This window comes from Abramis brama, assembly GCF_963993115.1.
Source record: "Abramis brama genome assembly, chromosome: 22".
NCBI classification, from domain to species: Eukaryota; Metazoa; Chordata; class Actinopteri; order Cypriniformes; family Leuciscidae; genus Abramis; species Abramis brama.
Window position 1 is genome coordinate 521,737 of NC_139984.1, and position 72,089 is coordinate 593,825.

Below are 72,089 nucleotides of genomic sequence, written 5' to 3' on the forward strand. Positions count from 1 at the left end.
TGCGAGAAGCTCAACAGCAATGGGATGAAAAACATACCACTACTGACATTCCACACATTCCTGAGTTAGGCAGTTTTGTTATGGTCAAACGCATCGCTAGGAAAGGTTTAGAGCCTAGATGGGAGGGACCATATGAGATACTCTTAACAACCGATACAAGTGTTTGCCTTAAAGGGAAGGGTGTAGGAACAGATAGATGGTATCATTGGTCACAAGTTAAACCTTGCTTAGTGAATGAACAAAATGATAATGACGGCTTATGGCCTGATATTGAGCACTGTTCATCCATTAGCTTTAAAGATTGGGAATAAAGAAGTGATGTTTAATTATTTCTCTGCTTCCATTTCAGGGATCAATTCCATTGACATTGATTAGAGATGGTTGCCAGTTATTCTCGATACCCAACGACAATGGTATGCTTATTTTTAATTTTACTTGGCATTTACCAAGGAAGCCAGGCTTTATGGACTCCTCGAGTTCAAGGAATCACTCGGAATGCAACTCTGAAATCAGGCCAACATTTTACTCTTCCCTTTATTTCCAAATGGGGATTATGGGATTGGGTGCCACGTAATGATACAGATCTTGATAAATATCGTGAGGGCATCTATGGTGGATGTAACTTTCATCATCAATGTTACAAAAGCAGAATAATTTGGCCGGTGAAAGATGGGGGGTATACTGGTAGTGCTCAAAGACGAGAAATTTGTTCAAAAGAACAATGTGAAATTGTGGGGTTAGACATCATAACATCTACTAATGTGGAAATGAACTTCATTTTGAATCGGACCCACATGCTTACAATATGGGATTCACTAGCCCAAGGCTGAATCTATCCCATAGTGTTGCCATGTGAGGGGTTTCTAAGGGATACTACCTCAGGGACAACCAGATTCAAGGGAAATTACGTAAGAGTTTGGCATTCGGAAGATGCAAATGAATATTGTGAGACTGAACTAGAAACTGGGGAAATTGGACGGTGTTTTTATCTTTCTGCGGAAAAGACAAACAAAGCTGAAACTTGCCCAAATACGACTACGGCACCAGCTCATGGTATCTTGTTAGCAAAAGAAACCAAAACCTTGATAAATGAAGCCCATATGGTGCGACAACGCATTAATTATAACTTAATATCTCTTCTTACTGTTTTTGATCAGTCCTATTGTGGAAATTTCACACAAATACGGAGTTGGTTGGAAAAAGAAATTAAATATTATACCTCTAAAGATCCTCTGAGAAGTCGAAATCGTAAATCTCGAAGTATATGGGGAGATATAGCGGGGGTATTTGGGTCTGTCAATTCAATTAGTAATACTGCTCAAATGAATCAATTAAGCAAATATACTCAGTGGGTGGGAACAATGACTGGGAAGGGACTCACTGAGGCTCTTCAAGGTTCTCTACATATTATAGCAGCGGGTCAGCATCTTAATAACGCAGCGAAGGAATTGGCAGATGCATTAACAAAATCATCTAATTTTGAGACGCATCGTGCAGCGTGTTTATTTCTGGCTCAAAATTTGAAGGATCAAATGGTAGAGGATATTCAAGTTATTCGAATGGGTCAAATTCCTGAGCGAATAGCGGAATCTGTGTTAGTGGTTTTCGGTAATCAACTTAATTTGACTTCTGCTAAACATATTCCATTAATTAAAATTGTCATTAATGAGAATTTGTTGTCAGGTTCTGGAACATTACCCTTGTTTATGGTATGGCCTCAATATGGGAAGCGTAATATTATGACAGACGATTCCAATCAATGGGGGTTAGACAAGGAAATTCAGTAATTAGATTAGGAAAGAATGGATATTGGGCTGAAGGTGATACACCAATGATTTCTACTACAGATTGTTGTGTTGAGGAACATGAGTGGGTAATTTGCTCATGCTCTACAATGTTCAGTTTATCTCTTAATGGATCTGCAGTTTGGGAAGTAGTTCCTTTAGATCAAGCCACAGGTGCCTGGCAGGTGTCAGAAGCACAGTGGTGCATATTACATGATGGAATAAGTGAAAATATGATTTACGGAGGGAAGTTATGCCCAATTCCTCCTGATCCATTTTGCGTTGAGATTCTCTATCCTCTTTATTTGGGTGAAATTCATGTTCCACATGTGCAATTGTTGCAGTTAGAGGCACAGTGGTGGAATAATGATTTGGTGGAGGAGAGGAATTATGAACTCTTTGAAATGGTTAAGAGAGTTAAAGGAAGTGTTAAGGCAGCCCAAGAGGAGGGAATTCAAGCAATGGGTCATGTCATAGTAGCGAATGGAATAGCTAAATTGATGTCTGAGACAAAATTAACTAAAATTCCAGGAAATCTGTCATGGTCAGAATGGATAGTTTTGACTATGGTAGTAGTCTTGGTGATTCTGTTAGCAATAAATCTCATCATATGTGTCACTAGGAAGAAAAGTACCAAACCTGTTAAATTGGTTATTACTAACCAAATGGATAGAACCGGGAACGGGAAATTCGGTGTGAAATAGAAGATTTTACACATTCTACACTACATACAAAACACAACCTCACAAACAATGAACTGATTTTCTACCCCAAGGATAGGATCCTTTAACATCAACGTTTATTTTAGTTTGTTGTTTTGGCCAGGAACTTGAGGAGTTAAGTAATTAACGAGTCAAGGCACTGGCAGAAGACTTATTATTTTTTCTTTCCTTAGATGATTGGGGTTCATTTTTAAATGCTCACACATAGATGTTAAATGACACATAGTATGCGGGGACATAACATGGGTTGGGGTTCTTTGTTCTTTACTTTTTGTTTTGTTTTCATTTCTGTTTCTAGTCTTCTATTCTATTTCTTGGTCTGCTTTTCCTCCTCACTATCACTTCTATAGGTTGGCCACCTGGGAATGATGGTGGAACTGACGGCCGTAGTTCCAGTGGAGGGACTGAAGACTCAAATTTCATCATTTAATGTTTTTTAGTATTATTATTACTTTTTATTAATATTCATAATCAGTAGTATTATGTATCTCTTTTATATTTTTTATATACATTCATAATTGTTTGTACTCAATGTATTTTGTGAATATGTGGGAGAGACTTTGGGAGACTTTGGACTGAATTGTGTGCTGAGTTGGAGACTGAAATGTATATGCAGGGTATACATTCCTATGTTAATGGAAACCATATGTTCTTCTGCTGAATGTATGTGTTCCTATGGTGATGTTTTTTTTCATTGGTCAGTGGTATAAAGACCAAGCCTTTTGTCCGAAAATTAGGAAGAGATGGAAATGTAGGAAAGATGACTGAGAAGCTGAATTAGATCTTCGCTTAGTCCATTGTCTCTCCCTCCTATGTTTTATAAACCAAATAAATAAGAGATCTCTTGGCAAAATCACAGGTGTCTGTTTCCATGAAATTAAACAACAGGGGAAAGCCAGATTTTTAAATCAACAATGAGTACACCATCTCCAGCCACTCCTGCGCTGAGCACACAATCTCCAGCCACTGTAGCGCTGAGTACACCATCTCCAGCCACTCCTGCGCTGAGCACACCATCTCCAGCCACTGTAGCGCTGAGCACACCATCTCCAGCCACTGTAGTGCTGAGCACACCATCTCCAGCCACTGTAGCGATGAGCACACCATCTCCAGCCACTCCTGCGCTGAGCACACCATCTCCAACCACTGTAGCGATGAGCACACCATCTCCAGCCACTCCTGCGCTGAGCACACTATCTCCAGCTACTGTAGCGCTGAGCACACCATCTCCAACCACTGTAGCGCTGAGCACACCATCTCCAGCCACTCCTGCGCTGAGCACACCATCTCCAGCCACTGTAGCGATGAGCACACCATCTCCAGCCACTGTAGCGCTGAGCACACCATCTCCAGCCACTCCTGCGCTGAGCACACCATCTCCAACCACTGTAGCGATGAGCACACCATCTCCAGCCACTCCTGCGCTGAGCACACCATCTCCAGCCACTGTAGCGCTGAGCACACCATCTCCAGCCACTCCTGCGCTGAGCACACAATCTCCAGCCACTGTAGCGATGAGCACACCATCTCCAGCCACTGTAGCGCTGAGCACACCATCTCCAGCCACTCCTGCGCTGAGCACACCATCTCCAGCCACTCCTGCGCTGAGCACACCATCTCCAACCACTGTAGCGATGAGCACACCATCTCCAGCCACTGTAGCGCTGAGCACACCATCTCCAGCCACTGTAGCGCTGAGCACACCATCTCCAGCCACTGTAGCGCTGAGCACACCATCTCCAGCAACTCCTGCGCTGAGCACACCATCTCCAGCCACTGTAGCGCTGAGCACACCATCTCCAGCCACTCCTGCGCTGAGCACACCATCTCCAGCCACTGTAGCGATGAGCACACCATCTCCAGCCACTGTAGCGCTGAGCACACCATCTCCAGCCACTGTAGCGCTGAGCACACCATCTCCAGCCACTCCTGCGCTGAGCACACCATCTCCAACCACTGTAGCGATGAGCACACCATCTCCAGCCACTCCTGCGCTGAGCACACCATCTCCAGCCACTGTAGCGCTGAGCACACCATCTCCAGCCACTCCTGCGCTGAGCACACCATCTCCAACCACTGTAGCAATGAGCACACCATCTCCAGCCACTCCTGCGCTGAGCACACCATCTCCAACCACTGTAGCGCTGAGCACACCATCTCCAGCCACTGTAGCGATGAGCACACCATCTCCAGCCACTCCTGCGCTGAGCACACCATCTCCAACCACTGTAGCGCTGAGCACACCATCTCCAGCCACTGTAGCGCTGAGCACACCATCTCCAGCCACTGTAGCGCTGAGCACACCATCTCCAGCCACTGTAGCGCTGAGCACACCATCTCCAGCCACTCCTGCGCTGAGCACACCATCTCCAGCCACTGTAGTGATGAGCACACCATCTCCAGCCACTCCTGCGCTGAGCACACCATCTCCAACCACTGTAGCGCTGAGCACACCATCTCCAGCCACTGTAGCGATGAGCACACCATCTCCAGCCACTGTAGCGCTGAGCACACCATCTCCAGCCACTGTAGCGCTGAGCACACCATCTCCAGCCACTCCTGCGCTGAGCACACCATCTCCAGCCACTGTAGCGATGAGCACACCATCTCCAGCCACTCCTGCGCTGAGCACACCATCTCCAGCCACTGTAGCGATGAGCACACCATCTCCAGCCACTGTAGCGCTGAGCACACCATCTCCAGCCACTGTAGCGCTGAGCACACCATCTCCAGCCACTCCTGCGCTGAGCACACCATCTCCAACCACTGTAGCGATGAGCACACCATCTCCAGCCACTCCTGCGCTGAGCACACCATCTCCAGCCACTGTAGCGCTGAGCACACCATCTCCAGCCACTCCTGCGCTGAGCACACCATCTCCAACCACTGTAGCGATGAGCACACCATCTCCAGCCACTCCTGCGCTGAGCACACCATCTCCAACCACTGTAGCGCTGAGCACACCATCTCCAGCCACTGTAGCGATGAGCACACCATCTCCAGCCACTCCTGCGCTGAGCACACCATCTCCAACCACTGTAGCGCTGAGCACACCATCTCCAGCCACTGTAGCGCTGAGCACACCATCTCCAGCCACTGTAGCGATGAGCACACCATCTCCAACCACTGTAGCGCTGAGCACACCATCTCCAACCACTGTAGCGATGAGCACACCATCTCCAACCACTGTAGCGATGAGCACACCATCTCCAGCCACTCCTGCGCTGAGCACACCATCTCCAGCCACTGTAGTGATGAGCACACCATCTCCAGCCACTCCTGCGCTGAGCACACCATCTCCAACCACTGTAGCGCTGAGCACACCATCTCCAGCCACTGTAGCGATGAGCACACCATCTCCAGCCACTGTAGCGCTGAGCACACCATCTCCAGCCACTGTAGCGCTGAGCACACCATCTCCAGCCACTCCTGCGCTGAGCACACCATCTCCAACCACTGTAGCGATGAGCACACCATCTCCAGCCACTCCTGCGCTGAGCACACCATCTCCAGCCACTGTAGTGATGAGCACACCATCTCCAGCCACTCCTGCGCTGAGCACACCATCTCCAACCACTGTAGCGCTGAGCACACCATCTCCAGCCACTGTAGCGCTGAGCACACCATCTCCAGCCACTGTAGTGATGAGCACACCATCTCCAGCCACTGTAGCGATGAGCACACCATCTCCAGCCATTCCTGCGCTGAGCACACCATCTCCAACCACTGTAGCGCTGAGCACACCATCTCCAGCCACTGTAGCGCTGAGCACACCATCTCCAACCACTGTAGCGCTGAGCACACCATCTCCAGCCACTGTAGCGCTGAGCACACCATCTCCAGCCACTGTAGCGATGAGCACACCATCTCCAGCCACTGTAGCGATGAGCACACCATCTCCAGCCACTGTAGCGCTGAGCACACCATCTCCAGCCACTCCTGCGCTGAGCACACCATCTCCAACCACTGTAGCGATGAGCACACAATCTCCAGCCACTGTAGCGCTGAGCACACCATCTCCAGCCACTGTAGCGCTGAGCACACCATCTCCAGCCACTCCTGCGCTGAGCACACCATCTCCAGCCACTGTAGCGCTGAGCACACCATCTCCAACCACTGTAGCGCTGAGCACACCATCTCCAGCCACTGTAGCGATGAGCACACCATCTCCAGCCACTGTAGCGCTGAGCACACCATCTCCAGCCACTCCTGCGCTGAGCACACCATCTCCAACCACTGTAGCGATGAGCACACCATCTCCAGCCACTCCTGCGCTGAGCACACCATCTCCAGCCACTGTAGCGCTGAGCACACCATCTCCAGCCACTCCTGCGCTGAGCACACCATCTCCAACCACTGTAGCGATGAGCACACCATCTCCAGCCACTGTAGCGCTGAGCACACCATCTCCAGCCACTGTAGCGCTGAGCACACCATCTCCAGCCACTCCTGCGCTGAGCACACCATCTCCAACCACTGTAGCGATGAGCACACCATCTCCAGCCACTCCTGCGCTGAGCACACCATCTCCAGCCACTGTAGCGCTGAGCACACCATCTCCAGCCACTCCTGCGCTGAGCACACAATCTCCAGCCACTGTAGCGCTGAGCACACCATCTCCAGCCACTGTAGCGCTGAGCACACCATCTCCAGCCACTGTAGCGCTGAGCACACCATCTCCAACCACTGTAGCGCTGAGCACACCATCTCCAGCCACTGTAGCGATGAGCACACCATCTCCAGCCACTGTAGCGCTGAGCACACCATCTCCAGCCACTGTAGCGCTGAGCACACCATCTCCAGCCACTCCTGCGCTGAGCACACCATCTCCAACCACTGTAGCGATGAGCACACCATCTCCAGCCACTCCTGCGCTGAGCACACCATCTCCAGCCACTGTAGTGATGAGCACACCATCTCCAGCCACTCCTGCGCTGAGCACACCATCTCCAACCACTGTAGCGCTGAGCACACCATCTCCAGCCACTGTAGCGATGAGCACACCATCTCCAGCCACTGTAGCGCTGAGCACACAATCTCCAGCCACTGTAGCGCTGAGCACACCATCTCCAGCCACTGTAGCGATGAGCACACCATCTCCAGCCACTCCTGCGCTGAGCACACCATCTCCAACCACTGTAGCGATGAGCACACAATCTCCAGCCACTGTAGCGCTGAGCACACCATCTCCAGCCACTGTAGCGCTGAGCACACCATCTCCAGCCACTCCTGCGCTGAGCACACCATCTCCAGCCACTGTAGCGCTGAGCACACCATCTCCAACCACTGTAGCGCTGAGCACACCATCTCCAGCCACTGTAGCGATGAGCACACCATCTCCAGCCACTGTAGCGCTGAGCACACCATCTCCAGCCACTCCTGCGCTGAGCACACCATCTCCAACCAATGTAGCGATGAGCACACCATCTCCAGCCACTCCTGCGCTGAGCACACCATCTCCAGCCACTGTAGCGCTGAGCACACCATCTCCAGCCACTCCTGCGCTGAGCACACCATCTCCAACCACTGTAGCGATGAGCACACCATCTCCAGCCACTCCTGCGCTGAGCACACCATCTCCAGCCACTGTAGCGCTGAGCACACCATCTCCAGCCACTCCTGCGCTGAGCACACAATCTCCAGCCACTGTAGCGATGAGCACACCATCTCCAGCCACTGTAGCGCTGAGCACACCATCTCCAGCCACTGTAGCGCTGAGCACACCATCTCCAGCCACTGTAGCGCTGAGCACACCATCTCCAGCCACTGTAGCGCTGAGCACACCATCTCCAGCCACTGTAGCGCTGAGCACACCATCTCCAGCCACTGTAGCGCTGAGCACACCATCTCCAGCCACTCCTGCGCTGAGCACACCATCTCCAGCCACTGCTGCATTCTCCTCAGGAAGGGTTCGTGTGCAGCCTGTGATAAAAAAAAAAAGCCCAGTTTGCAATATCCTCATTAATAGAAAAAACTTAAAAAAACACATTGACCGCAAACACACAGAACAGCCAATACAGGACATTAATGCCACATTCCATCTTGCTAGCCAATGCATTGACAAGACAAATGGCGTATTTACAGTCCTTAAAGTTACCAAGGGTCACAGTGTTCCTCTTCATATTCAGCTCAAGACATGGGGAGAACACCATAAGGTCATCTGTGAATCACATGAATGTCAGGTCAACATGGAAGTTGCACAGAGGAGTGGCCTGTCATCATATCAGTGCAAACACATCCGCTCTGTAACTAGTCTCCCTGAAAGAGGAGATTTTAACCGAGATGGTAAAAGCAAAGTGGTTTAGTAATGAAAAGAAGAAGATATGCCTTACTCGGCAGCAGCTTGCCAACAGCAATTGCATTCCACTCTCTGTTCAAACTTCGATTGGCACCCCTGAAACAAAGAAGTTGATTTCAGTATTCGAACCCAGTGTCTCCTATTACAGCCGGTTGGGACGTGTAATGGTTGCGTATGACTCAAAATTAAACACATGGCATTGTCCCTGTGCCAAATTGCGGCGTTCATGTGTGCACAAATGTATTGCAAAATGGCACCTTTTTCAGACACAACGTGAGTTGTTTCGAACAGTCTTCAGCAGAGAAGAATCACCACACAAAGAGCCACATGCACAGTCTGAGGAGAAGGATTTCAGAGAAGACAGTCCTGTTTATCCTCCAAAAGATCTGGGGCTAAATAATATGGTATGTTACATTCTTCAGCACAAGAAGATACCCGTTGATCTACCAGACGATGTGCATGTACCATCACCAGAAAAAGATTATCCAAGAAACCTTTGTCCAGATGAAAGCATCTGTCAGAGTTGTCCAGGTGTCGTTCCACTCAGTGATCCCATCCTAATTACAAAGAAGGCTAAAATACTCACAAACATTGTTGAAGGTATGATTTGGTGTTATGTAATTTCGTGTGTGATATTCAGCTAAATTGTCCTCTGATGTATTACTTGTTTACATTTTAGACGTTGCCACCTACTGTAAGCAGTGCCCACTTTGTGGAATGTTCTACCGCTACCAGGAGTGGAAAGACCAACTACATAACTTCAATGACCACATCATCCTTGCCCTACCCTTATGCCTAACCTTGAGAAGCCTTCTCCAGGTAACTTTTAATTTAACACTATGGTGTTGGTATATATGTATTAGGGGTGTCGCAATATACCGGTGTTGACAATAATTGTGATATTCAAAGTATGAAATATCGACATTGTGTTAATTTAGAGTGTGACAATATACCGGTGTTGATGATAATTGTGATATTCAAAGTATGAAATATCGACATTGTGTTAATTTAGAGTGTGACAATATACCGGTTTTGGCGATAACCACAATGTTTAAAATGAACAGTAACATGACACGTAAATACTCCTGGCCGCTTAAAGTTATTACAAAGTAGCAAAAAAGTATATCGAGTTGTAGCCTACAAAGCGGAGCTCTAGCAGGGGTCTCCAACACGTCGCTCGCGTGCTGCCAGTCGCTCGTGGCTTGATATGAGCTAGCTCGCCAGAGGCCGTTCACATATCGCGTCTTTTGCGCGCTCAAGTTTGTTCAAATGTATCTTTGTATAAAACCTTTTTTGTCAAAACTTTATTTTAACTTGTACATGTTAGTAGATAACATGTTGCAAGACACTCTTTCAAAATCTGGCCATCATTTTTAATGGTATTTTAATGTTCACGTAAACAAAAAGTGCATATTGATGCTAATCAATTTGTTATTTGCTGTTTTTCGACATAAAACTTGTTGAATTGACTTCATTCTGTAGTATTAGTACTTTTTGAACAGGATTCTGTGATAACCGTGATAATTTTGGATAATAATATGCAATATGCAAAAGTACAATTTTCTATAAAAAAAAAAAAAAATATCTACCTCCCACTCTCTCTCTCACACACACACACACACACATCAGATAATCCTAGATAGATAGGAAGATAGATAGATAGATACTCTAATGATCCCGAGGTAACTATCTATCTAACTTGGATAATGCGTCGTGTAGGTCTTAAATTTCAATCTTTATGGTCTTAAAATGTCTTAAAAAGGTCTTAAATTTGACTTACTGAAACCTGCAGAAACCCTGTCACCAACCATTCCCATGTTGTTACGGTGTATCCATATAAATGGCCCACCCTGTACATTAAATTACATTCATTCACAGAAATCAGCTGCTTGAATGAAAATTGTTGATGTTATTGGATTTTCAGGTGAGATTCTCAGGTGAGATTCTCAATTCATTCAGTTAACGGATGCTCTGAGGTTAAAGGGATGGTTCATTTTGAAATTAAATTTTTGTATGTTTTAGCTTACCTCAAGGGCATCCAAGATGTAGGTGTCTTTTTTTCCTCAGTAGTTTCAATTTTGATATTTTTAGGTTAAACGGTTCTTGTCTGTCAGTCATTTAATGCAGGTCTATGGTCACCACCTCAAAGAGCATGCACAGAGAAGTCCAAATTAAACAATTCCTTTAAACATAAACTGCCGTAGCCAAGGTGACATCTAGTGTATATATCACAGGCTTGTCTTCCTTCACAAATATTTGACATAGATTGAGTATACAAGAAGTAATGCATGTGCCTTGTGTTTGTCAGTATCCTTATATTTGTTGTGTAAAAAAGAAAAACTATAATAAAAATTTATTTGACCGACCCCCCCCCCACACACACACACAGATTATATAGATATCGCGATATATCGATATCGTGAAATCTTTTGGCCACAATAACGTGGTGTGAAAAATCTAACATCGTGACAGCCCTATTATGTATGTTACTTAAAACAGATTTTGTTTATTCCAGGTGCATACTTCTGTGAGCAGAGCCGTTGATTTTTTGCAAGATTTGACCGGTTTAAAGTTTCCGTCAGCAGACACGGTGCTGCATGCCTATCTACACTTTGAGGCCCTTACAAAACATGAGTACAAGTATTCATGCGTTACCTGTGGTGATTATCCCCCTGTTGTGATAATGGATCTACACAGAAAGGGTGTTTTCCAGTTTTCTGGTATGTTTATTGTAATCATTTTCATTTCCAAGTTGTTTTACTTGTTTATTTTCTATTTAATTTTTCTTCACGTTATTGCCATATAGTGACATTTTTGTTCTCTTACGAGAGGTTCTCTCGTATTGCGTAAGGAACTTACGCTACGGGAAAAGTCATCTTTTCTCGAGATACTGAAGCCAAAAAATTATCCTTAATTTTTCATATTTTGTCAACGCAGTGCAGCAGGCGGCACAGCAGAGCTAGAGCGGGCAATACTGCGTGCTCATTGGCTGCCGCGCGGCAACTGCTTAAGCCTACCAGTGAGCCCCGCGTGACATCACGCCCAATCAGGGCGCGCGCGCCCTCGCGCGTCACAGCCCGCCAGAAGGGGCGGCGTCAGAGCGTATATAAACAGGGCTCGGAGGCTTAACTCTCTGGTTTCTGTCTCTTCAGCGAAGCTCTTCGCATCGCTGCACTCTGAGAGAAGCCGTCGCCGTCGAAACCAGCAACGAGCCAGCCTAGGACAGCCTGAGGAAGCCGGTCGAATCTTCGCCGCCTTCAGCCTGCCGTGCCAGCTCAGCTATCCGGCGATATATCCTTTCTCGCTTGCCTTGTGTGTGTTTTTCTTGCAGCACTCACTAAAAGAGCAAGTCAGTTTCAAAATGCCTCGAGTTTCATGCGGTTCATGCCGCTCTCCGCTCAGCGACAGAGACCGCCACGTGATCTGCGCTCTCTGCCTGGGGCGTGACCATGCAGCCGTTGCCTTGTCTACGGGCGGCTGCGAATTCTGCGAGGAACTGCCGATGTCGACCCTGCGGGCTCGACTCGCCTTGTTCAATGCAGAACCCGCTCCAACTGTCTCCGTAAGAAGAAACGCCGCTCGCAGAGACCACCGGAGCCGGAGATTCGAGTCAGGCCCTCGCCGGAGCACCTCCCGCGAGCCTCGCTCTCTCCCTCGCCTCCCCCGCTTCCCGACGCGCAGCCGCCGGCTAAGGCCCGCGATGCCGTCGCCTCTGAGAATGAAGCGGAAGTGGACGCGCTTCTGGACAGCTGCTCTCTTCTGGCGTCAGACAGCGAAGAGTGGTCCGGTTCACTCCGCTCCGCCTCGTCTTCCAGAGTGTCTGGCAGGACCCATACCGGTGTGGACGCCGAGCTTTTCCGCCTCCTCACGACGGCAGTCGAGCGCTTAGGCCTCGAGTGGTCCCCGCCTGCGGTGCCTCCACCGAACAGGCTCGATGGATGCTTCCTGCCCAACCGCCGCCAGTCTACAGCGTCCAGACCAGCGCCTTTTCTGCCCGAGCTCCACGAAGAACTCTCCAAAGCGTGGAACGCTCCGGTTTCGGCCAGGCTCCGCTCTTCAGCTTCAGCTGCTCTCTCCCAGGTGGACAGAGCCGCGGAGAAGGGATACAACAACATCACTCCGGTCGAACAGGCGGTCGCAGCGCACCTTTGCCCCCCATCCGCGAGATGGCGCTCAAAGTCTGCCCTCCCGTCCAAGGCCTGCAGGACTACTTCGGCGTTCGTTCACTGCGCCTTCTTGGCTAACGGACAGGCCGCTTCAGCCCTGCACACGATGGCGGTCCTTCAGGTCCTTCAGGCCGACCTCCTCCGCCAGCTGGACGAGAAGGGCCCCGACCAGACCACCTTGACCGACCTACGCAGCGCGACAGATCTCTCTCTCCGCGCTACCAAGGTAGCTGCACAAGCTATCGGTCACTCAATGGCCTCGCTCACCGTCACAGAGCACCACCTGTGGCTGACGCTAGCCGATATGGGAGAATCAGAGCGGTCCGTCTTCCTTAACGCCCCGCTCTCCCCCACCGGCCTCTTCGGACCAGCAGTGAGTGGCCTCGTGGACCGGTTTACGGAGGTGCAGAAGGCATCACAGGCTATGAGCCTCTTCCTGCCTCGCCGCTCGAGCTCCGCTGCAGGCCGCTCTAGCACAGAGCCTCCTGCACGCAGCTCTGCCCAGCGCTCTTCCCGCCCTCCGACCACACAGCAGCGCCAGCGCGGCCGCCCTAGGTCCCGCTCAACCAGCCAGCGCAGGCCGCCGCCCCCGCGAGGGCCTCGGCCTCGAGTCTCGCTGAAGCCCGAGCCTGCGAAGTCCTCCTAGCACTCGTCGGGAGGAAAAGACGGCCGGGTCCCGCTGCGGCCGGACCGCCGTCAAAACTCATCTGTCTTCCTCTGCCAGTCCCCTTAAGAAAGGCTACTGCAGTAGTGTTTTCAGCAGCCAACGAGCCAGTCTGTCGACTCACTCGCCTGCACTCAAACGGCGATTTTACGGCGACCCAGATAAATCACAAGATGAGCATAATATCTGGCCATTCGGCTCAGGCCGACAGTGTTATGAGTGTAGTGAATATGCCCACAACCCAGTGTTCATTTATACACACAAGCACAAATCCCCCTGTGTACCCTACAGAGCACACTCGCATAAAGCGCGCTCTTGCCGCTCGAGCGATAAGTGTAGGAAATGTGCCCGCTCACGAGTGCTCACAACTACACACTGCTCGCCCTGTCTCACACATTCGGGGTTCAAATATCGCCACCGCCACCGGCCGTGTTTTAATAAAGAGTCCTGTGCCCGCTCCCCCGCGTTCACACTCTGCTGTAAACACTCACGCGCGCTCTCCCAGCGCAGTTCGGCCGGTCACTGCTATCAGCGAGTCCCCGTCTCGCAGCACTGTCTCAGCGCGCAGTGCGCGCCCGCCACTGCAGATTCCTCGTCCCGCGCTATGCGACGGACGGAACTCAGAGGCCATTCGACCCCTAGCTATGAGTGCGAATGCATGGAAGGCTATTCCGGGTGTGTCGACATGGGTGCTGGACACGGTAATACAGGGCTATTCGCTACAGTTCAGTCGTCGGCCTCAGCGCTTTCTAGCCCGGACCGAAACGAAAGTGAACGCAGAAGCGGCCCATCTGCTGCATGCAGAGATAGCGAAGCTGCTGCGAAAAAAGGCGATAGAGAGAGTTCCTCCTTCTCTGACCGAGGCGGGCTTTTACAGCCGTTATTTCCTCGTGCCCAAGAAGGACGGCGGGCTCAGACCCATATTAGATCTGAGACATTTGAACAGAGCCCTCATGAGACGGCCGTTCAAAATGCTTACGACCAGGCAGATCCTCGCGCTAATTCGCCCGAGAAAACAGGGCATGCGAATCCTGAACTATCTGGACGATTGGCTCATTCTAGCGCAGTCAAAAGAGGAACTCATCTCTCACAAGATAGCGCTTCTCAGTCATCTGGAAAGCCTGGGTCTTTCGGTGAACTGGGACAAGAGCTCACTTATCCCCAGTCAGTTTATTTCCTTCCTGGGAATAGAACTGGACTCGGTGGCGATGACCGCCAGGCTGTCAGAACAGCGCGCGCGCTGTGTTCGACACCTCGCCGCATCCGTCCAAAAGGGCAGATACCTCCCTCTGAAACGCTTCCAAAGGCTGTTAGGCCATATGGCATCAGCCGCAGCGGTCCTACGGCTGGGTTTACTTCGTATGCGCCCGCTTCAATGCTGGCTGAAATCGAAAGTACCCCGCGGAGCGCAGGTATTAGCGAAGATCAGGGAAACGCGCTGCGCAGTGCTCCTCATAGCCCCGCACTGGGAGAACCAACCCTGGTTCCCGGAGCTGGTGAACATGTCAGACACAGCCCCGTGGCCGATTCCGGTGAGGAGAGACCTTCTCTCTCAAGCCCGAGGATCAATTCTGCATCCCCATCCAGAGCACTGGTCTCTGCATGCGTGGGTAATCAACGAATATTCGTTGATCTGCCAGAAGGGGTAGTTAACACGATCTCGCAGTCCAGAGCCCCCTCGACGAGGCGGCTCTATGCGTCTAAATGGTCAGTGTTTAATAAATGGTGTACAGGGAAGAGTTTGAACTCTCAGTCCTGTGAGGTTCCACAGGTCTGTCTTTGGTCCTGGAGGCCCTTAAAGCTTTTCCCTTCGAGCCGCTAGACTCTGTGGGTCTCAAATACCTCACTTTCAAAACCGTTTTTCTGCTGGCCCTCGCCTCAGTAAAACGCGTGGGTGACTTACATGCGCTATCAGTTAGCGCGTCGTGTCTCGAGTTTGGACCTAACGACTCGTTAGTCATTCTCAAACCCAGACATGGCTATGTCCCTAAAGTGTTGGGTACTCCTTTCAGAGCACAGGTTATTTCCCTCTCAGCCCTGCCGCCGGCAGCCAACGAGGTCGATAATAATCTCCTTTGCCCTGTCAGGGCGTTAAGGCTTTATATTACGCGCTCTGCAGCCTTCAGGCTCTCAGAGCAGCTCTTTGTTTCGTTTGGTGGGCGCACCAAGGGTCTCGCCGCCTCGAAACAGACGTTATCCAGATGGATAGTGGATGCTATCGCGACAGCATATGCGTCCAAAGACCTGCAGTGCCCTCTGGGCATACGGGCTCATTCCACCAGAGGCGTTGCCTCATCGTGGGCATGGTCCAGTGGGATTTCCATTCATGACATTTGTACGGCAGCGGGCTGGGCCTCCCCGTCAACATTTGTTAGGTTTTATAACCTGGAAGTTCCCGCCCTGCAGGCTAAACTTCTTGCAGTCTAAAATCATGTTCATGCACTGCTCTTTCGCAGGCTGGATATTAGATTTGACTCTCCTGGTCGAGCCGCACTTTCAGGGAAAGCTCTTATATACAGACCGGCTGTGCCGCTCTGTTTCTCCCTATGGGTGCTTATGTACATGTGTTGGCCCGCATTGCTGGCCACCTCTCTCCCCACTCTTCACTCCCCGGGTCCCCTCCCCCTGGAGTTGTGTGTGGATGCATGGCGCGCACGGCGTTGACAAAGGGTTCCCGTAGCGTAAGTTCCTTACGCAATACGAGAGAACCTCTCGTAAGAGAACGATACTTGGTTACTCACGTAACCTCGGTTCTCTCTAGAGAGGGAACGAGTATTGCGTTCCCTGCCGTGCTTGCGCCCCGAGCTCATGTCGCTTCATTCGACAGAAACCAGAGAGTTAAGCCTCCGAGCCCTGTTTATATACGCTCTGACGCCGCCCCTTCTGGCGGGCTGTGACGCGCGAGGGCGCGCGCGCCCTGATTGGGCGTGACGTCACGCGGGGCTCACTGGTAGGCTTAAGCAGTTGCCGCGCGGCAGCCAATGAGCACGCAGTATTGCCCGCTCTAGCTCTGCTGTGCCGCCTGCTGCACTGCGTTGACAAAATATGAAAAATTAAGGATAATTTTTTGGCTTCAGTATCTCGAGAAAAGATGACTTTTCCCGTAGCGTAAGTTCCTTACGCAATACTCGTTCCCTCTCTAGAGAGAACCGAGGTTACGTGAGTAACCAAGTATCGTTTTCTTCCAGTAAGTGACATAGAGGAACCTCCAGAAAACTTTCAAGGGGAAGTCAATCTGGAAACATTCTGGGAGGCTTTGTCCAAAGAGATGATATGTCGTGGATTTGTTACAAGTATGTGCAAACAGTTTTTTTCCCACTATATTGCAAAGAAATTAAAAGAATCACACAGCTTATTATGTTTTAAATGCTGCTTTTGTAGGTGGTGCACAAAATCCATTTGTTGTTAAACCAATGTATCACTTCTGGGCTCCTTGGATTGGCAAGAACACACGCCGTTCAGATAGTGTGCTAAACACAGAGTATGAAAAACTTCATTCTTCAAAGTCTGCATCAGAGACTGCAGAAATTACGGTGACCGAGGAGAGGCTGAAGGAAGAACTTCAAAAGCAAAAGGTTTGTTTGTAAAACTGCTACTATTTTTTCCAATCAGTGTTAATTTTGACAGCAAATTTTGATTTAGTTTTAGTCATAGTCTTTTGACTAAAATGTCATTTAGTTTTAGTCATAGTCTTTTGACTAAAATGTCATTTAGTTTTAGTCATATTTTAGTCATCTGAAGTGTTTTAGTTTTAGACTAGTTTTAGTCGGCGAAAATACAATAAGATTTTAGTCGACTAAATCTACAGTAGATTTAGTCGACTAAATATATAATGGGTTTAAATTGAAATGCATTCATTTAGAATTTCTCTAAAATTTCCAGACCCATATACTCCTGGAGAAAACATATATTAACCTGCTAATATAAATTATTTTATTTGAACGTGCAATACAGATACAGATTTAGTTGAACGTGCAATACAGATACAGATTTAAGTACTTTAACTTAAAAATATCTTAAAATTAAATAAAACCACTTTTCCTAAAGTAAAACACAGTCTTTTTTTCAATGAATGATATATGAATTCTTTATAACTACTTGCATACATCATTCTCTATTCTTTCAAGCAGATATATTTATTTGTATGAATTAAATATATATATACTACACTATATTCAAATATTTTTTTTTGTAGGTTAATGTTATTCGGAATCTATGCAAAGAATGTGGTCTGAACTCTACTGGATCTCGGAGTGACCTCCTCCTCAGATTGTCAAATGAAATGAAATCGAGGCAAACATATGACAAAATCTTTGAGAAAATCTGGGGTGCCTCTGGTGAGCTTAATTTATAATACTGTTTTGTCTGGTGTTACAAATATAACCTTTGATATTACAGTCAATATATTGGCAATACAGTCATGTTTAAAAAAAATATTGTTTTTGTGTTATACTAGGAGGCTGGGGAGTCATGTGCCCATGTGGCGTAGTTTACAGTCTAAAATGCAATCTTCGAGCAGAAAGCCCTCGAGATTTTGCTGATCTTCTGTTCTCATGGAAGCATCTGCCGAACATCATTATTTATGACTTTGCACGTGGTTTAGCAACACATGCCAATCTAAGGGCACCAGAAAGCATACCTATTTGTCCATATGAAGGACGCTTAGCAGAACCCAATGAAGAAAACATTAAACTTGCCAAATCTGGAAATCTGAAAGTGTCCTTCCCTTGGCTGGAAGAAAAAATGAGTGTGAGCAATCCTCAAGGACACCCAGTGACAGGATCTTCGGATCATTACGTATTGTCTGACCGTTTTCACGAGAGCAATACCAAAGACAGTAGAGATGTTCTGAGGAAGATCACTATTGTGCCTCAACTAGCTGGCAAAATAAATAGCCAGGTTGCAGAGCAACTGTTTGCAAAAATGAGAAAAAATAACTACTTTTTGAACATGTCTCAGCCATCAACACATCTGTTTCAAATGAGGACAATAATTCACCACTATAACGAAAACAAGAACAACAAAGTGAGAACTAGATTAATGAAGACTTTTGGATCAAAGTTGGTGAAGAATATGCTTGGACAGGCTGTGCTGGGTAAATTAAAATATCTTTATTTATTTATATATGTATGTATGTATGTATGCATGCATGTATGAATGAATTAGTGGAAATGCATAGACCACCATTTAGTGTGTGTGTTTAAAGGAAATAGCTCTTGTTGGCTGTTTGTATTGTTATAGAAAATTCTGACATCTCCACTGAGGAACCAGTCCCCATAGACACTGAGATGGAGGACATAGACACTGAGATGGAGGACATAGACAGTGAGATGGAGGACATAGACAGTGAGATGGAGGACATAGACATTGAGATGGAGGACATAGACAGTGAGATGGAGGACATAGACAGTGAGATGGAGGACATAGACATTGAGATGGAGGACATAGACAGTGAGATGGAGGACATAGACAGTGAGATGGAGGACATAGACATTGAGATGGAGGACATAGACAGTGAGATGGAGGACATAGACAGTGAGATGGAGGACATAGACAGTGAGATGGAGGACATAGACAGTGAGATGGAGGACATAGACAGTGAGATGGAGGACATTGAGATGGAGGACATAGACATTGAGATGGAGGACATAGACAGTGAGATGGAGGACATAGACATTGAGATGGAGGACATAGACATTGAGATGGAGGACATAGACAGTGAGATGGAGGACATATACATTGAGATGGAGGACATAGACATTGAGATGGAAGACATAGACAGTGAGATGGAGGACATAGACATTGAGATGGAGGACATAGACATTGAGATGGAGGACATAGACATTGAGATGGAGGACATAGACAGTGAGATGGAGGACATAGACATTGAGATGGAGGACATAGACATTGAGATGGAGGACATAGACAGTGAGATGGAGGACATATACATTGAGATGGAGGACATATACATTGAGATGGAGGACATAGACAGTGAGATGGAGGACATAGACATTGAGATAGAGGACATAGACATTGAGATGGAGGACATAGACATTGAGATGGAGGACATAGACAGTGAGATGGAGGACATAGACATTGAGATGGAGGACATAGACATTGAGATGGAGGACATAGACAGTGAGATGGAGGACATATACATTGAGATGGAGGACATAGACATTGAGATGGAAGACACAATCTCGACCTCAATGATGGTCCCAACCAGTAGTAAGTGTTAAAGGGGTGGTTGAGTGTGATTTCACTTTTCTAACTTTAGTTAGTGTGTAATGTTGCTGTTTGCGCATAAACAACATCTGCAAAGTTTAAAGGACCAGGCACAAAACGGTGCGTTTTTGCAAACCCTCAAAAAGTGACAACTTTAACTTGCTATACAAAAATATCTGTGGGGTATTTTGCACTAAAACTTCACACACACGCTCTGGGGACATCATAGATATATTTTACATCTTGTGAAAAGGGCATTATACCACCCCTTTAATATATCTTGTATTAAGTCTTAATATATCCTGATGCAAGTTGTATGTAATTATACACTTTTTTTTTTTTTTTACAGCAGAAAATGAAATTGTGTGTAACATCAAACACCTGTCTGCCAGTAGAGTGTGTTGGGATTGTCTGCCAAGTCATAGGCAATCAGCAATGGTATGTGAATGACAGTTTTCAGTGCAGAAATGCAGAATGCAGAATCTTTTAATATATACTATGCAATTTCTTCTCTCATTTGTGTTTAAGCTTGAATGGGCTTTGGGGACAGACAACCCAAATGAGACAGTTGCCAAAGTTGGAAACTTGGTTCTGAAAAGGAAAGATTTCTGTACTCTTGGTCTCAATGAGCTGTTGGAGGCAACAGTGAGTTGACATACAATAACATACAATAACAATAAGAAATGTTTGACCGTTAACAGTTCTCTTTTTAAAATTGCAGATTGCAAACAGCTGTCTTGAGGTAATCACATTGGTGGCTAAGGAACGAGTAAGTTTTTGTAAAGCTGCAAATCTCAAATAGTCAGAGTAGGGCTGGGCGATATATATCATGACATTGTTATGCGCATCTCATCAGTAAATCCGATTCCTTGATTAGTAGTGAATCGCCATAAGAGCTGCATTTACTACACAGAGCCGTAGTTAACTGACAAGCTGAGCCATCCCAGCGAGCAAAAAGTCGTCCAGAAGACGTCTAAAAGACGTCATTCTTAGACATCCAGAAGACGTCCTCACAGGAGCCAGAATGAAAGTTTTTTTGACGTCTTTTCTGGACATTGTATAGACGTCAATTAAAGACGTGCTAAAGACGTCATTCTTAGACATCCAGAAGACGTCCTCACAGAAGCCAGAATGAAAGTTTTTTTGACGTCTTTTCTGGACATTGTATAGACGTCAATTAAAGACGTGCTAAAGACGTCATTCTTAGACATCCAGAAGACGTCCTCACAGAAGCCAGAATGAAAGTTTTTTTGACGTCTTTTCTGGACATTGTATAGACGTCAATTAAAGACGTGCTACAGACGTCATTCTTAGACATCCAGAAGACGTCCTCTCAGGAGCCAGAATGAAAGTTTTTTTGACGTCTTTTCTGGACATTGTATAGACGTCAATTAAAGACGTGCTAAAGACGTCATTCTTAGACATCCAGAAGACGTCCTCACAGAAGCCAGAATGAAAGTTTTTTTGACGTCTTTTCTGGACATTGTATAGACGTCAATTAAAGACGTGCTACAGACGTCATTCTTAGACATCCAGAAGACGTCCTCTCAGGAGCCAGAATGAAAGTTTTTTTGACGTCTTTTCTGGACATTGTATAGACGTCAATTAAAGACGTGCTAAAGACGTCATTCTTAGACATCCAGAAGACGTCCTCACAGAAGCCAGAATGAAAGTTTTTTTTACGTCTTTTCTGGACATTGTATAGACGTCAATTAAAGACGTGCTAAAGACGTCATTCTTAGACATCCAGAAGACGTCCTCACAGAAGCCAGAATTAAAGTTTTTTTGACGTCTTTTCTGGACATTGTATAGATGTAAATTAAAGACGTGCTACAGACGTCATTCTTAGACATCCAGAAGACATCCTCACAGAAGCCAGAATGAACGTTTTTTTTGCGTCTTTTCTGGACATTGTATAGACGTCAATTAAAGACGTGCTACAGACGTCATTCTTAGACATCCAGAAGACGTCCTCACAGGAGCCAGAATGAAAGTTTTTTTTACGTCTTTTCTGGACATTGTATAGATGTCAAGTAAAGACGTGCTACAGACGTAATTGTTAGACATCTAAAGGCAGCCAGAATAAAAGTTGTATTAGACGTGTTTTCTGTAGTAGAAATGTCAAAGACTGTTAAAGACCCATACTGACATGGAAATCCCATATGTGCATTTTGCAAGGATCCAACTTTAAAAAATATTTACTTACAAATATTTATAAAACAGTGGTTGAACTTGTGAGTGAGCTAGTTCTCACTGAGAAAAACCCAGTTACTCCTTGTTAATGGTTGTCGTGTCATGAAACTGCAGACACACAGACCATAGACCTAAATAAGATTTTAAAGAATATTGATAATATTGTATATTCAATTGAATAACTGTGGTGTATATACTTGCATTTGTATATCTTAACAATATAACTAATAAACTGCTTACCATTTTCCTGTAAACCAAACTAATCACTCCAAGAAATCAACTATTTAAATCTCAAGATATATTTTTATTACTATTTTAAATCTTAACAGCCGAAAGAGTAAAGTATAAATTAACACAATAAAACTTAAAAGACAGAACAGTAAAGTTGTAAATTAACACAATTTCCCTTTAAATAATCTATAAAATGTTGTTAAAAAAATATAACATAACAGTTAACAAAATATGGCTGCTATAAGGTTCACAAGCTTCATTTATAGCAGCAAGCAGTTCCAGATGATCGGCTACAGACTTTCTTTGGGCCTCTGTTGCAGCTGGGTCCCATTTCATGACAGCAGCTACAATCAAAGCAAAAAAATCCACATGTAAAATAAATAAATACAAATGCCACTGTTGTGGTTTAGCTTATAGCAGAGATACATAGTTGAAAATTTGAGTACTCGAATCAATTAAATGAAATAAATCACAAATCAAGTAAAATTACATCAAGCCTGATATAAGGCATTCCACACACACACACACACACACACACACACACACACAGGGGCCATTTACAACTTCATGCGATTTTAGTGATCGGATTGCTATATGATCTTGAAAAGACCAGGTGTAAATGCCCTCCGAAACTCATTCGTGACGCATTTGAATCTGAATGCTCAAACCACTTCAGGAGGTGGTCTGGGTCGCATTCCAGAAAAAACTGGACATGCATCTGGTTGTTGAAACCACATATGTAAATTTTACTCCTCCCAAAAACGCTCTAAAATAAAGGTGTGAGAGCGTGTTATAGGCTATATGTCATGTTATAGCCAGTTATGACGACGCTACTGCCGCATCGCCGCTGACCATCTAACGTTATTCATCAAGCCAACGTGCAAACTATCGCAAATCAAAGTGAAAGTAAGTCCCAGATTCTTAACACACAGTTATCATCATTAAAAGTAAAGAAACGAAATGATCTTACCAGGGCTGTTGCGCTCTCTCCTATTGCGGTCTTTGATTTAGAAATTTTAACGGATGATCAATAAAATGCAGCTCATATCTGTTGCTTTCGGTGACGTGAACGCCATTAAATTTGCATAGCGAGGGAATCGAGGGAATTATGTGACCAGGTGTAAATGGAATTGTTGTGATAAAACAGATAGCTATCCGATCTGAGAAAACGCATCAAGTGGCCAGGTTTAAACAGCCCCATATACACACACACACACACGCACATATTAGGGGTGTAAGTTAACGGTTCACAAAATCCATGGTTCGGTTCGGTTCAATACGATACACTTGTGTCACGGTTCGGTACGTTTTCGATACAGGAAAAAGAAAGAAATACCAGAGAAATTTCCTTGTTTTAATATTTTTAACTTTTTTTTTGTATTAAACCTAACATCATAAAGTATGATTTTTTTTTTTTACTTTGAGGAATGATGAAGCTATAATTGACTCTTAGAAGCATGTAAAACAGCTCCTTGAAAAAAATGAAATGTAATATTGTAGTTATAAACAAAGGTTTATTTTAGTTCAGATTAACATTTGAGGGCAGTAATTTTATTTATGTCAAAAAAATAAAACCAACGTAATGTAACTTGAAAGCATTATAGCCTACTATTCCTGCCAAACTTCCATGGTTACAGTTAGTGTTACTACAGTAAATCCATGGTGAATGTTGCTGATCTGTGGACACTGGATTGTTCATTCATGGCACAATGTTTCTACGTCAGCGCTGTTTGATCCGTTAATAACAGAGAAATATGAATGCTTCTCACTAGATCTCGCAGCGATGTTATTACTTCAGTGGGGATCTATTAGCGCCGTGTAGTAACAGTGTCGCTTGATCAAGATCGGCTCGCGCTGCACTGGTCCAAACTGATAAACGGCCCGTGAAACACATAATAACAGCACCTGCTTTCTGGTCAGTTAGCCTACAGTACCTGCTTTTTTTGTGGAAACCAAAACTTTTGATTGTGAGAGAGCCATGTGTTAAAAGTCAGATGGCACTTAAGCTACTTTATGATTTGCCCTATGTCTGAACAAAAGAAATAAAAGTTAACTATCTATACCATATTGAATTGCATAGCATCATATTTTTGCAATACGTTGAATCGAAATCGAATCGCACCGGATCGTAATAATAGTGAATCGTATTGCATTGCATTGGTAGCTGGCAGCTGCTTATATGTATCATTAATGTATTGTATCGTTGGCTATGCATCGAGATGCGCATCGTATCAGCCTCAGTTATGGAGATGCACATCCCTAATACCTACATAGGAAAAGTAACTACATTTACATACTGTGAATCGTTTTTTTTATTTATCGAGAATCGTTTTTGAATCGAAAATCGCAATTGTATCGAATTATGACATTTTCTTAATCTTACACCCCTAATATAAACATACATATAGTACTTTGGAGACCAATTGTGTTGAAATAACATTGAGACAAAGGAGGTAGAGGACGAATACTCACTTCTCTTGGTAGCTGTTCCGATGAATGACGGATCCTGGCCACAGAAAGATAAAAGAGAGAGGTAAAAGGGGGGAATAAATTAGCATGGGTCACATTTCATCTGTTTTGTCTGGTATCTAAAACTTATGTCTGATAGAAAAATGTGCATCACCAAAAGAAGGAACATGTAGATTAACACAGTGGATCTGTCCAAATGGTAATCGTTTTAATAACGTTGTCATCTGAACAAAGAAAGAACTCTTCCGTTTTTAGTACATTGTTGTTGAGTAAAAGTTCCTTAAGTTTGTGTGTTCTTGACGTCTTTTCTTTTAACCCTGCAGGTAGTTACATTAACGCATCTATTAATAAAAGTTTTACCTATGGAACTTCGGTATGATGAAAATGTGTGTAATATAGCAAACCCAAACAAATGTTAAATGGAACTCTTCCACCATATCTAGTTTTAAAATGAATCACAGGAACTTGCCATCCTAGGTCACATTACCATAAATATAATATAAAATTACTATAAGATAAAATTACTTCAGTTAATTTACCATCGCATGCATGTCCCCCTTTGCTAACCCTTTTGTGGAAGGCTCTTTGTGAAGGGATTTAGATGTTTGCTTGGAACACCCCTTTAATTGTACATTTATTAAATCACATGTAAGGTTTATAAATAATACTAGGTAAAGGAGAGCAAACTGATTCCCCCTTCATTTTATCTACCTTATGCCGACCGAAAGGTATATGATTTTCTTTCTTCAGATGAAAACACATATTTTAGAAAAAATAAACTAGACTTTTAGAAATATTATCCATCTCTTGTGTTTGTGTGTCAAATAATGCAAGTGAATAGACACCAAAATGCTGAAGGTCGAAAAAGTCCAAGAGCATTGCTCACATGATAAGTGCAGAAAACATCTTGTGTGAACAACACAGCAAGCTGTGAGTAGGCTGTATGAAGTTTCTGGCATATGCACTTGCATTATATTGGCTTAGAATAATGGATAATTAAAAAATATATATTTGTGGAAAGAAAGTCAGATTTTTAATTTCGGAGTGCATTGTGCCTTTAAAATTGACTGCGGATTTAGATACTGGGTAACACTTTATTTCAATAGTCCACTTTAGACATTCTACTAACTATAAGTAACTTTGCAACTACGTGTCAACTATCTGTCATTAGAGTATTAGTAGACTGTCTGCTTAATATTTGCTAACACTCTGTTTTGTTGGTCCCCTAACAGACATTCTACTGACTATAAGTTACTTGGCAACTACAACTCAACTTATTCTCCTAACCCATTTCCTAACATCTAAACTTAACCTACCAGTCTATTGACTGTCTACTACAGCCTACTAATACTCTAATGAGAGTTAGTTGACATGTAGTTGAAAAGTTATAGTTAGTAAAATTTCTAAAGTGGACTATCGAAATAAAGTGTAACCAGACACTGCAGTGGATACTTACTAGTGATGGACTTGTTTCTCTGTTGGTGCCTATTCTGCTCCGTAAGTCCAATGCTTGATCTAAAAATTTTTTTTTTTTTTAAAAGAGTGTTAATAGGATTATTGATCGGGTAACATAGGACCATTTTTTTAATGTTCCATAAGTGTTATATAAATCTGGAGAACCCTTACTAAAAATTAACACTGTTTTGCGACACTAACCAAATGGTAATAAATTATTGTAATACGTAAAATAGGAAAGAGGCCGCACTATGCATAAACTTTTATTTGCAAAAACACGTTTCGGCGTGTGCCTTCATCAGTTTGCACGCGCCGAAACGCATTTTTGCAAATATAAGTTTATGCATAGTGTGGCCTCTTTCCTATTTTACGTATTACAATTATCCAGGCCAGCACTCTAAAACTTTATTAATATATGCAGTGAAGCCTGCTCCTATACTTACTTAATAAATTGTTGTATTAAATCCACCATAAAAACATGGTTTCTACACTATAATAAATAAAACATGGTTAATTTAGCAAATGTCCTTAAATGATTAGTTCACCTCAAAGTTGAAAATTGTGTCATCATTTACTCACCCAAGTTGATTTAAACCTGTATGAATTTCTTTCTTCTGCTGTACACAAAGAAAGATATTTTGAAGAATGTCGGTAAACAGACAGACTTGGGTCCCATTGACTTCCATAGTAGGAAAAAAAAATACTATGGAAGTCAATGGGACCCAAGTTACAGACATTCTTCAAAATATCTTTCTTTGTGTTCAGCAGAAGAAAGAAAGAAAGAAATTCATACAGATTTGAAACAACTTGAGGGTGAGTAAATGATGACACAATTTTTAACTTTGAGGTAAACTAATCCTTTAAAAGAACAGCTCATCCAAAAAAAAAAAAAAAAAAATAGAGTTAGCTTACTCACCCTGGTGTTGAAATTTTATGAGTTTAATTTTTAAAATTTTAAATTTTATCAATTTCTTGTGTAGAACCATAATTAAGATATCTTGAAAAATGCCTTTTATTTTTGTCATACAATGAATATAGGCCTAGTTGTTTTATTCCCAAAATTCTTGTGTTTCACAAAAGTAAGTTATAGAGGTTTGAAAAAAATACTTTCATTTTGAAAGACATTTATTTTTGGGTCAGCTAGGCCTGTAAACTCAAGAAGATAAAGCTTGTCTGGAGGGTTTGAACCAGTGCATTTGAGCAGAGTTTACATGTTCTGCCTCTATTTCACGTGTATTTTATGACAATACTCACCGCATCTGAACATCGTGTGGCTGGATAATATTTATTCCCAAAATGCCTGGATCATGAAGGAAACACACACATACACATCAATATTAGTTATTTGTTTTACTTACTAACGGAGACATTTGCAAAAGCTTGCAAAATTGACTCACCAGCTCCAAAACATATTATTACGACTCGTTAATTTAACTGATCGGTTAGCCATCCCGCGATCAACAATATTCAAAAGCCTAGTTTGGAGATTCTTATAGTAAGACTGTGACAGTTCCTTTCTGTCTAAGATACAATATTCTCAGTTCACTCGTTGTAAAGCATTTATTTTTTATCATAAAGTTAGACAAGTTAACGTTACACATCCTAGCAGCACATAACATTAATACATTGGGAATACCGTATGCACTAATAATATTGCTCTAATCGCGTTTAGATTCTCACTTTAATACACTATATCTTGATGTAGCAGAATTTGTATAAAATAAAGTTATTTACCTTCCGTAGATTGCAATATGTCCGTTGTTAAAATTCTTTGTCCATTTCCTTGTTTGTTCTTCATTTACACCCAGCAACACCCAGCAACTCGCTCAAAACATTTAGCAGTCCGATGTAAAGTAATCCATGTTTTAAACGATGTAAAACCCACAGAATAGGCTAATATTGAAGATCCCGCGCAGCAGCAAAGCAAACACCGACTCGCTCAACTGACGTTTATTCAAACTTGACTCATAAAGGCGCGCTTAGTTGTCATTGGCTAGATTCCTGGATGACAGTCAGAATAAACAGAGAATAACCAATCATGCTCAAAACAGCTAGGAGAGACAGCCAATAGTGTGGCAACATTGCAATTACAGGAAAATATGAATATATATATATATATATATATATATATATGTTTTTTTCATTGCAGTGCATGATTAAAAATTAAAGATTAAAAATTAAAGATTAAAAATACTGTAAGAACTTACAGTAACTGACCATATATAATATGTATTTACCACTGTTCTTATAAAGCGCAATTTAATAGAGCAAACAGTGTATTAAACAGAGCAAACACTGCATATATTCATATACAATTCTGTAAGATCTATATGAAAATCTAATGAATTGGTATCATGGTGGTGACAGTTACATTCATGTGACCCATAATGACCCTTTTACACTTTCACAAATTCTTGACCTTTCCTTTAGAAACACTCTTATGCCTAATAATGTCAACATCCTTTTTCACCCTGTGTGGCACTGGTACACAACCTGTTGGTTTAGAGTTAATCCTCTGTCCAACGCAACACTTTGGTAACATTGGCATAATTATATACAAGTTACAACATAATACCCCGGGTTTCACACTTTCACAGGCAAGACTTAAGCCTGTAGTCCCAGACTAAAATGCATGTTTGAGCAGTATTACCTGAAAGCAACTGACATATCTTATGGCAGTGCCATTGTTTTGTCTCAAGATGCACACCAGTAATGTTTTTTTTTTTCTAAGGCACATTTTTAAAAGCTATAATTAAATACCCAAATTGAACTAAGGACAAATCCTGGCTTTATCTAAACCCTGTCTGTGAAACCGGGTCTGGGTTAGAAATTAAGGGTTAAGGTTAACCCTAACCCTAACCTTAAGACTTGCCTACAGACTTTTATTTAACAGCTTGGTGTTAACTGCAGTGGTTAGGCCTTTAGCATTGATAAAGGACAAAAATCTTCTCACTGTGACAGTCTGTTTAGTAAAGATTGTTTGTATGGATTGTCCCTAAACTAGAGCTATTGATGCATTCAAAACATACCTGTATCATAAAGATCGTATTTACAAATTGAACATACATGAACGCCGCCACAATGATGAAAATATGAGTAGGAAGCTTGGGATTTTCTTTTAGCCCGATCTTGAAGAGTTATGAGTGTGTCAGTGAGAAACATGTAATACCACAATACTTTGGTATTTAGCAGTTACATTGTCAGGCTTTTCTATTTACGATGAAGTAAGCTAATGCCTGCACAAAATATGACAGTAGTATTACAATATAACATGTAATGATACATTTTACAGTGGCTTCATAAATTAATTTCAACATAAATAGTAAAATAGTAAAACCTCATGAATACAAACTTCCCAGGAGGACTTAAAAGCATCATGTGTGCATCATGAACCCTGTTGGTGTCTGACCAGCAAGATCAATTTAACAGTTAATGATATAGTCTGTAAATTAACAGTCAGTTAATTAATTTACAGATATTGTTTGTCATTTTGTTCTGAACTAGTTCTGGCTGTCAGTGGACGTTTAGATTATGGCTGGATTGGACATCATTATTCACGTCATTTATGGACTGTTTCTGGATGTCAACGGACGTCCAGATTATAGCCAGTATGAACGTCTTTTCTGAACTAGTTCTGGCTGTCAGTGGACGTTTAGATTATGGCCGGATTGAACATCTTTATTCACGTCATTTATGGACTGTTTCTGGATGTCAAAGGACGTCCAGATTATAGTCTGTATGAACGTCTTTTCTGAACTAGTTCTGGCTGTCAGTGGACGTTTAGATTATGGCCGGATTGAACATCTTTATTCACGTCATTTATGGACTGTTTCTGGATGTCAAAGGACGTCCAGATTATAGTCTGTATGAACGTCTTTTCTGAACTAGTTCTGGCTGTCAGTGGACGTTTAGATTATGGCTGGATTGGACATCATTATTCACGTCATTTATGGACTGTTTCTGGATGTCAACGGACGTCCAGATTATAGCCAGTATGAACGTCTTTTCTGAACTAGTTCTGGCTGTCAGTGGACGTTTAGATTATGGCCGGATTGAACATCTTTATTCACGTCATTTATGGACTGTTTCTGGATGTCAAAGGACGTCCAGATTATAGTCTGTATGAACGTCTTTTCTGAACTAGTTCTGGCTGTCAGTGGACGTTTAGATTATGGCCGGATTGAACATCTTTATTCACGTCATTTATGGACTGTTTCTGGATGTCAAAGGACGTCCAGATTATAGTCTGTATGAACGTCTTTTCTGAACTAGTTCTGGCTGTCAGTGGACGTTTAGATTATGGCTGGATTGGACATCTTTATTCACGTCATTTATGGACTGTTTCTGGATGTCAACGGACGTCCAGATTATAGTCTGTATGAACGTCTTTTCTGAACTAGTTCTGGCTGTCAGTGGACGTTTAGATTATGGCTGGATTGGACATCTTTATTCACGTCATTTATGGACTGTTTCTGGATGTCAACGGACGTTCAGATTATAGCCAGTATGAACGTCTTTTCTGAACTAGTTCTGGCTGTCAGTGGACGTTTAGATTATGGCTGGATTGGACATCTTTATTCACGTCATTTATGGACTGTTTCTGGATGTCAAAGGACGTCCAGATTATAGTCTGTATGAACGTCTTTTCTGAACTAGTTCTGGCTGTCAGTGGACGTTTAGATTATGGCTGGATTGGACATCTTTATTCACGTCATTTATGGACTGTTTCTGGATGTCAACGGACGTCCAGATTATAGCCAGTATGAACGTCTTTTCTGAACTAGTTCTGGCTGTTAGTGGACGTTTAGATTATGGCTGGATTGGACATCTTTATTCACGTCATTTATGGACTGTTTCTGGATGTCAACGGACGTCCAGATTATAGCCAGTATGAACGTCTTTTCTGAACTAGTTCTGGCTGTCAGTGGACGTTTAGATTATGGCTGGATTGGACATCTTTATTCACGTCATTTATGGACTGTTTCTGGATGTCAACGGACGTCCAGATTATAGTCAGTATGAACGTCTTTTCTGAACTAGTTCTGGCTGTCAGTGGACGTTTAGATTATGGCTGGATTGGACATCTTTATTCACGTCATTTATGGACTGTTTCTGGATGTCAACGGACGTCCAGATTATAGCCAGTATGAACGTCTTTTCTGAACTAGTTCTGGCTGTCAGTAGACGTTTAGATTATGGCCAGATTGGACAAAATTACTCAGTGTCATTAATCGACTAATTCTGGCTGTCAATGGACGTTCAGATCATGGCCTGGACGGGCGGACTTGATATCAACCTGTTTTGTACGTCCACAGACGTCGCTTGCTCAGTGGGATATCGCATTAAATATCGCAGGCGATACGTCCATGATAATTAATGCGATATGGCTCAGCTTGTCAGAGACGAGCTTGACGAGATGCGCATGACAATGTCACGCTATATATTGCCCAGCCCTAAGTCAGAGACATAGCTTGTGTCAGTCTTTAATTGGTATGTTATGTTGTAGGGAATGGATGTGTGGACAGCCAACGCATATGTTGTGGTGACCTGGTTGCCTCCAAATAATTTGGACCCATCCTTGTCATTTCCAGTGAGGCCACAAAGTTACATAACATTCACAGCAGTGACCAATTTTATTTTAAACCAACTGAATGGATTTTTTTAATCATCTATAGGATTGCATTGCACTGAAAGACTGCATTGTCTTCCCTGCTTGGAAGCCAGCACACTGGATGTTGTGTGTAAGTTATTTGTAATCTGGCTATTTAATGTAACTTTGCAGTGTTGTCTGAAAATTGCCTGCTTTTGTCTCATCACAATTCAGAAATACCATTTCATGATTCAGAAGTACTAACACTATTTTTTTGCAGGTCATGAAGCCAAAAGATAGGCACATGTACTTCCTAGATTCAACCAATCCATATGGGTTGGGTGATGAGAGATATGTGAAAGTTTTCAGGTTACAAAAATAAATATAGAAAATGTTCAAGGTTCACTGTTCAATATGTGTTCCAAGTTCAATATGTGTTCCAAGTTCAATATGTGTTCCAAGTTCAATATGTGTTCCAAGTTCAATATGTGTTCCAAGTTCAATATGTGTTCCAAGTTCAATACGTGTTCCAAGTTCAATACGTGTTCCAAGTTCAATGTGTGTGTTCCAAGTTCAATGAGTGTGTTCAAAGTTTTGCCATTCAGAGTGTCCCGTTCAAGAGTTTATTAAGTAAGGGATAATGTAGAGCGAGACGGTTGTTATAGCGAATACAACCCCGACAGGCTGATCAGGACCCCGACGCGAAGTGGAGGGATCTTGAATCAGCCTGAAGGGGTTGTTTTCGCTATAACAACCGCCTCACTCTACGTTATCATGCTTATTACATGGCTACCTACCAAATAATCAATAATTTGACACAAAATATTGATTTAAAAACGATAGGCTATATGTCGAACGTCGCATTACGAAACCAGAAAACAGAACGCAGTTTTGTATGTGCATATACAAGTCTTTTGTATGTGCTTCATGCATTTTTTTACTGTTTTACTCAAGATAAAAGGAGCGAGCAAAGATGATCATGACCAATGTCCCTCGCATGTGAAGATCGATATTTAAAAGTAAAAAAAAAAAAAAATCTTCACATTAACGTTTAGATATTTAAATAAAATAAAACGCCAATAACAAAGTGAGATAGGTAGGTTAGCTGATTACCTTAAAATTCCATAGATATCGGCATCAGTTCATACGGCTGTTAACACTTTCTATGACAAGCGGATGCGATGAGACCAGGTTTCCGGTTTCGTCATGCGACGTTCGACATAGAGCCTATTGTATTGCTTCCGCTAAGGAAAACAGTCTGTTCCGTCTCTACAGTTAGAATCCTGCGTCCATAGCAACTCTCTGCTTTGCATGGCAACGGTGTGTTATACTTCGCAGTGGTCTGTTATCAAGAAATAACAGACCACATTCTACATTAGAATTAAACCAAGCCATGTAATAAACTTGCTTAATGGTTACTTGCATGATGTTCTGATTCTGTATGCTGTGACAGTTTTTTCAAAAAAATATATTCAGAGCTTCAAACTGTATTTGCTGCACAATGCAACTTCATATTAACAAATCGGTTTTATTATTTGTGTATTTTTGTTGCAGTAAACTGACAGCAAAAATTTCACCTGGCAAATGGGTGCTACTGAAAAACAAGGTTGGTTATAAAGAAGTCGGCTAAAGTTGGGACTGAAGTTTCAAACCCTTAATAACCTAATGCTTTTTTTTTTTTTTTTTTTTTTTTAGGATATCCCACAACAGATTGGTGGTGTAGACTGTGGAGTCTTCATGTTGATGGTGAGATAATTATGTTTTGATCTAAATCAATGATTAGTGTGTTTTTAAAAAAAATAAAATAATTTAAGTTGGTAAATAATGAACATGGAAACATTTTTTTTTATTTGACGATAATTAACTTTTAACTTAACTTTTCCTGTTTTCCAGTACGCTCTACATCTTGTCACGGGAGCACCCTTTGATTTTACATCTGTAAGTAATTTACCAGGTCAAATAATTGACCTTTATGATGTTGTAGCAGTTGAAATATCAAGATTTCTCTATTTTTTGTCTTCCAGTGCGACTTTCCGAACATACGGAGATGGTGGGCTCTTATTCTTCTGGAAAATTTTGGGGTTTTCTCTGAAAGGTAGATACTGGACATTTACTCCAGCCCACTGTTACATTTTTACCCTCTTCTGATCAATTTTAAATTAACCAAGATATGTATATTCCAGTGCAGAAACCCCTACAAGAGTTGAACGAGAACAAGCTATGCTTAGCAGCAGTGAGGCAGTGTGTATATATGTTTATATAATTATATTTAAAATAATAATATATCTTAACATACATTTATAAGAAATATTAAAGTCACATTTTCCTTTAATATTCTGTAATGAAGGAGCTCCCAATAATCTGGCACATGAAAGAAGCTGTGGAATGGCTCCATTCCAACAGCCATCTGCTCAAGGGTCCAGTGGAGAAGCCTCTTTTCATTCGAATGGACGAAGAAGATAAGGAAAAGGCCCTCAATAATCTCCGGGAACAGTCAGAAGCTTCCAGAGAGCCCTTTGTATTCCGTTTTGTGCTCAGGGATGACATGGAGTTTTTTTTTGCAAGAATGTAAGGACAAAATGGGCCTCAGAGTGAATTCCTCATTTGATAGATTTTGAAGTTTATTTACATTTTTGTTTCTTTTAATCCTCTTCACCACTGGAGGGAACCTTCCACGGAATATTAACTTTACCCATTGAACTTCACTTCCCATAATACCGCTTACCTGGGACTGATTGCGTTACACACCTGCATGTCATTTACACACACTCATATAAACCACTTCCACACACATACATCCAACATGAAGTCTTGATTCTGCCCCAGCCATCATTTCTGAGCATTTATTCCCGTGTTTGATTTCTGTTCTTGACCTTGGATTGTTTATCGTTTCTGATTCTCTGCTGCCTGCCCTGACCTGGACTGTTTATTGATTCCTGATTCTTGCTGCCTGCCTCGACCCTTGCCTGTACACCTGGTTTGTCTCTGCCTAGCCTGCTTTGCCCTGTCTGCTGTGTTTGACCCTGCCTGTCTTGACTACTCTAATAAAGCTGCAAATGGATGCCACTGTCTTTGCCTCATCACAACAAGAGGAAGAGGGAACGAGTATTGCGTAAGTTGCTTACGCATCGGGAAAGTCTTCTTTCTTCGAGATCTGAAGCCAAAAATTATCCTTAATTTTGTATTCATTGTCAACGCAGTGCGGCAGCCGGCAGACCATGGCAGGCTGTATGAGCGTGCTCATTGGCTGCTCAGCGGCAACTGCTTAAGCCTACCAGTGAGCCCTGAGTGACGTCACATCCAATGAGGGCGCTTCGCGCCCTCCACACCCCTCTAACCGTCAAGATGGGTGTGGCCAGTGTGTATATAGGCAGGGCTCACAGGCTGAAATTCTGGTTTTCGTAGTCTGAAGCGCAAAAGCTTGTGGCGCGTCACGGCAGGTTACGCAATACTCGTTCCCTCTTCTAGAGAGAACCGAGGTTACATTAGGTAACCGAGTACGTTCTCTTACGAGAGGTTCTCTCGTATTGCGTAAGTTGCTTACGCATCGGGAACCCCTTGTCAACGCCGTGCGCGCCGAGCATCCAGCACATGAATCCCAGGGAGACCGGGGAAAACATAACGCTGAAAACAAGGTGGCCGGTCGGAGAAACGGGCCAACACATGTACAAAGCACTTCACTTCGTAGATAGATAGAGCGGCACAGCCGGTCTATACATATCGATGTAAATAGTGCGGCCGGCAGCGCGGGCCCACACAGTACATAAGCACATATTAGGGAAAGAAATAGAGCGGTTTCACAGTCTATTTGTTGGGAGAATATTCCCAGCGCGACAGAGTATAGGGCGGGCGGCCAGCGGCGCGGGCCAGCACCAGTACACAAGCGCGTAACGGGGAATAAAGGAACAGAGCGGCACAGCCGGTCTGAGCACAAAATACTCCTTCCCTTGGTGCCATACCAGAAATATCACCAGTATGTGAACGTAGCCTGCGCATAATCGACTGGGCAGAGCATACATGCCACTTATACTGATAATAGTTTAGCCTGCAAGGCAGGAACTTCCAGGTTATAAAACCTCACGAATGTCGATGGGGAGGCCCAGCCCGCTGCCATACAAATATCGTGAATAGAAATTCCGCTGGACCAGGCCCACGAAGAGGCCATGCCTCTAGTGGAGTGGGCTCTGATACCCAAAGGGCACTGCAGGTGTTTGGAGGCGTAAGCTGCTGCAATCGCGTCCACTATCCACCTGGACAGGCTCTGTTTCGAGGCGGCGAGACCCTTGGTGCGTCCGCCAAAAGAAACGAAGAGCTGCTCGGAACGCCTGAAAGCGGCGGAGCGCGTGATGTAAACTCTCAGCGCCCTAACAGGGCATAGGAGGTTATCACTGTCCCCGTTATCGGATGCTGGCAGAGCCGAAAGGGAGATGATTTGTGCCCTAAAGGGGGTTCCAATCGCTTTGGGGATGTAACTGTGTCTCGGTCTGAGAATGACGTTTGAGTCATTTGGTCCGAACTCAAGACATGCAGGGCTAACAGATAGCGCGTACAGATCCCCCACGCGTTTTACTGAAGACAGAGCTATCAGAAAAACGGTTTTGAGCGAAAGGTACTTTGGATCCACGGATTCAAGTGGTTCAAAGGGAAAAGCCTTCAGGGCCTCCAGGACCAAGGACAGATCCCAGAAGGAACCGAGGGGGGCCGCGGGGGATTCATCCGTCTAGCTCCTCTGAGGAAACGGATAATAAGCTTGTTCCTTCCTATTGCCCGGCTGCGCGTCGTCTCAGCGAACGCTGCAATAGCCGCCACATACACTTTGAGCGTGGATGCCAGATCGATCCACCGGCTTGAGAGAGGAGATCCTTTCTCACCGGGATCGGCCATGGGGGTGAGTGCGACAGCCTCACTAGCTCTGGGTACCAGACTTGGTTCTCCCAACGCGGGGCTATGAGAAGCACTGGGTGGTGCGTTTCCCTGATCCTCGCTATGACCTGTGGTAACAGGGAGATCGGAGGGAAAGTGTACAGCGGGAGGCTGGGCCAGGTTTGGGACAGCGCGTCCTCGCTTGAGAAAAATATCGGGCAGTGAGCGTTGTCTTTCGACGCAAAGAGGTCGACCTCCGCTCGCCGAATAGGCGCCAGAGGAACTGGACTGTCTGAGGGTGCAGGGACCATTCTCCCGGGGGAATAATGTCTCTGGACAGTCTGTCTGGGCCGACATTCAAATGGCCCGGCACGTGCGCGGCTCTCAGCGAGTGCAACGAGCGGTGAGCCCACACGAGAAGGCGTTCTGTCAGGTTGCACAGGTTTCTGGACCTGACACCGGCCTGTCGGTTCACATAGGACACCACGGACATGTTGTGACATGTTGACCGCTATCATCTCCAAACAATTTATGTGGAGGCGTTTCTCTTGGTCTGACCACAGGCCAAAGACCGGTTTGCCCTCGAAAAGAGCGCCCCAACCTGAGGTGGAAGCGTCCGTCGAGATAACTTTGCGGTGTGAGACGGCTCCCATTGTCACTCCCCGCTGGTACCAGTCGGCCGCTAACCAGGGCTTCAGTGCTGAAACGCAGCTCTGAGTCACTCTGATTCGAATGCCGCCGGAAGCCCAGGCTCTGTGAGGCACTCGGGCGTTCAACCAGCATTGCAGCGGGCGCATACGCAATAGACCCAGCTGAAGCACTGCTGCAGCTGAAGCCATACAATCCAGCATCCTCTGAAATGTCTTGAGAGGTGCGGTGCTGCCCGGTTGGAAGGACGCAGCCAGGCGTTGAACGCAGCGGGCCGTCATTGCCACAGTGTCCAGATCCAAACCCAGGAAGAGGTTGATTGACTGGGCACTAATGAGCTCTTGGTCCAGTTGACCGTGAGCCCCAGGCTTTCCAGGTGGCTGAGAAGCACTGTTCTGTGGGCGATGAGTTCGGCCTCTGACTGTGCTAGAATCAGCCAATCGTCCGGATAGTTCAAAATTCGCATCCCCTGACCTCTCAGGGGAGCGAGAGCCGTGTCCATGCACTTCGTGAATGTACGGGGTGCCAAAGACAGGCCGAATTGCAGGATGGTGTATTGATATACCTGACCGTCGAAGGCGAATCTCAAGAATGGCCTGTGACGGGGTATTATCTGTATCTGAAAGTATGCGTCCTTTAGATCGAGAGAGATAAACCAGTCCCTCGGGCGAATTTGCGCGAGGATCTGCCTGGTTGTGAGCATTTTGAACGTCTTCTCATAAGAGCTTTGTTCAAATATCTCAGATCCAAAATCGGTCTGAGAGCTCCGTCCTTCATGGGAACGAGGAAATATCGGCTGTAAAAGCCCGACTCGCTCATAGAAGGGGGAACCGGTTCTATAGCCCCTTTGCACAGAAGTGTGGCTATTTCTGCTCAAAGTAGATGTGCTACTTCCCCATTCATTCTCGTCTCGGTACGCACCCGAAAGCGCGGGGGGCGGCGAGCGAACTGCAGAGTATAGCCTAGTTTTACTGTGCTTAGCACCCATTCTGATGCGCCTGGAAGAGCTTCCCACGCTCTTGCGTGTGCAGCCAGGGGCAGAATGGCCTCCGGGCTCTGATCGCCGCGCATCGCGGGCTCGAGAGCTCGAAACGGAGGGGCGGGCGCAGCGCGCGCGCTCTCGGTGCTTAGATACGGCGGATAGCACACAGAGATAGCTGGCCGTTTTACACACAGTGTCCCGGTGGCTTTGGACGGGGAACATATAGTGTGAGGCGCGACGCGCGAGGGCGGCGTCGGGGGCGAAATGTTCGTTAGTATGTGTGAGCGCTCGAGGGCGGGCACAGGATTTACATTTAAAACATGACCGGTCGTGAGAGGCCGTGTGACAGAGCGGGCAGTGAGTAGGTGTGGGCACGGTGAGGTGGACACGTGACCTACTTTTAACACTCGAGCGGCTTCTGCCTACTTAATGAGAGTGGGCTCTGTGAGAGACACGGGATTTATAGTGCTTGTGTGCAGGGGTGAACACGGAAACGTGGGCACATTCACTGCATTTGAAACACATACGGCGTGAGCCGTGCAACCGGACATTATGCTTATTTGAGATTTCTCTGGGTCGCCGTGAGAACGGTGGTTGCGCGCAGGCGAGCGGGTAGATATACCGGTTCGTTGGCTGCGAGGTAAACATCTGCAGTAGCCGTGGCAACGGGGGCTGACAGAGCGTGAAGCTTTGACGGTGGTCCAGCCGCAGCGGGACTAAACCGTCTTTTCTTCCCTCGTGTATAGACGCTCATAAATAAACGAGCACCATGTGGTGCGAGTGGTGCGAGAGGTGGGTTCGCTTTCTGTATGTAAGAAAGGCTGGTCGCGAGCTCGGAGAAGCGAACAGTAAAAAACTTTAACTGCCGCGAGAGCTGGGCTCGAACACGGGTCTCTGGCGTTACAGCCTATGATTCTGCCACTGGGCCACAGGGGAGAACACGTTAGCTTTCGGTTAGCGCGAGCATATAAGAGTACGACCTCATGTTTGTTTGCAGTCGTGCGTGTATTAAAAACAGGCTCGTTTACTGCAATAGTAATCTTTCCAGCCGCCTGAACTTAAGAGGGGACTGAGAAATGTTTGAGAATTTGGCGGTTTGTCCGGCCACAGCGGGACGAAAGCACTCTCTCTCCTCTTTTCGCCGGTGAGTGAGGCGCGCGCGCTGAACGTTGCTCGTGACCGTCCGCTCTGTCATCCCTTGTGAACGGCGCAATCTGCGCGGCCCAACAAGGGGAAGTGCGGGTTCGCTTTCTAAGAAAAACTGGCCGCGAGCTTGGAGAAGCGAACAGCATATATTTTTATCTGCCGCGAGAGCCGGGATCGAACCCGGGACTCTGGCGCAAAAGCCTAAGTTTCTGCCACTGAGCCACAGGGGAGAATGCAATAGCTTTTGGTTAGAGAGAGCGTAACAGCGTCAGTCTTGTGACGGCGTTTGCATGCAGGCGTGCGTGTATTTATAACAGGCTCGTATACTGCAATATGAACAATTCCAGTCGCCTGAACTTAAGAGGGGACTGAGAAATGTGTGAGAAATTGAGGTAGGTCCGCGCGAGGACGGAGTAGCTTTCTTGTAACGTAAAGAGAGCTCCAGGACCGTCCGTTTCTACCATACCTTGTGAGCGGCGCAGTTTGCGCGGCTCGAACAGAGGGAGAGGAAGCTCGCTCCGAGACAGCATAAATTTTTATCTGCCGCGAGAGCCGGGATCGAACCCGGGTCTCTGGCGCAAAAGCCTGTGATTCTGCCACTGAGCCACAGGGGAGAATACAATAGCTTCAGGTCAGAGCGAGCATATAACGGCGTCAGTCTTGTGACGGCGTTTGCTTGCAGGCGTGCGTGTATTTATAACAGGCTCGTATACTGCAATATGAACAATTCCAGTCGCCTGAACTTAAGAGGGGACTGAGAAATGTGTGAGAAACTGAGGTGGGTACGCGCGAGGACGGAGTAGCTTTCTTGTAACGTAAAGAGAGCTCCAGGACCGTCCGTTCCTGCCATCCCTTGTGAGCGGCGCAGTTTGCGTGGCTCGAACAGAGGGAGAGGAAGCTCGCTCCGAGACCGTCCACTTCTGCCATCCCTTGTGAGCGGCGCAGTAGCGCGACTCGAACAGAGGGAGGGTGTTTATCTCATTCGCCTCATCCCCTGACGCGGCGGCGGCGCGGGCGAGAGCCGGCGGTTGAGCGGCCGGGAGGGGGGGCGGAGAGAGCGAGAGAGAAGCTCGAGGGAGAGGTTCCGGCGAGCTCCTCAGTCATATCAGTCTCCGGTGGTCTCTGCGAGCGGCGCTTCCTATTGCGCGGCCCGGCAGGGACAGGCGGAGCGACAGCTTGGTCGAAAACTTCAAGTCGAGCCCGCAGGGTCGACATTGAAAGTTCTTAGCACTCGGGGCAGCCGCCCGTAGAGAGTGCGGTGGCGGCGTGCTCGCGGCCCAGGCAGAGAGCGCAGAAGAGGTTTGACGTTTTGACAAAAACGCCTCGAGCTCTTTTAGAACAGTGAGAGATAGTGTGTGTCGCAGGGCGAGCACACACAGCAGTAATAAAAGGATATGTCGCCGGATAGCGTAGCAGGCACGGATGGCTGAAGGCGGCAAAGGCGGCCGGCTTCTTCAGGCGCTGTCCTAGGCTTGCTGGTCGCTGGTTTCAACGGCGGCGGCTCTCAAGATCCAGCGATGCGAAGAGCTTCGCTGAAGACAAGAAAATCAGAATTTCAGCCTGTGAGCCCTGCCTATATACACACTGGCCACACCCATCTTGACGGTTAGAGGGGTGTGGAGGGCGCGAAGCGCCCTCATTGGATGTGACGTCACTCAGGGCTCACTGGTAGGCTTAAGCAGTTGCCGCTGAGCAGCCAATGAGCACGCTCATACAGCCTGCCATGGTCTGCCGGCTGCCGCACTGCGTTGACAATGAATACAAAATTAAGGATAATTTTTGGCTTCAGATCTCGAAGAAAGAAGACTTTCCCGATGCGTAAGCAACTTACGCAATACGAGAGAACCTCTCGTAAGAGAACTGTGCAGAGCTGTGGGTCCCCAGGACCAGGATTGGGAACCACTGGGTTAGACAATAGACACGAGCACATGGCCCAAAATAACAAAACACCCATGTGCAGCACAAGACAGGACAGGCATGTGACACTATGCCTTTACTTTATTAATAAATCTTTTAATAAAAAGTTGAGAGAGGTTGATTTAATTTGCTAGAGTTAAATGCACTTTATGGTGTAACTGTTTACTTTTCTTACAAAGATAATGCTTGAAGTGCAGGATAAACCTCTTGCTGTCTGTCGACGTGCAATACATATCAAAAGTTATGTACAAACACCTGTCTGTTCTACTCATTTTAACTGACTCAAAAAAATCCAAATTCTTTGACATATAGCAACTTTTTTTTTTTAACAGTAACGCAAATAGTTACTTTCCCTGGTAACGAGTTACTTTTATTATAGAGTAATTCAGTTACTAACTCAGTTACTTTTTGGAACAAGTAGTGAGTAACTATAACTAATTACTTTTTTAAAGTAACGTTCCCAACACTGGTCGTTATACCTCAAGAAGCATGTCCTTAATGTGCCATATCTTCAGGCCTGCAGCTCCTCCTTTTGATTGGGTCAAGGCCATCAATTTCGGGGTGCATTGGTCAAGCTTAGCCAGAAAGGTTGATTCAAGGCTAACTGTTGTTATCCTCTTGAATTCTTCACTTAACTACAGGGCACACCAGTATGAAGGACCAAACATGACATAAGTATAAATAAACAAATAAATAAATAAATGCAGAAATAAATATTTAAATGTGAAAAAACAAGTAAATTTTGGAAATGAAAAAGGCTATATCTGTATTTTTACATTTATTTATTTATTTATTTTCAATTTGTGGACATGTATCCACATTGTATCAATCCATAGTACAAAAATAATGGTTTAATAAACATTTTATAATCTCACCTGTGCTTCAGTAAAAAGTGCAGGCCAGCGCTTCATGCAGACACTGATGGCAGGGACCTCTTTCACTATTTCCTCCCGACAAAGGCTGAATGTCTTGGCCATTTTCTGAGCTACCACCTTGGAGTTGTCCCTTTTCATCATTTCACTTAGGAGCTCCACTCTCTCTTTTTCAAAACTTGCAGTAGTTTCACATTGAGCATGAGGGGGTAGGTAGTTTACCTCAGCCTTCTTTGTTTTTTTCAGATTCGTTTTTTTCAGATTCAGAGCCGGTTCTGTTACTGAAGAATCCAACACGAGACAACGATATGGCGCAACCAAACTGTTACATGATTGGCTGTTAGCGTGTCACTCCCTACGTTGCTAGGTTACCAGAGAGTAAGTGCCTTTGTTCATGCAACCAAACTTGCTTCGCAACCTCTGGTTTCTTCCGACGAAGAAAAAAAAAATTGAACGTTTTAGCGAACGCATTTTTTATTGATATTGATTGCATGTCTATCGCGAGACATATCGTTATCGTTTTATCGCCCAGCCCTACTTTAATCCATGTTTTTAACTAATTATTTATCACATTAACTGTCTTAACATGAATATTAACCCTTATAAATGAAATATGGTTCTTCAAAATAAATTCTCAACAGACAATGAGAGCAGACTGTCAGAGTGTTTCTGTTGAAAACAAGCACTGAGACCCGGGGAGAGAGCAGCTGCTCGCTAACAGCAGAGAACAGGAGACAGACACTGGTCATTTTTATTTAATTTGTGTAACGTTACATTTTTTTCATTAACATTAAAAACACACTTTTGTGGTAAAATATGAGCAAAAGGTAAAAAATGGAATTCCAAAAAATTTAGACGAAAAAAAACGACATTTGGAAAAATAAATAAAACGAAATTTAGGAAAAAAATAAAACGGAATTCATAGGGCCCTACATAACTCCGACTGGTTTTGAGCAAAGTATCTGAACAAATAGTGTAGCTACTCAATCAGTGACAGGCTACAGCTACTAGCTAACTTTACCTCGGCACACAGACTATACTATCAACACTGCTCAAATTTCAAAGGACTTCCAGATTTCGGTATTCGGTTACAGTAGGCTATGACCAACAGAATCCTGAGCGAATGCGAATATGTGTAATTAAGCATAAAATTACTTACCATTCAACGAGTTTCAGCTGTGGCCCCACTCGTCTGGCCTTGAACATGCACACGGAAATTGCGGGACATTTACACGTCAGCAAATTGTTTTTTTTGTATATATATATATATATACATATTTAAGCAATTACTAAAGGTCCTCTGATTTAGTTTTTAGAGTGTAAATGCATAAATCTAACACATTATAAATACATTAATTGACTGAGAATGAGTCTTAGATATGCCATTCCATGTTTGAATTAAGCTGACCTCCAGTGTGCGTCCTGGGAATCAAACACATTACCTTAATACGATTCTTCATCTGCTAAACTACAGCAATGTACACAGCTGACTTATGCAGCAGCCAAACAAGGGCAACAACCCCACTGGCAAATTTTAATTACAATCAGTATACAATTTTTAAAACCCACCTCTGGATCGCTCCATTCATTCTTTCCACGAGTCCATTGGTCTGCGGGTGGTATGGGCACAAAGGGACATTTCGATGTTCAGCACCGTGCAGACATGTGCATTGAGCTGCAGTTATAAAAGAAAGATGTTTAAAGGGACAAGGACAACACTTCATGAGATCAGTGTATTTATGTAAATGTTTGCATGTAAACTATCCTCATTGACAAACTCTTTGCCTTGGTCAGTGAGTACCCTTTGAGGCGCCTCAAACTGATGGACAGATTTCAGTAAACAGTCTGTGACTTCTTGTGCTGTTTTGTTTTCAGTAGGTACGCCTGGGGCCACTTTATAACGCATTATAACGCAGATGTACTGATTTCCATTACCTGTAACTGCGAGTTTGCCTATCAGGTCCATGCCAATCCATTCAAAGGGTTGTGTAACCTAGTACTAATTACAAGAAATCAACATTAACCCATATATCAAACTTTCCTAGGAATATTTTGAGCATTATCAACATAATTAGGCCTACAGTTTGTCTATTACACAATTTTCACTTGTTTCTATCGGTCTGTTTAACCTGCATGTACATATATAGAGCTTATTACTGTAGCTTATTTATCTGCTGTATTATTCATAATTAGTTATTTAGGGTTGTGAGGGTTGTGCTTTTGAGTACCAAAAGCATACCACAATAGGCGTGTACTCATTTTTACTGAGGATCAGCTGGCCTGGCATGGCAATGAGCTCCATGGCTGCTGGCAGGGAAGTCTGTGAAGAGTTAATCTGCCAACTTTTGCTTTTATTTCTTCTGGAGTGCCTTTGTGACGTTTGTACAGCAGTTCACCATCTAGGAAAAAAATCTATTTGACTTTTGTAAATGACCCTCACTGACACTAATGAGACTCACACTTCACCGGACACCTATATTACTATCAAATTAATCTTACCTGCAATGTCAAATGTGTTTGCTCTTTTTCGGAAAGTTTTTTTTTTTTCCGTCTTTGTGAGTCCATCAGGGTATTTTCAAGTGCTCTTGTTTTTAATTTGTTTATAAATGAAAGGATCCATCAATGAGGTCAATCAATGAACCAAGCAAACAAACACAATAGCTAAGCACACCTAATAGTACGTTGACTATAAGGATGAGCTCCCCTCCACCCTTAAAAGCTTTCCTTGATGCAGGTATTCTTAATGGCTTTAATTGCCAAGTACCTTGGGTTTGCATGTACAATGAATTTGTCTCGGTGTACAGATGCTTCCAATAGTAACAGAGAATCAAGTGATGATATTAATAATAATAAGATTAATTCAGATTATCTGTGAGGTAAGAGAATAAAGTGAAATATAGCTGCGAGCAGCAATTACGGGCCCAAGCCGGTGGCCCTCCATCGCTGCTCGCAGCTATATTTATATATATATATATATATATATATATATATATATATATATATATATATATATATATATGTAACAAAAGATATATACATTATATATATGAAAGTGAAAGTGAAAGTGACACGTGACGGCCAAGTATGGTAACCCATATTTGGAATTTGACCTCTGCATTTAACCCATCCAAGTTAATGCACACACATTAGGAGCAGAGTAGTGAGTAGTTAACACACACACTGCAAACGTGGATACACACACCCAGAACAGCGGGCAGCGATTAGGGGTTAGGTGCTTTGCTCAAGGGCACCTCAGTCATTTCCCACCGGTTCTGGAATCGAACCAGCAACCTTTGGGTTACCAGTTCAACTCCCCAACCACTAGGCCATGACTGCCCCATATATATATCAGACAAGTAATATTCTCTGTCGTCACTTCACAAAAAAAATGGTACAAATTGTACTACTGACTATTTAAACAGAGTAGTGTAATTTTGATATGTTAGGTTAACTATCTTATTATTATATTTTATTAGGGCTATAATGAACAGGCTGCGATGTCAAGATTGCAATGCTGGAGTGTGTGTGTGTATGTGTGTGTGTGTGTGTGTGTGTGTGTGTGTGTGTGTGTGTGTGTGTGGCGTGGTGTGGCGTGGGCGTGATTGAACAGTGGAGACATAAAAATATACTTTATGGTGCTAACTTTAAAATTAAACTAAAATGCTCACGGCTGCACGGGCATTCATAATGGTGCGCATCCACAGCGAGGAACAAGCAGAGAAGAGCAAAAGTTTTTTAGTTCATTCCTACTTCCATAGGAATTCATTGAAAACGCTCGCTCTGCTCCCCACCATTATCAATGTCAGTGCGGACGAACATATTTTACTTTCGTTTTTAAGTTAGCGATTCAAAAGCCCCCAGCGGTGTCACACGTCGATTAACCGGTGGTAAAATTATATTCTCACTGTCACATACCTAGTATAGGCCGCCTACCTGGGAGAGAATTTAGCTTGCCCGACCATAGTAGCCTGATTAGAACGTCAATGACGAAAAAATAACTTGGGAATCACTAAAACGAGAGATTATTCTAATTATATTACATTAATTTTAAGTTGCAATCAACAGTTGCTAATAAATGTATTACTGATCAATGGTAACAAGGTTGCGCTGCTGAGGCTCGTGCAGCTTCTCCAGGAGAAATGTAAACAAATGAGCGCAGCACACAAAAAAGAAACCCAGTTAACAACATACTGACTATACAAATATGGAGTTTTTATATATTTTATAAAATATGATAAGAGCAACCTCACTTGACGAGTAGGCTATGTTTCCTGAATACAATCACGATTGAAACTGCGACATTGATTTCATCAACAGGTTAATAAACAGTTACAATTAAGTCACTTACATTTTAGATGCAATATTGACTGTTTTTGTTCTGTTTCAGCAGCAAAAATAGTTAAGCCAAGATCACAGCAGAACCATCGCGCATTTCACAGCAACTTGTTTTCTCATTACTGAATGATTCAGCATTTTGAACGAATCGGTTGACTCAAAGATTCAATGACCAATCCATAAACATCTGTCTCAATCATGAATGACTCAGTCATTTGAACAAATCGTTTGAACGAATGAATTAATGACTCGCTCATTAAGACGGTCGCCTGGCGACACCTAATGGTGGTTTAGTGTTATGTTTAAAAGTATCATTCTTTCCAACTTGTGTGCACCATTATCAATGTCCGTGCGGACTTCTTTACTTTCACTTTTATATTAGCGATTTAAAAGCACCCGCTCATGTCACACGTCGATTAACCGATGGGAAAATATCCTCACAGTCATCTACCTAATAAATTTATATTTAAATACAATATAGGCCTACCTAGTAAAAAGTTTTATATACTATTTTGATATCCTTTTGGACACAAGAGGGCAGTATAGCCCTATGTTTGCTTTTTTGTTGAAACAAATAGCACTAAATAGCCTGTTTATAACTTTTTCATACTTCTTGAATTGCAAAAACAGAATAAAATGAGTTTAGTTCTAATATTTGTATAATTTTATATAGAAATAAATGGTGTGTAATTACGTTTTTAGAAGATATAAGGCATTTAGTGTTTCCTTTTTTGACATTACTTTAATCCCTCGCCATAGCAAAACCGTTTGAGATATTTATTATCTGTTCACAATTTAGCATCTTTAATGTATTTTCATCATGTTGAAAAAGTTTGGTGGGAATAAAATAAACCACTTAAGCGGAGTGGGTAAAAATTCAGAGGATGATTTTGCAAACAAATCCACATTCAAACCAATATATCTGACTTCCTGTTGGTCAGAGCTAATAACTGTAAATTAGAAAACTGTCCGGCTCGATGAGAACAATATACGTACTGATTTTTGTAATTGTGGGTAAAACTAACCCCCCCACTTTTGTCAAAAACATGTTTAAAGTGACATACTTCCTGCTGCCAGTTGGTGGCGCTATAACTTTGACTCACAATAGTTACAACCATCTGATCGGCCTCTTACCACGAACACACTGCTGAAGTTTCATCAAGATCAGTTAGCGTATGCAGAAGTTATACTACTTTGTGTTTCTCTTTTCTCGCCATAAATTCGATTCTTCGCTACGGCCAAACCGTTCGAGATATCAAAAATCTGTCCGCAATTTAGCATCCTCAGTGTCTTGACTTCATTCACACCGAGTTTGATGGGGATTGAATTAATTCTCTAGGAGGAGTATTTCACATTCCACAGCAAGCGTTTTCCAAACAACCCATAATAGCCAACTTCCTGTTGGGCTGGCGTAAAACTTGACTGAGGGAAAGTTGTTCGGCCCGATGGGATCTATATGTGTTCCGAGTTTCATATTAATTCATGCAAGTGTGTTTGATATATGGACCAAGTTTTCAGACCCCGTTCAAGGGGGCGCTGTTGAGCCCCCCTGCCACGCCCATTTCTGAAACTTTTCATATGTCTACTGGCTAATAAGTGTGATGTGTCTGTCGAGTTTCATCCAATTTCAAGCATGCTAAGAGTCTCAAAAGCATCTGAAAAGAATATAAAATTTTGATGTGTTGCCACGGCAACAGTATCTAAGATATCAATAATCCTTTCACAGGTCTACATCTGCCGTGTGTTTACATTATACACATAAAGTTTGAAGCAAATCGGGTAAAAATAAGAGGGTGATTTCAAAGCATTTTGAAAGTGACACACTTCCTGCTGCCAGTTGGTGGCGCTATAACTTTGACTCACAATAGTTACATCGATCTGATCGGCCTCTGACAACGAACACACTGCTGAAGTTTCATCAAGATCAGTTAATGTATGCTGAAGTTATAACACACTTCCTGTGTCCCATTATTCGCCATAAATTCGTTTCCTCGCCACAGCCAAACCGTTCGAGATATCAAAAATCCGTTCGCAATTTAGCATCCTCAATGTCTTGACTTCATTCACACCGAGTTTGGTGGCGATCGGATGAATTCCCTAGGAGGAGTATTTCACATTCCATTGTATGCGTTTTCCAAACAACGTATAATAACCGACTTCCTGTTGGGCTGGTGTAAAACTTAGAGCACGAAAGTTGTTCAGCCCGATGAGATCTATATGTGTACAGAGTTTCATATTATTACATGCAATCGTGTTTGATTTATGGACCAAGTTTTCAGACACCATTCCAGGGGGCGCTGTCGAGCCCCCGTGCCACGCCCGGGTACCAGCTTCAGTCCGGCCCTGAGATCTATATATGTACCGATTTTCATATTATTACATGCAAGCGTGTCTGATTTATGGACCAAGTTTTCGGACCCCGTTCAAGGGGGCGCTGTTGAGCCCCCGTGCCACGCCCGGGTACCAGCTTCAGCCCGGCCCTGATGGCCGCGGGTTCTGACCTGTGTGCAAAGTTTCAAGAGTTTTCGAGCACGTTAAGGGTCTCAAAAGTGGCCGAAAGGTTGACAGAAAAATAATAATAATAATAATAATAATAATAATAATAATAATAATAATAAATAATCCTAACGAAAACAATAGGGCCTTCGCCCTTTCAGGGCTTGGGCCCTAAATATAAAGTTATGAAAAAAAAATATATATATATAACTACAAATAATCATATAAACAATTTAGAAAGAATAAAATGTGAATTCGGCAGATGATGTGTCTAAAAATTATAGTGATTTTATGTGTGTCACTGCATAAATACATATGGTTATAATTTATGCTGTCCATTTCTTAATGGGACAAAGGTTTCATTCACTTCATTTATTCTTTTTGAACATACCATTTGCACCTGCCCTTAAAGACTGTATGCAGTCGAGAGAAGAGACCTGATGCTCATAGAAGTTATCTCCATAAAAGTACACAGGTTTTGGAAGCCCCCCCTCCTCCCCCCCAAAAAAAAAACATTTTTCAAACCTTTTCCTCCCAGCCATGAGATATAATAAACAGGTTATGTTTTTATCAGTTTCACTTCCTATTGATATTCATTTGTTATTTATTAAATCACACACACACACACACACACACACACACACACACACACACACACACAAACTAACTGTGATTTCTAATCCAGGAACCATGTTTGAGAACTTTGAGAGCCTTGGTGGAAGAGTGGGGTAACAGCAAGAAAAGGCCAGTGTGCTACAGTCCATGAGGATGATCTGTGGGACTTACAGCAGCTCCTGCCTACACCAGATATGACTGCTTATTTTCATATTGTTCAGGGACTCATTGTTCCATTTCTTTTCATCAATTGTCTGCGGAACTTGTTTATTTTATGTTTATGTTGTTGAATCTTTTTATGTTCATACCAATATTTATACATTAAGACATTTTCTGGAATTAAAAGCAGTTGAAAGTTAGAGGACATCACTTTTTTTACCGAGTTTAGTTCTGTATGACTGTCTCTTTTTTGTCATTATGTTTTTGATAACACAGATGCAACATGACTGATGAAAGTGATTTACATAATATCTACATTTACCATTTAGTTTATTTAATGAGCTAATTTAATACAATTTATGAACTAATTTCAGTTTAATTAATTGTTCAAATTGAATATCATATACAGAAAACATACTCTCTGAAATAAAACAAAGATACATGTAGTGTAAATTACAAATATAAATCCTACAAAGATAATCATATCCTTTATGAGTGACAGCTTTACCAGTTTTATTACAATTGATGCTCTGTAATTGAATTGGCTCTATCACTCTCTCCTCTCCACTATAGCTGGTGTGTGGTGAGCGCACTGGCACCGTTGTACTGTGGCTGCCGTCACATCATCCAAGTGGATGCTGCACACTGGTGGTGGTGAGGAGAGATCCCCTGATATGATTGTAAAGCACTTTGGGTGTACAGTAGTACATATGAAAGCGCTATATAAATGCCTCATTCTATTTTATTCTATTCTGTAAAAATATCGACCAGAGAGGATCCTGGCTGAAATATTTTCAGAGTTAAGATTTGTTTAACTGTCTTTTTAAACCAGGGATAAAATATAGCATAGATCAGAGGATCCAGAGCTGGGTTTATGTTCCACAACCATGTTAAAATAATTCTGGCTAAGGCAGAATTTACCAATATATAACTGGTATAGTATGGAAAATAGCCAAGCATATAAACCATCACAATGATTCCTAATGTCAGAGTAGCTTTACTCTCAGATTTCCTCTTCAATGAACCTTCTGTTAAACATTTACCACTCTTCATCAGAGAGTTTATAACTTTCACATGCTGAAGTACTACATAGAAAATTCTCAAATATAAAGTTAGGCATACGGTACATGGAAAAATAAAAGAAATTAACGCATCAGCGAAAAACAAGGGAACTCCCCCACTAGAACAATATCCATAACACACTTCGGCTGTGGATGAATTAATGTTAAAATATCTATACACAATTATAACTACAAGAGCATAAGAAAATGAAAAAACCCAGCTCAGACAGATGCTTATTAAAGTTTTAGTTATGGTTATTTTCTGTGGGTAGTGTAAAGGGTAACACACAGCCACATAACGATCAACAGCAATTAAAACTAAACTACTGAGAGATGCTGTGGTGAGCGATGCAAAGGCTAAAAGATACAGACTACACAAAGTTTCTCCAAAGTACCAACAATAAGCATCAATCTTTGTGATGGCCTGTACGGGCATAATAAAAAGTCCAAAAAGCATGTCGGCCACAGCCAGAGAGAGAATAATCAGGTTTGTTGGAGTGTGAAGCTTCTTGAAGTGAGAGATAGAGATGATCACCACCAGGTTCAGAAACACAGTCCATGCTGACAGCAATGAAAAAAACACTTGCATAATAATATATTCATGTCTAGAGAATTCAAAGCTCTTGATACATGATGAGTTGATGTCAGGAAAGCAGTAAAGAGTCTCATGATCCTCTGTCTCATTAGCCATGAGTGAGTCTACTCATGTTAGGAGTTTGTTCTGCTCTTTTTCTTGTCATATAATTTATACAGTGTCTGGATCAGACGGCCCACCCATCTACTGCCCACTGATGATGTAACATTCAAACGTTTTTTTTTTTTTTTTTTTTTTTTAATTATTTATTATTTAAAAAAAAATAATTGTTGAACATTAGCTTTGAAATGCAATTCATTTCTTCAGTCCAGATTAGAATTCTCTTACACTTTTCAAAACTTAATACATTTTTGTTTTGTTTTTTGCTTCATTTCTTCGCTGTTTTGGTATTGTTTAGGATTTCCACATGAAAGCAAAGCACAGGTGGAACTGAACTGAACACAGGCCACTGTAGATCACCCTTCCTTTGAGCGGCTCCTGGAACTCATCTGAGGGGTCCCTTGGTGTGGTTAAGATGATTTCTGTGAATTAGGAATGGGGTCCAGAAATAGAGGGGTTATGTCATCCATTGGAACTCAAGCATGCTTGAGCTGTACATAATCCTCCCAGTTTACCCTGTAAATTAACTATTGCAATGAAATAGTTGGGCAATAACTGTCAACAGAGCCATCACTTCCGCCCACTGCACCTGATCACAACCAACCTGGTCTCACAGGATTCCGTGAAATGTCCAGGGGCCCTTAACTCAAAATCCGTGATGCGGCCACGGATATAACTCCAACGCGAGTCAATGACACTGACCTACCATGGTCCACACACGGATACCCGTTTCAATGACAGAGAACAGATCTCACTCAACGGACGTGCTTTCTCATTTGAAAACACAACATTTTAAGTATTTATTTCTTTTCCAACACCAAATACCATAAAGATGTTAACCTCTCTGTTATTGTAGCTATTGCATTGTCCTGCCATCATAAAAATTCAGTTTGATTCTGTTAGCCTAACTGAAGTCCCGTGATGGCACCACAGACCTCAACAACCTGACCTCACTCACTGGATGTTGTAATGTTGCTCACTTGTTTAGACACTTAAAAGCTTTATGTCGACTGTGTTGCAATGGCATGTAATTAAGTTGACATTTTGTCTTGTCCTGTCATCATAAAATCCAGTTTGATGGCGTTTTACACCTATTGCTCGCTTGGCTATAGTCAGATGTAAAATCTGTGATAGGAGCACGGATTGAGTCTGTGGTGAGACCACGGATAACTCCAACGCAAGTCGCAACCCAGTCTCACGTCAGTTCGTGATATGGTCACGTAATTTAATCTATTGATTCGTGTCACGAACACGTTTATTTCGTTATTTTCGTACAATACCAGCACGTTTTTTAAACTAATGTATTTTGAATGGGAAGCGTCTTTCGTGATCACAGCACGATTCTTTCTGCCTGTCGGCTGCAGCAGAGAAGCTGTTTAATCAACATTTATTCACAAGATCTTATCTTATCATGGTTTATGTCTTTTTTAATGTTATTATTTCGGTCTTATTGCCAGGGAAGCTGGATTGCTTTGCTGTTTATTGATATTTTTAAAAATATATTTTATCAGTAGGAAATCGCGCTGAAGAAGTCTCGTTCCGAACACATTGTGATATTTGGCATCAGTTCACGTGTGTCAGATGTTGGTAAGTAGTAAATACCTAAATACGCTGTCCTAATAATGTGTGATATAATGTCTTTTCTGTTTGTCGATATTAATCTGCAATTATAAATGCCATCTCCACGGAGACTTTGCGTTTCATTGCTTTCTAATTCAAAATATGGTATTTAAACACTGCCTGTCACGTGATGTGCTATAGGCCTAGATATTCATATCAGATTAAAAATAGTACAATTAGTTCCAAAGTTGTATTTGTAGTAGAAGCACAGTAAAAACAACACTTACCATGCTTTTACCACAGTAACCCTAGTTTTACTGTGATAGGTGTGGTAAAAGGACAGTAACCACAAAACTTACCATGCTTTAAACCCCAGTAACGTATCGGTTACCTAACGTAACCTCTGTTCTCTCTAGAAGAGGGAACGAGTATTGCGTAAGTAGCTTACGCTGCGGGAAAGTCTTCTTTCTCGAGATACTGAAGCCAAAAAATTATCCTTAATTTTGAATAATCTTGTCAACGCAGTGCGGCAGCATGCAGACCTAGGGCAGGCTAACTAGCGTGCCCTGCGGCTGCCCTGCGGCAACTGCAGCAGCCTATCGCTGAGCCCTTGGCATGACGTCACGTCCAATGAGCGCGCTTGGCGCGCTTCATGCGTCACAGCCCGCGAAAAGGGGTGTGGCTTAGCGTATATAAGCGAGGCTCAGAGGCTGCTTCACTGGTTTCTGTCGCTGAAGCGAGTGAGCTCGTGGCGCGAGCACGGCGGGTTACGCAATACTCATTCCCTCTTCTAGAGAGAACAGAGGTTACGTTAGGTAACCGATACGTTCTCTTATGAGAGGTTCTCTCGTATTGCGTAAGTAGCTTACGCTGCGGGGACTCCCTTGTCAACGCCGTGCGCGCCCAGCATCCACTGAGTCCCAGGGAGAGCCCAGGGAACGTGATAGCAGGGAGCCGGGCGGCCAATAGAAGGCTAGCGCAGTACACAAGCACATACTAGGGAGCACGGAGCGGCACAGCCGGTCCGAACTGACAATTCCCTGCATAGTGCAGCTCAACCAGAAAAGCTAAATCAACCAACGTAGCCCGCGCACTGATAGTGGGCCGATCTACGCGAGACTTAGACTGATAAAACTTCTGCCTGCTAGGCGGGAACTTCCAGGTTGTAAAATCTAACAAATGTAGAGGGGGAGGCCCAGCCTGCAGCTGTACAAATGTCGTGAATGGAAATCCCGCTGGACCACGCCCACGACGAGGCCATGCCTCTGGTGGAGTGAGCTCGAATGCCCAGTGGGCACTGCAGGTCTTTAGACGCATAAGCAGCTGCGATAGCGTCCACTATCCATCTGGACAGGCTGTGTTTCGAGGCGGCGAGACCCTTGGTGCGCCCTCCAAACGAAACAAAAAGCTGCTCCGAGCGCCTGAAGCGGCGGAGCGTGTGATGTAGTTTCTCAGCGCCCTGACCGGGCAGAGGAGATTACCATCGGCCTCGCTGCCGGAAGTTGAGAGGGCTGAGAGGGAAATGACCTGCTCTCTGAAGGGAGTGCCCAATATTTTGGGGACGTAACCATGCCTCGGTTTGAGAATAATTTAGAGTCGTTAGGTCTGAACTCGAGGCACGCGGCGTTAACAGATAACGCATGAAGGTCTCCCACACGTTTGACTGAAGACAGAGCTATCAGAAAAACGGTTTTGAGCGTGAGGTATTTCATATCCACAGTTTCCAAGGGTTCAAAGGGATGCGATTTCAGGGCCCACATAGGAACCGAGGGGGGTCGCGGGGGGTTCATCCTCCTGGCTCCTCTAAGGAAGCGGGTGACGAACTCGTTCCTTCCTAATGCGCCCAGCTCTGAGTCAGTGAAAGCTGAGATGGCCGCAACATAAACTTTGAGCGTGGAGGGGGACCTGCCCGCATCCAGCAGCTCTTGAAGGAAACACAATATGTGCGATACCCCACATGCCTGTGGATTGAGCCCCTTGGCAGTGCACCATTTGCTAAACACAGACCATTTAGACGTGTAGAGCCGCCTCGAACTCTGGGCAGTGAGCGTTGTCTTTTGACGCAAAAAGGTCGACTTTCGCTTTGCCGAAACAGCGCCACAGTGACTGGACTGTTTGGGGGTGTAGAGACCACTCCCCAGGGGGAACGTTGTCCCTGGACAGTCTGTCGGGACCCTCGTTCAGGTGGCCAGGCACATGCGCGGCTCTCAGCGAGCGCAGAGAGTGCTGAGCCCACACGAGGAGGCGTTCCGCCAGGGTGCAGAGCGTCTTTGATCCGACACCGCCCTGGCGATTCACATAGGCCACTACCGATGTATTGTCCGTGTGGACTAGAACATGGTGACCTAGGAGGAATGGGAGGAAGTGCTTGAGCGCTTTCTCGACCGCGAGCATCTCTAGACAGTTTATGTGTAGGAGATTCTCCTGGTCTGACCAGCGGCCATAGACCGGTCTGCCTTCAAAGAGCGCTCCCCAACCTTGGCTAAAAGCGTTTGTCGAGACAACTTTCCGGTGTGAGATCACTCCCATAATCACTCCTGTGTGATACCATTCGGCTGCCAGCCAGGGCTACAGGGCTGAAATGCAGCCCTGATTCACTCTGACTCGCGAGCCGCCGGCAGCCCAGGCTCGGTGGGGCACGCGCGCTTTCAGCCAGCGTTGAAGTGGGCGCATGCGCAATAAGCCCAGCTGGAGCACCGCTGCAGCTGAAGCCATATATACCCAGGATACGCTGGAATGTCCTCAGCAGAACCTGGCTGCCTACTTAGAAGGATGCGGCGAGGTGACGCGCGCGCTGCTCTGACAATCTGGCCGTCATAGCCACCGAGTCCAGTTCTATTCCAAGAAAGGAAATTGACTGACGGGGCGATAACGAGCACTTGGTCCAGTTGACCGAGAGACCCAGACCTTCCAGATGGCTGAGAAGCGCTGTTCTGTGAGACACAAGCTCTGTCTCTGACTGCGCTAGAATAAGCCAATCGTCCAGATAGTTCAGTATCCGCATTCCCTGTCTTCTCAGGGGAGCGAGAGCCGTGTCCATGCACTTCGTAAATGTACGGGGTGCCAAAGACAGACCGAACGGCAGGACTGTGTATTGATATACCCGACCGTCGAAGGCGAATCTCAAGAATGGCCTGTGACGGGGTATTATCTGGATCTGAAAGTATGCGTCCTTCAGATCGAGAGAGATAAACCAGTCTCCTGGGCGAATTTGCGCGAGGATTTGTCTGGTTGTGATCATTTTGAACGGCTGTCTCATGAGGGCTTTGTTCAAATGTCTCAGATCTAAAATAGGTCTTAGCGCTCCGTCCTTCTTGGGTACGAGGAATAACGGCTGTAAAGCCCGACTCGCCCAGAGAAGGATGAACCTGTTCTATAGCCCCCTTTGCGCAGCAGCTTTGCTATTTCTGCTTGAAGCAGGTGCGCTGCTTCTGAATTCACTTTCGTCTCCCTCTGCGCTAAAATACGCGGGGGACAGCGAGCGAATTGAAGCGAATAGCCGTGTTTTATGGTATTCAGCACCCATTCTGATGCGCCCTGAATAGCTTCCCATGCTTTCGCACACATAGCTAGGGGTCGAATGGTCTCTGGGTTCAGATCGCCGCACTGTGCGGGATGGGGAACCTGTATCAGAGAAGATGGGGCGGCGCGCACCGGTGCTCGAATACGGGGGCTGGCAGGTAGTGGTGACTGGCTGTACAGCATATGACGGCTCGATCCCCATGGATGGAGCACATTTCGCTGTTAAAAACCCATGGCGCGAAAGCGGCGCGGGGGGGTAACGTGTTTGACAGTGAGCGCGCGTGCTCGAGAGCGGGCGCAGCGTTTACACTTATAACACGGCCAGTGTTTGGGAGCTTTAGAGGGTCTGTAACCCGAGGTAACTATGTGGCAGAGCGGGCAGTGGGTAGGTGTGGGCACAGAGTTGTGGGCACATTCTCTACGCATAGCACTCGAGCGGCGCATGCCCGCTTTATGAGAGTGCGCTCTGGGAGCGATACCAGGAGGACCGTGTTTTTGTGTATCAATGAGCACATGGGAGTGGGCACATTTTCTACACTTATGACACCTTCGTCGTGAGCCGGGAAACCCCGTGCTCGTGAGCGGGCGCAAGGCTTACATTCGTAACACGGCCAGTGTTTGTGAGCTTTAGAGGATCTGCAACCCGGGATAACTGAATGGCAGAGCGGGCAGCGGGTAGGTGTGGGCACAGGATTGTGGTCACATTCTCTACGCTTAGCACTCGAGCGGCGCGTGCCCGCTTTATGAGAGTGCGCTCTGTGAGCGTTACAGGGGAGACCGTGTTTGTGTGTAGCAGTGAGCACGTGGGAGTGGGCACATTTCTACACTTATAACACATCGGCGTTATAGGAAACTGATAGAGCGAAATGCTTTAATGGCTCATATGTTTAGACGCTCATAAATACTCAAGCACCATCCTGTGAGCGGGAGGGTACGAGATATGGGTTCGCTTTCTGTATGTAAGAAAGCTGGCCGCGAGCTCGGAGAAGCCAGGAGAAAAAATTATTTATCTGCCGCCAGAGCCGGATTCAAACACGGGTCTCTGGCGCAGAAGCCTAATGTTCTGCCACTGAGCCACAGGGGCGCACATAAGCTTTCAGTTAGCGCAAGCATATGACAGAGCATCGTGTTTCGTTTCGGCGTTTGTTTGCAGGCGCGTGTATTAAAACAGGCTCGTTTACTGCAGTATTAGTATAGCCAGCCGCCTGAACTTAGAGGGAACTGAGAAATATGTGAGAATTGGAGGTTAGTCCGGTCTACGGGACGAAAACACTCTCTCTTCCTCTTTTTCGCCGGTGCTCGTGACGTCCGCTCTGATATCCCTTGAGAATGCCGCAGTTGCGCGGCTCGAACAAAGGGAGAGAGAGCGGGAAGATGTCATCTTGTGCTGTGACATCGTTTGTCTGCAGGCGTGCGTATTAAAAACAGGCTCGTTTACTGCAATATAGATATTTCTAGTCGCCTGAGCTTAGGAGGGGACTGAGAAATGTGTGAGAAATGGAGGTGGGTCCGGTCTCGCGGGAAAGACTCCTTTCGCCGGTGAGTGACGCGTGCGACCGAGACGCGGGGTAGCTTTCTTATAACGTAAAGGAAGCCAGCCCATGACCGTCTACTTCTGACATCCCTTGTGAGCGGCGTGTTTGCGCGGCTCGAACAGAGGGGGAGAGCGCAGGAAGGGGCGAGCGTCATCATGTTTTGCGTCAGCGTTTGTTTGCAGGCGTGCGTGTATAAAAAACAGGCTCATTACTGCAATATATGTATTTCCAGTCGCCTGCGTTTAGGAGGGGACTGAGAAATATGTGAGAATGGAGGTTAGTCCGACCTGGGTGGGGCTAAACACTCTTCTCTCCTTTCGCCAGTGACGGGGGGGGGGTAGCTTTCTTGTAACGTAAAGGAAGCTATAGCCCGAGACCGTCCGTTTCTGACATCCCTTGTGAGCGGCGCCGTTTGCGCGGCTCGACAGAGGGGGGTAAGCAGCTGTCTATGATAGCAGCGCTGTCTGCTTCATCCCCTGAGGCGACGGCAGTGAGTCGGGAGGTGGGGGGGAGAAGGAGATAGCGAGGCTCGCGGGAGGGGCTCCGGCGAGCGCTCAGCTGCTGCATCCGTGGAGAGACAGCGGAAGCGTCGAACGTGGCGAGTCGAGCCCGCAGGGTCGACATCGGCAGTTCTTCGCAGAGTTTGCATCCGCCCGAAGTAAGGGCGAGGGCTGCGCGGTCACAACCCAGGCAGAGAGCGCAGATCACATGGCGGTCCCTGTCGCTGAGCGGGGCTCTGGACGAGCCTCAGGAATTGCGAGGCATTTTGCAACAAACGCCTCGCGCTCTTTTAGATGCAGTGTGTCGCGGTAGGCGAACACACAAACACACACAACACAGAGCAGAAAAGGATATATTCCGCCGGATAGCGGAGCAGGCAGGGAAGGCTGAAGGCGGCGAAGACGGCCGGCTTCCTCAGGCTGATATTCCTCAGGCGTGCTGGTCGCTTGTTTCAACGGCGGCGGATTCCTCAGAGTCCAGCGATGCGGAGAGCGTCGCTGAAGAGACAGAAATCAGTGAAGCAGCCTCTGAGCCTCGCTTATATACGCTAAGCCACACCCCTTTTCGCGGGCTGTGACGCATGTAGCGACAAGCGCGCTAATTGGACGTGACGTCACGCCAAGGGCTCAGCGATAGGCTGCTGCAGTTGCCGCAGGGCAGCCGCAGGGCACGCTAGTTAGCCTGCCCTAGGTCTGCATGCTGCCGCACTGCGTTGACAAGATTATTAAAAATTAAGTATAATTTTTTGGCTTCAGTATCTCGAGAAAGAAGACTTTCCCGCAGCGTAAGCTACTTACGCAATACGAGAGAACCTCTCGTAAGAGAACCTTAGTTTTACTGTGATTGGTGTAGCAAAGGACAGTAATCACAAAACTGACCATGCTTTTACCTCAGTATTGATAGTTTTAAAGTGATATTTGTTGTAAATGCATATTAACCACAACACTTGCCATGCTTTTAATGCTTTATAATGTAACATCCAATATTTGTAAGGTAAATCAGTACTTTTTCCTTTAAATAATCCTATATATTATACATAATGATATTTTCTTTTCTCTTTTTTCAGCTGAAAAGACCAAAAGGGCCTTTCGGACTCAGTCAGCCCATTATTGTTTGAGAAGTAACTGGAGGAGACGGACAGCTGCAAAGGCAAATATTCGCAGTGGTATGTATGTGTCGGTTTTAACCCTAAATCAAACATTTTATCAAGCATTTGTTGTTTCTTAAACTTTTCTCACAAAACCCATAGCCCAATCAGTACAAACATAGTCTGAAAGTCTTAATAATTCACAAGATTTAACAAGTTGTCAAATTCGTATGATACTCGTACATATTTGTATACTCGTACACAGTCCTGCAGCTTTTACTCCTAGTGCTGTCATTGGATACTGCCTCAATTCCTGTACATATTTATCGCAATATTTGTAAATCAGTTGCGCCACTTCTTGGAAAGTTGTCGGATGTCACACACACTGTCAGAAAGTTTATATTAATTGCAAATTGATCCCCGTCTGTTTATGTTCCAGTGATACATGATGTCTGTCCACACCTCATAACCTACCTCTGTTTGCAAGAGTGGAAAAGCTTATCTGTCTTGTCACATGACATCAGATACTCGATTATTTTGTCATAATCAGATCAGTTACACTGCTGATAACTGTCCCGTTTGCATGTAAATCATTTTCATATGATTATTGCTTGCTATTAAAGACATACTTTTATTCATAGAAATGCCCACATATCAGTGAACTTATAACATAAAAATGCTTTTAACATTTAATTATGCAACACTCTTTACAGAAAACATATCCTACAGTTATATAGAAACTGACTATTTGCAAGTAATGTATTAAAATTGCCTTCCTTTCTGTTTTGCAGGATTACTTAGTCCTTTTTTTTTTTAAAGCTCTACCAATATCAAACTCAACAGCTGATTTAAGAGCCAACCATCACAAGAGATACTAGTGAGTCGCAGCGAATCTTGCCGTGATCAGCCCTTCCCAGGTGAAGTTTCTAGAATATTGCAATCAGTATTTACTCATCAAATGCTCTCTCCTGAATCGTATGGTAAATTAACTTATTTATAACTGTCTTAATTTATGTTTCAAGAACAATAGTAATTGCACATAGGGTAAGTCGAGACTTTCTTGTTTTACAGCAGAGAAGGAAGACCAGTCCTTATATCAACGCAAGCTAATCGAATAAGTCCTTTGTTTCAGGTGAGGAAGGAACATCTGGTGCCCAAAGAAGACAGAAAAGTGTGTGAGTCCATTGGTATGTATTGTATTGAAACAATGCTGTAAAATGTAGTACATAATTTGATGTTGACAATTTTACATTGTACAGGTTATCACTTGGTTTTTGACCAAGTGAAGCTCTTGAAACAATTGACAGAAGAGTATGTTGTCTTGAAAGAAATCAAGCATCACTGGCAAAGGCTCAAAAGAGACCAGGCCTTTCTTAAAAATCTTTTAAAGTAGGTTGCTGTTGATATGGGTAAAACTGCTTTTGTTCAGTACTTAGCTTATATTATGTGCTGCAATATTATATATATATATATATATATATATATATATATATATATATATATATATATATATATATAAAAAAAAAAAAAAAAAAAAATATATATATATATATATATATATATATAATACTTCAATGTGTATATTATATAATGTACTGACTGCTGCTTTGTAAATTTATATAAGGAATAGGCAACTCTGGCCCTTTGCATTCTACTTTTTGAGGTTAAGTAAGAGTTAACCTCCAACCCTAATCGAGCACATCTGAAAATTTTAACCAAAGTCTTCAGGTTTATTTCTAGACAATAGGCAGGAGGGTTTGAGGTCGGAGCTAAATCTGCAGGACAGTGGACGCTGAGGGCCAGAGTAAACCATCACTGCTTTAAATAACGCAGAACATAAGCTGACCCGACTGTCCATTAAACAACTTCATTTGAATGGTTTATGTTTTTTGTTTTACTTTCAGACCAGGACTGGAGAACGCCTGACAATGGGATGTTGAGACTTCTTCCTCTGGTTGAGAAAAAGTTAACGTATTTTTGAAGACACATTTTTATTTATCTTGAATCTCATTTTTCTTTATGCTACTTTATCAACTTTATGCTTTGTCCTCCAATGAAGTGTTGTTTAATAAAGTATGGTGTCTATTGTGTATTGAAAGTGGTGTTTGGTACAGTAAATAGAAATTTTTATTTGAGAAATTTTAATTTCTTATTTCTTTAGTTTAATTAATTTAAAAATAACTACATATAATTAATGACCATGATTCTTTTACTTGGGACATAAAAATGTAGATCTGGTTAATGATATTTGGGACAACAATGCAACAAAAGTTGCACATACTTGCATGTATGCCAGTTTGCAGTGAAATAAAAGGAAGCTATGTGAATAACAAGAGGCTGCAGTGGGCTATCTTGCTATAAATACTTAACGCTTAATTGAAGATGATCCATGTTGATCATTCTAGTACACCTACAACTGCTTTTCGAATGAAAGCATACACTCACCTAAAGGATTATTAGGAACACCATACTAATACTGTGTTTGACCCCCTTTCGCCTTCAGAACTGCCTTAATTCTACGTGGCATTGATTCAACAAGGTGCTGAAAGCATTCTTTAGAAATGTTGGCCCATATTGATAGGATAGCATCTTGCAGTTGATGGAGATTTGTGGGATGCACATCCAGGGCACGAAGCTCCCGTTCCACCACATCCCAAAGATGCTCTATTGGGTTGAGATCTGGTGACTGTGGGGGCCATTTTAGTACAGTTGTACAATGAGTAGAACTCATTGTCATGTTCAAGAAACCAATTTGAAATGATTCGAGCTTTGTGACATGGTGCATTATCCTGCTGGAAGTAGCCATCAGAGGATGGGTACATGGTGGTCATAAAGGGATGGACATGGTCAGAATCAATGCTCAGGTAGGCCGTGGCATTTAAACGATGCCCAATTGGCACTAAGGGGCCTAAAGTGTGCCAAGAAAACATCCCCCACACCATTACACCACCACCACCAGCCTGCACAGTGGTAACAAGGCATGATGGATCCATGTTCTCATTCTGTTTACGCCAAATTCTGACTCTACCATCTGAATGTCTCAACAGAAATCGAGACTCATCAGACCAGGCAACATTTTTCCAGTCTTCAACTGTCCAATTTTGGTGAGCTCGTGCAAATTGTAGCCTCTTTTTCCTATTTGTATTGGAGATGAGTGGTACCCGGTGGGGTCTTCTGCTGTTGTAGCCCATCCGCCTCAAGGTTGTGCGTGTTGTGGCTTCACAAATGCTTTGCTGCATACCTCGGTTGTAACGAGTGGTTATTTCAGTCAAAGTTGCTCTTCTATCAGCTTGAATCGGTCGGCCCATTCTCCTCTGATCTCTAGCATCAACAAGGCATTTTTCGCCCCCACAGGACTGCCGCATACTGGATGTTTTTCCCTTTTCACACCATTCTTTGTAAACCCTAGAAATGGTTGTGCGTGAAAATCCCAGTAACTGAGCAGATTGAAATACTCAGACCGCGCCCGTCTGGCACCAACAACCATGCCACGCTCAAAATTGCTTAAATCACCTTTCTTTCCCATTCTGACATTCAGTTTGGAGTTCAGGAGATTGTCTTGACCAGGACCACACCCCTAAATGCATTGAAGCAACTGCCATGTGATTGGTTGATTAGATAATTGCATTAATAAGAAATTGAACAGGTGTTCCTAATAATCCTTTAGGTGAGTGTATATCACTGATGTCCGGCATATAAGCAGCAATCAGAGGGGGTGAAAAGGAAATGTTGGCACTGTTTTTTTTTTGTTTTACTGAATGGTGCATTACCCTTGTGTAATAGTAATAGTGTGTGTAAATCTGTGTAGATTGTACTGCCCAGCAACGGCCCCCAGAAGAGCAAACAAATGCACATTTCAATTGGCTGTAACTCAAAGTCCGGTTTGTGTATCAAAGAGAAAATCGGCTGGACAACTGCTTATGCTATGTTTAATAAATAATGTTGGCCACAGTTTTCAGACATATATGGAAAGCTAGCATAAAGGTTATTTTTAAAGTGCTTACAGTAAAATATCAAATTTCAGCCTGTCCCTCATATATGTCATAAAGGTTTGCACAATGAACAAATTTAGATATCCAGTTGTCCATTAAATATATTATTTATTTAACATTTATTGTTTTATTACTAAACGTTTTAAACTACATTACCCACATATCTCTGTCATTCTATCAATGGAACAGGAAGCATGGTGCTGTAGTTCATTGAAATGTGCAGACATGCTTAGGGTTAGGGTTAGGGTTAGGGTTAGGATCTCGGTAAAGGAGTAATTTCTCACAACATAGAGACACTTTATAGTTAGCTTAATATATGTCAAGCATACAAGCAATATATAACATATATGTCCTTCTCAGTTTGCTTACTAAAGAAAGCAACACAAACATTCACCAATTTGCTGTGGACAAGTTTGTCAATTGGTGTGATTTACACCAACTTCATATCAACACAAGCAAAACTGTGGAAATGTTGGTAGACCCCAAATCAGTTGGAGATCAGAGCCCTGTGGCCATCCATGGTCATGACATCAGGCAGGTGATATCCTTTAAATATCTAGGAGTGTTTATTGATAATGACCTGAGTTGGCGCACACATGTTACAAATGTCTGTGCCAGAATCCATCAGCGCCTCTATTTTTTTGCGCAGACTTAGAGTGTTTGGGGTCTGTAAAAATATTATGTTAATCTTCTATAGAGCAACAATAGAGTCCATTCTTCGGTATGGTATCACCAGCTGGTTTGGAAATTTGACAGTTAAATCAAAAACTCAGATTTTTAATCTGGTCAAGACGGCAGGCAAAATTATGGGTACTCCAGCACCCCTCAACCCGCAGGAGCTTTTTGACCAGACAACAATCAGACAGGCTAAGACCATTACAACTGATAACTCTCATGTGTTGTTTTCAGAGTTTGAGCTTTTGAACTCAGGATTGAGGTATAGGGTTCCTTTGTGTAAATACAACAGGTATAAGCGTTCATTTGTTCCTCTCTCAATTAAGCTTATAAATGATAAGCGATGAACGTGTGATCATGAATTTATTAATGTACTGTATATCTGTGATTAAATGTTATGTATAGACATGACATGATATTACTTTTCCACAAGCAGTTTTTAGTAATGGTGATTTGCAATTTGCACAGCTCTTTGAGTAGCCTTAATGTTTTTTTTTTTTTTTTGTACTGTATATCTGTGACGGAATGTTATGTATGGACATGATATGATATTACCTTTGCACAAGGCAGATTTTTGGAAAATGGTGATTTGCAATTTGCACAGCTCTTTGAGTAGCCTTTAATGACTTTTTTGTCTTTTAACCGTTTTAAACGTGTATCTGTTTTTGCCTTTGTTGTAAAACTTTTTGTAGCAATTTCCCTATATCCAAAACGAATTTCTCCTTGGGGAGACAAATAAAGATACATTGACTTTGACTTTAATGTATAACTAACGTAATAATAACACCAAACCATACTTTGTAACATGAAGCGCCGTTTTATATGGGTTAAACGATTGTCCAATCACAGCGAGTTCTGCGATAAAGTCGCAGCCAATAACAACCCAGCTGAACAGATGCGTCACACTTACATGCCCATTTATGGTAAATGATGACAGATCTCTTCTGGTTCCGGCTGCAGGGATATATACCTTAAATATTTTATATTTAGGCTGTTAAACATGTATTCCTTCTAATTAAATTATAAAACTCATATTTAAAAACAAAAGACTCCTTTGTGTGGTTACCATCCAAAAACGAGTTCACATGATCAATGACACAAATTTGCTTATTTGATTAGAATGATGCATAAATACATTTGAAAGAGAAACTTTTTTCTAAGCAATGGCCTACAGCAGGGTAGTTTTGAAGTATTTTGATTAAAGATAATTACATGTACTAAAGTGCTTTAACATTTACAGTGTATGTATAGTATATTAAAGGTATATCAATTATATTCAAATAAATGTAACAAAAGCACAATGAATGAACAATTTTGAAAGCTTATTCCAATATTTAATGTCAAACTGTTTAAAGACAAATGTAGCGCCAAAACTACTGCACAACAGTATAAAATCAGTTAATTAAAAATATCCAGACACAGGGGCAATCTATTATAGTGACACATACAGTAACGTTAAAAAAATGCTATGAAGTTATATATTTACAAACCAAGAGATGAGATTCAACTTTGTTATGTGAAAATACATTTGTTTCTTCGCTTTAAAGGTGCTGTATGTAGTTTTTAGCGGCCTCTAGCGGTGATGTTTCAGATTGCAACCAATAAGTTTACAAGCGTGTGCTCTTACGCGTGCTCGAATTTATGAGCGAGCACTGTGGGTACCGGCCAGACTGAGACGCAACACACAAAGCATCCCACAACATGCTGGAAACTCAGGTAAACTCCCACTGCAACGTTACAATAATAGGCTACTTTTATCAGCTTGACGTTGAACTAATGCTTCATGCTCGTACCATGATAAGTAGGCTATGGAACCCTATCAACCGTGCCGAATTTTGCCACTGCAAACACCACTTCACATTTTCTTCAGGAAATGTACATTCTAGGTTTGTAGATAAGGTTTCTCCATGATTCAAATGCCCTGCCGATGTTGAGCCGTGTTTTTTACCCGAAGTTCATCCGATTCACGTCTGGCCTTACGAGCTTCAGCAGAAAAAACGTTTTTGTTTGTTTTTTATCAATATGTGGAGTTTGTGTTGGAGTCTGTGTTTTGCTGGGCGCAGGTCGTTTCTTAGTGTTATCAGACATGTCATAAGTTGCATAAGTCATAAGTCCATGTCATAAGTTGCAGTGTCGTCGCTGTTGAGTGCAAAGTCAGTAGGCTAGACGAGGCGACTCAGCCGAGAGGCTCGGGAGCGCGCAAGCAGGTGACGTCACTGGCGGTAAATCCGACCCGGGACCTTCACATAAAAATAAGAATACTTGCTTTCAGAGGTAATAGCAAAACCCGCAAAGTGGATAATTTTAATGTGAGATTACAACCCTTTCACACACAGGCAATAAAAAAAGGATTCGTTTTGGTAGAAAAGCTACATACAGCACCTTTAAAGAACAAATAGGCAAAAACATAAGCACAACATTTTACATTCTCAACTTTCATTCTATATCCTTGTGATTATTGGTCACTTTTATTGTAACTATGCAATGAATATGTCCTTTAGCAAAACACCTGATGAGCACTGACCCTTTTTTATAAAGGCATTAGGTAGAAATCAAGTACAGTTTATGAAGCTGAAAAGAGAAAACAAAATGCTTTTGTCACCGGTGCGGCCCGGGGCGGACTCGGATGGCCAGCCACCCCTTGACCTAGACACACCACCGTGAGGAGCCGACACCACAGGTCCGCAATAGATGGACGACACAGACACAAGATAAGTTCCAAAGAATAACAATCTTTATTTAGCACAAGATATCAAAGGGCACAGAACATAATAGAATTCGATGTCTTCTAGGTCTTCGTCGCTACGGGATACTTTCGTCGGTGCACAGTAGTGGGACGATAACTCAAGAGCTTACTTCGTCAACAATGCTGTATCCTTCAAGACTCAGACGGTAGATAAGAAGATAAGGGTTCTTCTCGATACAGAATACTTTCGTCGGTGCACAATAATGAGAGTGGTTTAAAAAGCTTACTTCACCAGCGAGGCTGCATTCTTCAGGGATCAACGGTAAGTAGGAAGGTAAGGATTCTTCTCAGTACAGGATGCTTTCGTCGGTGCACAGTAATAGGACAATGATGCAGAAACTCTTTTCACCAGTGATGCTGCATACTTCAAGACTCGACCAGTAAGTAGGAAGGTAAGGATTCTTCTCAGTACAGAGTACTTTCGTCGGTGCACAATAGTGAGAGTGGTTTAAAAGCTTACTTCACCGGCGATGCTGCATTCTTCAGGGATCAACGGTAAGTAGGAAGGTAAGGATTCTTCTCAGTACAGGATGCTTTCGTCGGTGCACAATAGTGAGAGTGGTTTTAAAAGCTTACTTCACCAGCGAGGCTGCATTCTTCAGGGATCAACGGTAAGTAGGAAGGTAAGGATTCTTCTCAGTACAGGATGCTTTCGTCGGTACACAATAATGAGAGTGGTTTAAAAAGCTTACTTCACCAGCGATGCTGCATTCTTCAGGGATCAACGGTAAGTAGGAAGGTAAGGATTCTTCTCAGTACAGGATGCTTTCGTCGGTGCACAATAATGAGAGTGGTTTAAAAAGCTTACTTCACCAGCGAGGCTGCATTCTTCAGGGATCAACGGTAAATCGGAAGGTAAGGATTCTTCTCAGTACAGGATGCTTTCGTCGGTGCACAGTAATAGGACAATGATGCAGAAACTCTTTTCACCAGTGATGCTGCATACTTCAAGACTCGGCCAGTAAGTAGGAAGGTAAGGATTCTTCTCAGCACGGAGTACTTTCGTCTGTGCACAATAGTGAGAGTGGTTTTAAAAGCTTACTTCACCAGCGATGCTGCATTCTTCAGGGATCAACGGTAAGTAGGAAGGTAAGGATTCTTCTCAGTACAGGATGCTTTCGTCGGTACACAGTAATAGGGCAATGATACCGAAACTCTTTTCACCAGTGATGCTGCATACTTCAAGACTCGGCCAGTAAGTAGGAAGGTAAGGATTCTTCTCAGTACAGGATGCCTTCGTTGGTGCACAGTAATAGGACAATGATTCAGAAACTCTTTTTACCAGTGATGCTGCATACTTCAAGACTCGGCCGGTAAGTAAGAAGGTAAGGATTCTTCTCGGTACAGAGTACTTTCGTCGGTGCACAATAGTGAGAGTGGTTTAAAAGCTTACTTCACCAGTGATGCTGCATTCGGGCTCAGGCAGAGAGGAGGTTAATAATTCTTCACCAGCGTATCTGTACACTCACAGGTCTCAAGCAGAGAAGAGGTAAATGGCACTTCACCAGTATAACTGTACACTCACAGGGCTCAGGCAGAGAAGAGGTTAATAGTACTTCACCAGTGTATCTGTACACTCACCGGGTTCAGGCAGAGAAGAGGTTAATAGTACTTCACCAGCGTATCTGTACACTCACAGGGCTCAAGCAGAGAAGAGGTGGATGGCACTTCACCAGTATAACTGTACACTCACAGGGCTCAGGCAGAGAAGAGGTTAATAGTACTTCACCAGTGTATCTGTACACTCACCAGGCTCAGGCAGAGAAGAGGTTAATAGTACTTCACCAGTGTATCTGTACACTCAGAGGTTATAATGGAGAGCCGATATCATAACTTTTCACACAAGTGTAAACAGAAGTTGAAGCCGCTTCTCAGCAAAAGTACACCACACTTGTGTTCACTTCAATTCCACAGCCATGCATTAGTGTATATCAATAAGGCAAAAGCACTGCAATTCACTCACACAATAGGGCTGATCAGAGACCTCAATCCATTCATTACATTCCAGTGAGGGATACTCGATCTTCGGTTCCTCTTCAACACACTCTGAAACACATAGCTTTCCCAACCGTCAGATCTATATTCACTGCATCCTCTTCAAGCTTGGCAATTGTTGGTAAGATGAAATCAATTCACTTATCTTTTCTCTTTCTCTTCTCAGCACAGATCCAATCGATAAATCAGTCCAGCCGACTTCAATGGCCGCTTTTCCCCCAACAAGGCTTCGCCACAGCCGATTTTAACTCCCAATATAGACCACTTCAACAGGAGACCTTCTCACCCCGATCACTTCCACGAACAAGCTCGTGCCCAGGAACTTCACTGCCGAGAATGAACGAACGGAGCCAACAACCGACGACTACAACGACCCCTTTCGCTTCTCTCAATGGCTCTTTTATGTTTGATTTGCAAAGCGAAAAGCCTATGTAGAGGCTGTGTCTCTCTCTCTCGCACCTGCAGTGCATCAGCGCTAATCAGGCCGGGCAAAATTCCTGCCACACCCGGAACCGGAGTAGGATGTGTTGCATACAAATCGCTCCCTCAGGAAACTCGTGGTTCAGAAGAAGGGTTCCGCTCGCTAAGCGCTTTTGTCACCCGTGACATCCCCCCTGCCAATCGGTTCTAGTCCCTAGAACCGGTGTTCTTAGTTCCATTCGCCATTCCTCTCAGGTGGCTGTCCTCGGGTGTCCCGCTGCGATCATCTAGGTGGCGAGGGCGGAGCCGCTCTTACTTCCACTTCAGGATCCCTCGAGACCACAGCCCACCCTACCATGGGTACTTCTGGGCCAGGCGGCACACTTGGGGCCTCGGCTGTCAGTTGCGGATAGTTTGGACATGGACGGAGCAAATTTCGGTGGAGCACCCGTATCGGTCCTGGTTTCCCCTCGGGCCGTACCGAGTAAACTGGGGCATCCGGCCCTTGTCGTCGTTCCACCACATATGGCGTCGACTCCCAGCGATCGCTGAGCTTCCCCTTCCCTGGACGCCGGTTGTCCCTCACCAGCACTCGTTCCCCAGGTAACAAAGGGGCCTCTCGGGCAGTCCGGTCATATAACCGCTTGTTCTTGGCTGCTGCTGTATTCAGATAATCTGAAACTCGTCGGTAGGCCTCTAGCAGTTGGTGGTGGTGCTGATTCACCTATTCAGTGGTACTATACCCTCGTTCTACGGCCTCGGTCCCCAGGAGGAGGTCCACAAGTAAGCGGAGATGGCGCCCAAACATAAGGTAGGAAGGAGCATATCCGGTGATACTGTGTACACTATTGTTATAGGCTTGCAACAGCGAGGGGAGACTCTCGGCCCATTGGCCCTGTTGTTCGCTCTCTAGAGTCCCCAATAACCCCAGCAGGGTCTGGTTGAACCTTTTGCACCCCCGTTACCCTGAGGGTGATATGAGGTCGTATGGGTCTTCCGGCACCCATAAAGGTGGCTCAATTCTTGGATGATTCGGGACTCAAAATTTGGACCTTGGTCTGAGTGTAGGGTCTCTGGGCAGCCAAAAGATTGAATCACTGCCCTCCAAAGGGCGATGACTGTGGTAACTGCTGTCTGATCTACAGTGGGGACAGCCCAGGCGTACTTAGTGAAGAGATCAGTCATCACCAGGATATTTTGAAATTGATCCGTCGGCCGACCCAACGTCAGGAAATCGATCCCTATGATGTGCAGAGGGGCTTTCGGCCGCAAGGGGACCAGTGGAGCTCGAGCTTCCTTCCTGCGTTTGAACAACATACACCGTGGGCAACTCTGAACAAACTCCTCGACTTTATTTTCCATCCTTGGCCAATAGAAATACCTCCTCAGCAGCGACAGCGTCTTCTCCTGGCCCTGATGGCCAGCATGGGTGTGATATGCGGTCAATAACTCCAAGACTTGACCCTCCGGTACCACTACCTGATGCACTGTCTCCTGTGTTCTAGGATCTCGCATGGAACGGCAGATTACCCCTTCTCTGAGTCGCAGCCTCTCCCACTGCCTCAGATGTCGCTGTATCCCCGCTGTCTGAGCCCGTCTCTCCTCTGCCCTCGGCATGTACCCCTGCCTAAGGTACGACATGACCTGACACAGGTCTGTATCTCCCTGCTGCAGCCTCCTCCACCACCCGGGGTCCCACCCCCAACTAGACGGAACATCCCTCGAAGTCCCGGGAGCTTCCACCATTGCCACTAGCAACTCGTCTTCGGGGCCAGGGGTGCAAAGAGGTGCTTGGTCGTCCTTCCAGGTAGCTGGGAGTCTGGACAAGGCGTCCGCATTTACGTGTTCTCTGCCGGGCGATATTTGAGCTGGTAATCATAATTTGCTAACTGTGCCACCCAGCGCTGCTCTACTGCCCCTAACTTGGCGGTCTGCAAGTGTACTAACAGATTATTGTCCGTGATCACCGTCACCCTGGCTCCCCACAGGCAATCTTTGAACTTCTCTGCCATGGCCCACTTCATTGCCAGTAGTTCGATTTTGAAGGAACTGTAATTCGCCGCGTTCCGCTCTGCGGGGTGTAAACTTCGACTTGCGTATGCAATCACTCTCTCTACTCCTTGTTGTTCTTGGGCCAACACGGCTCCCAATCCTGCATTGCTGGCATCAGTGTACAGAAGGAACGGCTGGGTGAAGTTGGCGTAGGCCAAGATAGGGGCCCTCAAAAGTTCCTGCTTGAGGTTCTGGAAAGCGGTCTCACAGGTGGAGTCCCAGTGCACTGACAGGGAGCCTTTGCCACGGGCACGTCCGGAACCAGCAAGGAGTTGGTTCAATGGCTTAGCAAGCCCAGAGAATCCTTTTATAAAGCGTCGATAATATCCCACGAAACCCAGGAACGACCGCACCTGTCTCACTGTCCGGGGCGGCTCCCACCCTTGGACCGCCGCCACCTTCTCCGGGTCGGGGGATAT

The 72,089-nt window shown here is 44.2% G+C and overlaps 3 protein-coding genes across 5 annotated transcripts; 2 read left to right on the top strand and 1 right to left on the bottom strand.

Moving 5' to 3' along the window:
- Positions 1–8,694: 8,694 nt before the first annotated feature.
- LOC311073723 (uncharacterized protein) lies at positions 8,695–19,629 on the top strand (the record flags this gene model as incomplete). Its single annotated transcript, XM_084099663.1, has 10 exons — positions 8,695–8,791; positions 9,096–9,404; positions 9,484–9,623; positions 11,320–11,524; positions 16,835–16,927; positions 17,016–17,209; positions 17,830–17,971; positions 18,091–18,729; positions 18,876–19,562; positions 19,610–19,629. 10 exons carry the CDS (start codon positions 8,695–8,697, stop codon positions 19,627–19,629), a joined length of 2,526 nt encoding a protein of 841 aa, XP_083955789.1.
- Positions 19,630–19,653: 24 nt separating this feature from the next.
- LOC311073138 (uncharacterized protein) lies at positions 19,654–33,725 on the top strand. 3 transcript variants are annotated; one of them, XM_084098612.1, is made up of 9 exons: positions 19,654–19,862; positions 20,209–20,297; positions 20,388–20,504; positions 20,581–20,628; positions 31,714–31,797; positions 31,883–31,948; positions 33,352–33,403; positions 33,493–33,543; positions 33,691–33,725. In XM_084098612.1, exons 1-7 carry the CDS (start codon positions 19,673–19,675, stop codon positions 33,352–33,354), a joined length of 597 nt encoding a protein of 198 aa, XP_083954738.1. In that variant the 5' UTR covers positions 19,654–19,672; the 3' UTR covers positions 33,355–33,403; positions 33,493–33,543; positions 33,691–33,725. The 3 variants fall into 3 exon arrangements, with proteins under 3 accessions (XP_083954738.1, XP_083954736.1, XP_083954737.1); XM_084098610.1 differs by having other exon boundaries at positions 31,714–31,796; positions 31,872–31,948; XM_084098611.1 differs by having other exon boundaries at positions 20,212–20,297; positions 31,714–31,796; positions 31,872–31,948.
- A 16,852-nt stretch (positions 33,726–50,577) lies between these two features.
- LOC311072716 (trace amine-associated receptor 13c-like) lies at positions 50,578–51,621 on the bottom strand (the record flags this gene model as incomplete). The annotated part of the gene is made up of 1 exon (XM_084097902.1): positions 50,578–51,621. The coding sequence occupies exon 1, from the start codon at positions 51,580–51,582 to the stop codon at positions 50,578–50,580; it is 1,005 nt and encodes a 334-aa protein (XP_083954028.1). The 5' UTR covers positions 51,583–51,621.
- Between the last annotated feature and the right edge of the window lie 20,468 nt (positions 51,622–72,089).

Excerpts from the sequence above, each read along its gene's own strand:
- LOC311073138 (XM_084098610.1), top strand. The coding sequence starts at position 19,673 with ATGGAGGACATAGACATTGAGATGGAGGACATAGACAGTGAGATGGAG. Across the intron at positions 19,863-20,208 it reads AATGATGGTCCCAACCAGTA|CAGAAAATGAAATTGTGTGT; the intron begins GTAAGTGTTAAA and ends TTTTTTTTACAG. Across the intron at positions 20,629-31,713 it reads CATTGGTGGCTAAGGAACGA|GGAATGGATGTGTGGACAGC; the intron begins GTAAGTTTTTGT and ends GTTATGTTGTAG.